A 72,089-nucleotide genomic window follows, 5' to 3' on the forward strand; every position below is an offset into this window, starting at 1 on the left:
GGAAAAGATAAAAATCCGTTATACTGGAATCGGAAAACAATTAAAATATCTTAAAATATTTCCATAGCTCATCGATTAGAATATGAAAAGGGAGATATTATGTAATATACGCACATATCTACGTATAATTAATTCAGGAATCGTAATATTGAAATAATTTTCTCATAAAAATTAATGGAATAAAATGCCTTTGAAACTTAAAAATATTATATTTTACACATAAAAGAAAATAAATATTAGACTAAACACAGTCTATGTGTGTAAATTTATAGTACGCATTTTTAATAGATATTTATGAATGATTTAATACTTTAATTGATGTTTAAGTAATTCTGACACTAAACATATAATACTGTAGAAAGGAAGAATCAATTATCAATTTATTCAGACATTTAAATGAAAATAAATAATAATTTAATTTAATTTTTATTTAAACAATTAAAATTAATTTAATGTTTTACATATTCCAAGAATAAAGTTCACAAGTATAAAAGAATATCATCGCATTGAAAAAATTATTACATTAAAAAATATTTTTATTTCTGCCCTACTATATAAATCATTTATTCGATATAAATAAATATTTATCTGTTTTAAAAAGAATTTTCTTACATCAAACAATAAATATTTTTTACATCAAATCGATATTATTAGTTTGAAATAAATAATTTTCATTATAAAGAAGTATTGAGATAAATATTTTATTTAAATTCAATAAGAATATTATTGCGCTATCAGAGAGATTGGATAAAGTAAATATTGTTAAAAATTTTTAGAGACGTTTCATGTATAACATAGTATATGTTTAGACGATAGAAATATAATAATCTATATATATAAACACCATCTGTCTGTATACCTGCCTAACCGCGAACTACTTTCACATTTATGGACCGATTTTTGTGAAACAAGTACCAAAATGTTGCAAATTTTTCGGAGATGAATAATATATGGTTTTTATAAGTTTTATATCTACACCCACGCACCCACCTACGCAATTGCATATTTATGGACCGATTTTTTCGAAATTGGTACTAAAATGTTTTCGGGGAGTGTGGCGATGTGGTTTATAAAGTTTCCACCCACCTACGCATTTACAAAATTGACCGACGTTTTTGAAATTGATAGTAAAATTTTCAAAATTTTTCAAGGATGGTCACAATATAGTTTTAAAATTTTTTTTCGGGGAGTGTGATAATGTGATTTTTTTAAGTTCCTATCCACCGACGCATTCACAAAATATCTATATTTTTATATAAAATTATTTATATAAAATATAATGATTTTAATATAAAAGAACGTGTATTTTGAAGCCCGCTCTTTTATTTTTTAATTAGTTTCAGTCATTTAAATCGATAATTAATTCTTTCTTTAGGACCAAATGTACGAATCATTATGTTAGATATGCCCAAAACTACGAGAACTTTCTAATAAAAAACAGAACTGTCGTAATACAATCAGCAGCCCAAATTTATGTTTAAAAATACGATTTTTTCACTATTTTGACACTGTACGAACTGTCATTATTATAAACGCGGTCTCGCTCGCTCGGAATCGACCACCAATTATACATACGTGGAAGAGCGGCTACAATATACACGATACATATCGACTCCAAACGCACTTCTCGGCTTTTCTCATAAAGGATTATCTCAAAAGATGCTGAACATGTTAAGAAGCACATATTAAGAAAAGGAGCAGTTGTGACTTATTATACAGGTACACTGTAATAACGTCATAGACGCGATAATATTTCTTTTAGAGAATATCTTATAAATTGAACGTATATATAAACATTCTGATTCTGAATATTATATGCTAGAAGATTGCTTTACAAGATTACTTCAGTTTCTTAATGAAAGAGACGTGTGTAGGAATCGTTAGAAAAAGAAATATCTGCAAAATATTTTGTTTATCACTTGCACAAAAATAATTTATTGTTGGCCGTTGAAAATAAAAATAGCACGTAGTCAATAGTCAGAATTGTTCTTTGGAGAATAATTACAAATAACATGCGCAGAATTACGATAGACATGTAGTCTCTCACAATCGATCAATTTTCATTATCGATATCAGTCTGTCTATATTCGCAGCCTGAGTTCGACTTTCTGCTCTCGGTATTCGCATACCAGCGCTTTCCCCCACTCGATATCCTTGTTTTCGCGTTTCTTCGTTATTTTCCTATCTTATATATATATTTTCGACTTCCAAATAACGGAATTATAACGGATTTATATTTTTAGCCTGCACGTGTGTTACATAGTTATATACATTCTCTCGTTATGGTCGTCAAAGATCTATTAACAATAGCTTTATTGCTGATTGCAGGCCAAAGTGTTCTTCTTCAAGCTAATGAAGTAGTGAATAATACAATAGTGGAAGAATACAAAGAAAATATATATCGGCTACCAAAATATGTCACGCCTATTCATTACGATATAAAATTAATACCACATATCGTGGAAGGTAACTTTACTTTCGATGGCGAAGAGAGCATCAATATTAAGGTATGCAAATCGACAAATACGATCGCATTGCACACCGTACAACTGAAAATAGATGAAGCGTTGACAACACTGACTCGCAAAGAGAACGATGTAGATGCTGTACCGAATTATGGGTTCCTAAAGAGTATGAATATAATCATAATACGCAAATTTTGACTGTACGATTCGAGGAGCGATTGGATCCTGGAATTTACCAGCTATATCTCAAATTCACGGGTGTGATTAGTACTTATACTGTTCATCGTGGATACTTTCGAAGCTTCTATACTGATGATGAAGGTTATAAAGTGTAAGTAATCAATAATAAAAGATTTACACATGTATAAATCAAATTAATAGAAGATATAACATAAATGTAATATTTTCTAAAATATAAATATATACATGTATAAAACATGTCTATATAAAATAAATGTAATATTATTATAATTATATATTATTAATATATTATAAAAAAAGTAAATACATATTACATAAAAAAAGTTAATGGAAGAGCACAATTATCGTGTTTCTAACTGTCGTAATTGCCCTTAAAAAATTAATTGAATTATGTAGCGACCTGCTCTCTCACTCTCTCCGATTATTTATACATTGAAGCAAACTACAATGAATTTACAGATGGTTTGCAGCAACGCATTTCCAACCAGTTTCCGCCCGAAAAGCGTTTCCGTGCTGGGACGAGCCTGCTATAAAAGCGACCTTCAAATTTTCCATAAAACATTATTCTAATTACACAGCGTTGTCTAACATGCCGTCCATACGGTCAGAGATCGATTCGGCCGATGGAAAATTGTGGACATTCTTGAAGATGTGTTTCGAAATGGTTTGTTAAAATATCTTCAAGCACAGTAAGTATAATTCTTTTGAAATTTATCATTATTTATCTTTAAATAAAGTATAAATTTATAATTTATGTTAATAGATGTAAGACAGTGTCCAAAATTTTATGCGGCGTATATGTTTGATCATTAAAACATTTCGCGTGTGTTTGATCAATTACATTAAACTTATTTTGTGCATTTAATCACAAACATGCCTCTGTTTAAAAAATTTACATAATCTAATTTAAAGTTTTTTAAATAAATTAATTTTGAACAATTAAAAGAATTAAATTTATATATATTAATTTTCTTAATGATATGTGTTAAGCTACAGAAAATGCAAAATCTTTTAATTATCAAAGGTCTTATCATTATCAAGTACACTTACATATCTATATCATATACATTATTGATTTTCAGTCAATACAGTAGTGCTACACCAGACGATTTATAGAAAGCATTGCAAGATGCTCTCGACGAATCAGACGTACTGCACGATGATTTTAATATAAAAGAAGTGATGGACACGTGGTTCAAACAGGCAGCGTATTCTGTCGTGACGATCAATCGAAATTATGATACAGGTAAGATTAAAGTGACGCAAAAGAGAGTTAGTTAATTATTATCTCTTAATGACACTGCTGAAACAAACGGCGCATGGTGGATTCCATTGAATTATATTAGTCAAAGTAATCCAAATTCTTCGTCAACTCTGGCTACTCATTGGTTAAAACCTCAAGACGAGAGTTTAACGATCGAAGAAGTCAACATTAATGACTGGATTATCGTGAATAAGCAGTTGACAGGTAAGTATCGTTATGATATCAGATAAGATACAAATTAAAAAATGTTTTAAATTTAATTCAGAATTTGATAATAAATTTTTTTAAAAATTATTAAATTTATTAAATTTTTTATATTTATTTCTAAAAATTTTTTTTAATTTATTCGAAATTTGATAACAAATTCTGAAATATTGATCTTTATTATATGTACATGACATATTTTTAATTGCTTTTTTATTTTAAATACAGGCTATTATCGCGTAAATTATGATGTAATCAATTGGAAACGAATCATTGCTTTCCTTAATTCCGACGATTACGACAAAATCCCAATTTTGAATCATGCGCAAATTATTGACGACGTTTTTTACATGAGAACAACCGAACAGCTTGATTATATTATTTTTCTCGAAGTTATCAATTATTTGTCGCGCGAAATCGATCCCGTGGTATCCAGCATTCCGAATCATTCACAGATTAAATCATTATTTGCGGATGCTCCGTGTAGCTACGATCTTTAAAGTAAGATATGTTTTGCATAATTTATAAATATATATTAAAACTGATTAATTATCTAAATTAATAAAAAGAGGAAGAAAAAAGAAAAATATTAATATACATAAATTATAATAATTCTGTGATTGATTTTTGCAAATTAAATATTTAATAATTAATAGAATAATTATTAGAAAGAAAGCTATTCTGAATTAAGTTATTGCATTTTTAAATTGTTTGATCATTATAAAATGTTTTTAAGCCATATTTCTTCAACTTGACGCATAAGCTATTTGAACATATCGGTTTCGACGAGCATTCTGATGATGATTCTGCGACTATAAAAATTAGGGCAAATTTCATGCATACTGCTTGTTTATACAACATATATCCAGACAAATGTCGAGCAAAAACTATCGCTAAATTACTTGCATATTTGAAAAGTCCAAGGAACATGTGAGCTCTTATTATTTTATCTAAGAAATATGAATATGACAAATAAATTCAACAAATTTGGATTTATTTCAAACGTCACTAAATTATATTTAATAATGCCGATTCTCTGTATAAAATAAAAACAATTAACAATTAGATTTATATATAAAAACATTTTTGAATTATATTTTTGCTTTATTAAAATAAGATAGCATGTATGTTCGAAATGATACAAAGCATAAATACTGTTGTCTTACATATAACACGCTGCTCATAAATAAAGTTAATGCTATATAATTATTAACATAAAAGCATGTCGCGTAATAGTTTGCCCAACAAATTGTTTGCTAAAATGATCAGTGATTAATAGTAAATAATTTTCATTTTTGGCACATCACATTTTGTTATTATATATATATATATATATAATAACAAAATGTGATGTGCCAAAAATGAAAATAATTTTCATTTTTGGCACATCACATTTTGTTATTATATATATATATATATATATAATAACAAAATGTGATGTGCCAAAAATGAAAATTATTATATATATATATATAATTTAAAAATCATATGGTATGATTTATTGTGTATTAATATTATTACAATAAGTCTTAAATATTTTAATTTCAATTTTGTATTATAGAATTTTACTATCTGACCAACAATTTATTTGCTTTGGCCTAATGCAAGCAAATGAATCTATTTGGAATCAATTTGTGCAGAAAGTAAATGAGACACTGAAACATCTCCAATTTCTTGGTTGTTCGAAGAATTTGGACATCGTCGAAAGGCTAATAACTAATAATATAAACTATTTTGAAGATTATAAAATTTATGATCATTTCTTTACAAATATGTTGCAAAATATGTCAAATATAGATGCAACAATTGAATTTTTTATTAAGAAATTCGACAAGATTGTTACAAAGTAAGTAACTCTTTTTCAAATAAAATTAATATTTTCTTAATGTACATTTTGTCTTTCTCTTTCTGAAAGATATGTACGTGTTGATGCATGATATAATTATACTTATATAAAAAGCAAAATATTTATTTGTATAAATAAGTTTTACTTATATTAATTTATGTAGATAATTATCTGCTCAGAGATTGATGTAATAAAAAACGTTTAATAATTATTTTTAAATAATATATATTTTATAACAGCCGAACTGATAAATTTGTCCTTTGTCTTATTATTATGCATAGTGGGAAGGATCAAATTAAAAAAATAAAATAACGTTATTATACTTTGATATTATTAGACTATTAGTAAAATACATTGAAAATAAAATAATACGATTTCTATATTTTTATATTACTATTATCTTATTATTTATCATATAATATTATGTTGTTTAAAATATTTACAGTCTGTTTTTCAATGTGATAGGTATACCTTGAATTTTGAAATAACTTGTGTTGTAGATGAAAGCTTTTGCCAAACAACATGGACTTGACATAAGTATGTATTTAGTTGAGAGGACGAGAATCTTATCCATATTTAATAATTACTTGGCCAAAATTCATAATGCTCTCAAAAACAACCAACTCTCTGTTGCAATGCTCATTACACTAAATAATGCTACATCATTAAAAAGGAATGAACTTTAATAAATAATAGTTGCAAATATGAAAATATTATAAACAATAATAAAATTGTTATATATTATTAATTATAAATCTGTTATATTCTGTTTTTATAAATAATAAGTATATTTTATTATTTATCTACATACATGTATGTTTTGATTTTCCGCTTTTCAGACTTTAAACATAAATCTCTATATTACTTGAAATATAAATACAATTTACATTTTATCTTGCTAATTATACATCTTAATTTTGTAGTACACTGAAGCAATATGAAGTTTACAAAAAGTTTGACATCCCTGATACAAAAAATCGATAGGAAACATTAAGAACCGATAGGATTTGTAAAAAAAGTTATTATTTCCTATCGTAACCTATTGTTTCATTTTTTATATTTTGAAAGAAATATTATTGTTTCTTAGCGTTCTCTTTCATTTTCTGTTAAAATCGGATTCAATTGTTAAAATACGATAAAATTCGTATAGTAATATATTGCTTTTGATCGTTTTGTTGGAATTTGTTTAACAATAAATTTTTTTAACAATAGTATTTGCTTCAGGTGCGAATAAAACAATTTTTACTCTTATTGTGATTTTAATGCAGTAAAGAAGATCTAATATACATCGATGTGTCAATTGTATTTTGATAAATTAATTTTCAAACACTAAAACCCTGCTTTGGCTCAAAGTTCTTGTACTTTTATGATGATTTATTCTTCGGAGCCTTATATCTCTATATTTTTATAAAATTATTTATATGAGGTAAAAATAACTTTAACATATAAGAACGTGTATTTCAAAGCCCGCTCTTTTATTTTTTAATTAGTTTCAGTCATTTAAAGCGATAATTAATTCTTTGTTTAGGACCAAATGTACGAATCATTATGTTAGATATGCCCAAAACTACGAGAACTTTCTAATAAAAAACAGAACTGTCGTAATACAATCAGCAGCCCAAATTTATGTTTAAAAATACGATTTTTTCACTATTTTGACACTGTACGAACTGTCATTATCATAAACGCGGTCTCGATCGCTCGGAATCGACCACCAATTATACATACGTGGAAGAGCGGCTACAATATACACGATACATATCGACTCCAAACGCACTTCTCGGCTTTTCTCATAAAGGATTATCTCAAAAGATGCTGAACATGTTAAGAAGCACATATTAAGAAAAGGAGCAGTTGTGACTTATTATACACTGTAATAACGTCATAGACGCGATAATATTTCTTTTAGAGAATATCTTATAAATTGAACGTATATATAAACATTCTGATTCTGAATATTATATGCTAGAAGATTGCTTTACAAGATTACTTCAGTTTCTTAATGAAAGAGACGTGTGTAGGAATCGTTAGAAAAAGAAATTTCTGTAAAATATTTTGTTTATCACTTGCACAAAAATAATTTATTGTTGGCCGTTGAAAATAAAAATAGCACGTAGTCAATAGTCAGAATTGTTCTTTGGAGAATAATTACAAATAACATGCGCAGAATTACAATAGACATGTAGTCTCTCACAATCGATCAATTTTTATTATCGATATCAGTCTGTCTATATTCGCGGCCTGAGTTCGACTTTCTGCTCTCGGTATTCGCATACCAGCGCTTTCCCCCACTCGATATCCTTGTTTTCGCGTTCCTTCGTTATTTTCCTATCTTATATATATATTTTCGACTTCCAAATAACGGAATTATAACGGACTTATATTTTTAGTAGCCTGCACGTGTGTTACATAGTTATATACATTCTCTCGTTATGATCGTCAAAGATCTATTAACAATAGCTTTATTGCTGATCGCAGGCCAAAGTGTTCTTCTTCAAGCTAATGGAGTAGTGAATAATACAGTAGTGAAAGAATACAAAGAAAATATATATCGGCTACCCAAATATGTCACGCCTATTCATTACGATATAAAATTAATACCACATATCACGTGGAAGGTAACTTTACTTTCGATGGCGAAGAAAGCATCAATATTATGCAAACCGACAAACACGATCGCATTGCACACCGTACAACTGAAAATAGATGAAGCGTTGACAGCACTGACTCGCAAAGAAAACGATGTAAATGCTGTACCGAATTATGTTCCTAAAAAGTACGAATATAATCATAATACGCAAATTTTGATTGTACGATTCGAGGAGCGATTGGATCCTGGAATTTATCAGCTATATCTCAAATTCACGGGTGTGATAAGTGTTCATCGTGGATTCTATCGAATCTTCTATACTGATAATAAAGGTCATAAAGTGTAAGTAATCAATAATAAAAGATTTACACATGTATAAATAAAATCAATAAGAGCTATAACATTAATGTAATAATTTATAAAATATAAATATATAAAACATGTCTGTATAAAATAAATGTAATATTATTATAATTATATACTATTAATATATTATAAAAGTAGCAAATATATATTATATAAAAAAGTTAATAGAAAAGCATAATTATCGTGTTTTAAACTGTCGTAATTGCTCTTAAAAAATTAATTGAATTATATAGCGATCTGCTCCCACACTCTCTCCGATTATTTATACGTTGAAGCAAGCTACAATGAATTTACAGATTGTTGGCAGCAACGCATTTCAACCCAGTCTACGCACAAAAGGCGTTTCCATACTGGGACGAGCCTGCTATAAAAGCGACCTTCAAATTTTCCACAAAACATTCTACACAGCGTTGTCTGGGGCATAATCGTCTATGTGTAAGTACATAAACATATTTTTTTCTCTCAGAGAAAATAATTATCCTATTATATAAAGGATTCTATTATAAAGGATTATAGATAATCCTTTAAAAAACCACAGATATAATTAAATGATTATATATGTATATTATCAAATCAAGGAGATATATTTTTATGTATAACTTATAAAGATTATTTAAACTGTGCTTATATTAAAACTAGAATAAAAAGAATTTTGTTATACTTTTCAAACAATTGAAGACTTATAGTTATTAAAATAAAATAAATGCCTCAATTATTTGTTTGACAGTTAGAACATTTTCTATTTGAAAAAAGGTATTTGACGCGTTAATTGTTGCCGTTTTTCCGCGATGCCAATTGGTTCCTTCAATGCGTTCAGTTCATTTCTTGAGCAGCCGTCACTTGTGTTAATTTGCGATTATTTGCAAATTGACAGTTCGCATGAAAAGAAGTCTAAAAATTATTTAAGATTTAATTTGTTTAAAATTATTTTTGTATTTGAGATTTACTAAAAATTTAATTTATTTAAGAAGATTTATCTAAAAATCAGTTGCAGGAAGTCTCGCAATATATGTGTGATAAAAAAATTAAAACAATATTAATGGCGCGCGCTTGTGTTGCTAGTTTGATAAAAAAGGAGAAAAAGCAGAGGAAAATTATTTGTTTGACAGTTAGAACATTTTTAATAAAAAAGGAGAAAAAGTAAAGGAAAATAGAGATTATTTCTTTATGTAGATCATTTCAATGTTACAAATATGAGCATTGTATAATGTCTGCTGAAAATTATACTCATGTATATCGCAATGTAATAATATATCCATAAAAGCTTTAATTATTTGTTATGTTGAGATTTATTGCAGTAAATCAATTATTTGTTACTTCAATATTACAAATAAAATACATTGTAGTAATTTTAAAATTTAGCAGCGCCAAGTTTTTTTAATTAAAATTTTTTCTCTTTTTTTTATTTTGTATTAATTTTTAATTTTTGGATGTTTTTAATTTTCAATTTTTTTACAAATTTTTATTTATTTGGCGCAACTTTTTGATATCATTTTTTTTTTTTAATTTTATATTAATTTTCTAACATAAGTTTTATGTTTGTTTTTAGAACATTTTTACACATGACACGTAAACTTGGCGCCTTTTTTTATTTTTTTTTAAATATAAGTTTTTAATGGATATCACTTCTTTTTGTAGTATAAAGAAATAACAGGATGGCAGTGTGACAAGATAGGTTATTATAAAAGAAAATCAAATATGTGTAATCTCACACACACACACACACATTGAAAGATTTAACAAAACTATAATACATCTATATATGATATGCGATATCACATATATGTGATTTTTTTAATGTAATTTACATGCACATCAACCTCTTTAATATTTCAACTTCATTCCTGATATTAGTATATTATTAAATTCATTTTGATTTATACTACTCATCTGTATAATTTTGACGGCAAATCGTTTAGAACCATCCTTTGTAAATAACAGTCTCACTTCACCACAGACACTAGTTCCTATATAATTTACGACCAAGTGCATACATCTGTTTTAGTTTCAATGTTAATTCACAGATATTGTCTGATATGATACTTATGAATACATAAACTGTAAAAATGATAAAAGTTTGTAATTTGTTATATCTGTACGTATGAATTTTTTTTAAAATAGGATCTGTTATAAAATGCAGTTATTTGTAAAGTGTTTCAGAGTTACAGCTATTTTAGAATTAATAACAAAAATAAATAATAAAAAAATTATATTAATAATTATATTAATAATATAATATATTATTAAAAATAACTGTGAGACGACCCAACTGGCTTAAATTGATTCTTATTATTATTAGTTTGATGTCATATACAAGAAAAGACAACGTTTCGACCTTAGGTTTAGGTCCTTATCAAGTCTAAAATTAAAATTAAAAAATACAATAGATGTACATACAAGAATTTCGATTTTTAAGAAAGCAAAGCGCAAACCAAGATTGTAATAACAAATTAAGACGTAACTTACAAAATCTTTAGTACAATATAAAATTAAGTTTTTTCATTTTACATATTTCAATATAAATACTGTGTCACGTAAAACGTTCAGTATGGATGGTAAAGACGAACTAAGTTAAACCGCTTTGATTATTCTATCATAGATCGGATTCAAATTCTCTGCGTCTTTCTGTAGGTTGATCGTGTTGTTAAATTTTTTTATAAAAAAACATTTCAGCAATCTCTCTTTTCCTAGTGTTTGTTTCTCGATGTAAAATATTTAAGTTTGTCCATTTAAAGTCATGCGAAAAATCATTTCTATGTTTGCTTATAACATTTTGGTTGCTGACATGCATTTTTATATTATTCATGTGTTCTTTAATCCGAGTATTAAGGTGTCTTTTAGTTTGTCCAATGTATGTGGCGTCACAGTCGTTGCAGTCAACTTTATAAACTATTTCGGTCATATCGGCTTTAGTTAATTTGTCTTTTCGGGGTTTAATAACAGTATCTAGTTTTTTTGGAATCGTATAAATAACACTTAAGCTTGTTTTCTTAATAGATCTCTCAATAGTCTCACTTAGGTTCTTAACATACGGCATTAAAATACAAGACGAAATATCAAATACATTATTTTTGTCAACTACGTTATGAGAATTTCCTAAAAAACATGTTCTTTTATACACATATCGCTCAATGACCGTCCTAGGGAAACAATTATTCAACAAGATTTTTTTAACCATCTGTAAGTTCTCATTATGAAATCGTTTATCCGATAACAAAATAGCGTGGTCAACCAAGTTATTAATGGTGTTAACTTTGTATTTAAACGGATGGTTAGAATGGTAGTTTAAATATCTACCAGAGAAGGTGGGTTTCTGGTACCAATTAGTCAATAGTTTACCATTGTTTCTAAAAACCAATGTATCCAGAAAGTTGATCTTGTTATTTATCTCTGTTTCATACGTAAATTGCAATTTATCACCTAAGCTTAAAATATTTAGAATGTTCTCTGGAATAATTTTTTTACTCAAATTTACTATCCATTTCGATCTGTCAATTTTACTAAAGGGGTTAGGTGAAACATTATTATTTCGTATTAAATTATTGAACTTTTTAATCGCGTTATCCTTTTTTGTTTTATTAAAAATAAATAATTTATGATGATTAAGTTCAAAAAATCTGTCAATTAAAGTACGTGGAAGTAAGTCAGACATCCTTTTTTCGATGTTATAAAGTTTGGAATGTAAGAACTTTACGTTATAATTTAAATCTTTAATTTCTAAGTTCAACAATCTAATTCGAGTTTGTCTAGAAAAATAATCAAATTTTTGGTTTACGCTATTACTGTAGAAAAAGATGTTCAATTTCAATTTCTTGATGTGTGGTGGAAGTAAATCCAATCTTCTGTATCGAAGCAGGAAAATTAGTTGATGTTTCGATGTAAATATCTTCTTCTTGGTATCAATCCATGATTTCAGCAATAATGTGTGATTAAAACCATACTGATCGGAGATTGTTATTGTACAAAGTTAACACCATTAATAACTTGGTTGACCACGCTATTTTGTTATCGGATAAACGATTTCATAATGAGAACTTACAGATGGTTAAAAAAATCTTGTTGAATAATTGTTTCCCTAGGACGGTCATTGAGCGATATGTGTATAAAAGAACATGTTTTTTAGGAAATTCTCATAACGTAGTTGACAAAAATAATGTATTTGATATTTCGTCTTGTATTTTAATGCCGTATGTTAAGAACCTAAGTGAGACTATTGAGAGATCTATTAAGAAAACAGGCTTAAGTGTTATTTATACGATTCCAAAAAAACTAGATACTGTTATTAAACCCCGAAAAGACAAATTAACTAAAGCCGATATGACCGAGATAGTTTATAAAGTTGACTGCAACGACTGTGACGCCACATACATTGGACAAACTAAAAGACACCTTAATACTCGGATTAAAGAACACATGAATAATATAAAAATGCATGTCAGCAACCAAAATGTTATAAGCAAACATAGAAATGATTTTTCGCATGACTTTAAATGGACAAACTTAAATATTTTACATCGAGAAACAAACACTAGGAAAAGAGAGATTGCTGAAATATTTTTTTATAAAAAAATTTAACAACACGATCAACCTACAGAAAGACGCAGAGAATTTGAATCCGATCTATGATAGAATAATCAAAGCGGTTTAACTTAGTTCGTCTTTACCATCCATACCGAACGTTTTACGTGACACAGTATTTATATTGAAATATGTAAAATGATAAAACTTAATTTTATATTGTACTAAAGATTTTGTAAGTTACGTCTTAATTTGTTATTACAATCTTGGTTTGCGCTTTGCTTTCTTAAAAATCGAAATTCTTGTATGTACATCTATTGTATTTTTTAATTTTAATTTTAGACTTGATAAGGACCTAAACCTAAGGTCGAAACGTTGTCTTTTCTTGTATATGACATCAAACTAATAATAATAAGAATCAATTTAAGCCAGTTGGGTCGTCTCATAGTTATTTTTAATTTTATTCATCACTGGCGATACAAGATACCTGCTATTAATAATATATTATATTATATTAATTATATAATATATTATATTATATTATATTAATTAAATAATATATTATATTATATTATTATTAATTATATTAATTAATTTAATTATTATTTTTTTTATTAACTTTATTTTTTCAGACAACGTTTCGATCTTACTTCAGGTCCTTATCAAGTCTGCTAAGAAATAAATGGACAAACTTCTACGTAATAAAATTCATACTAAAATTCCTCCTATGTTTGTTGGACATTAACGTCGTGATATTAGAAAACGAACTCTCTTTGTTTTCTAATATCACAACGTTAATGTTCAACAAACGTAGGACGAATTTCAGTATGAATTTTATTATGTAGAAGTTTGTCAATTTATTTCTTAGCAGACTTGATAAGGACCTGAACTAAGGTCGAAACGTTGTCTAAATTTTGAATAAAAAACTAAAGAATAACATTGCCAGTTGTGGTCGGTTTATTAACACATTTTATATTTTTATTTCACTGGCGACTCATAAATTACTCGTAATTTTAATTTTTTAGTATTGCAAAATTTAGATTTAAAAAAAAATTTTTTAATTAAAATACTATACTACATACATATAAAATGCAATACTATACATATATGTATGCGTATCTCTAAATTAATGATGAACTATTTTGTATTTTTTATACGTTAACAGGCCATTACTAAGCTAACGTTCAAATGTAATTCTATATTGATTTGCCACTAATTTCTACGTGATAAAGATTATTTTGTAAAATGGTCTTTTATTAATTTAACTAATTTTAACATTCATCTGTGTCTGTTCTGATAACAGATGAATCTTGTACAACTATTTTTATTTCTTTCTTTTTTCTACTAATATACGAGAATGAATCATAATTCTTAACTCAGAAACTAAAACATAGAATCAAAAAGATTACTTTTATATTTATATCATTTTGGCATTAATTTCCTTTTTCTCGATTACAGTTATTTAATATTATTAATTATTTTGGCATTCTAATAGTCTTCTTATTATAAAAAAATGAGAAAGGAGGTGCAAATTGCCGTTTTTAATAGTTTACCTACCAGCAAATTTTATATTTATTTCATCAACAGACCTTTTTTCCTAATAAATGAGAAATATATTTTTACAATATAGTTGCTTTTATAATAACTTATAAATTAAAAGGCCAACTTAACGCGCTAATTAATTAGATGTTAACAATTTATTCTACGTCATGAAAATAATACAAATGATAATTAGTAAACGTTTCAACTGTACGACAGTCTTTATCAATACAAATATCGTTTTGCTAACATATCCATAAATTAAATAATTTGGAAAGACAAAACTTATTATACATGTAAAATATATAGACTTATAATATGAAAAAACGCAGTATAACACATTATAATTGTTGGCTTGAATTACGGCTGATCGTTCGAATTAGTCGTTAAAGAGCCTAATCCCGAACATTAGATTTCTGTAGTTCTTTTTAAATAAACGTCTAATTTTGTAATCCATGATGTAGTAATGTTACGTAATAAGCTGTGAAATAATTAATGTGTTAGCCTGAATATTGAATATTTGATTTTTAAATAAATAGTGATCACTTACATCTATGTCGAGACGATAAAAATTCTTTAAAATATTTCTTGTTGAAAAACATTATAAACAATGTGTACTTTATAAGAAGCAAACTCAATATCTGTAAATTACAATGTCAGAAAGCTGTATATATACCGCCATGCTAAGATGACATAGACAATTTTTCTAAAACATCAAAATAAGAATCGTCAAGTCGCTCGGTGTCCTTTTTTAAGTTGATACTGTTTTTTTTCTCTTTAATGTATATCATTTCCGATGTCAACCTTTTATAATTCTATTTGTGATCCAAGATTTTTGTGTTGTTCCAATTAAAAGTATGTGTAAACTTTACAATATGATCAGAAACCACCGAGTGTTTTGAAGAATCCAATCTGATATTATTTTTATGTTCATTTACTCTTGTGCCTAATTGTCTTTTAGTTTGCCCTACATATGTAGCATCACAATTATTGCACGATATTTTATATATGACACCCGAATTATTCTGACGATTATCTCTGTCTTTTTGTGTTTTTATGACTCTATTTAATTTTTTCGAACTTCTGTATCCTACTGTTATATTAGATTTTTTTAACTCTGATGCTACTAATTCCGAGATTCTTTCAATGTATGGTATCGCTATAAATTTTTTATTGTTGTCATTATTTATGTCATTGTTATTCGTATTATGAGTCATTTCGGTGTTTAATCTATTAACTATGAGGAACTTCAGTCTTCTATTAATTTCTGAATAAATGAGATCAAGAGGATAACCATTACTTAATAAAATCTCTATAATTAATGTTAAATTTTTACTGTGAAAAATAGGATGTGATAATAGTATTGATCGGTCTACTAGATTATATATGACACTTTTTTATGACACTTAGGATGATTTGAATAATATGAAAATGTTCTACCCGAAAATGTTTTTTTCTGAAACCAATCAATGTGAATTATGTTATTTATAATTTTGAGTGAAATGTCCAAAAAACTTATGCAACGGTTGTCCTTTCGTTCTATTGTAAATTTTAGTCTATCGTGATAATCATTAAATTTTTCAACTAAATATGAGACCTGATCCTCCGGCATGCAAACTAAAATGTCATCCACATAGCGATAGTAAAATCTTACATTTGCATTAATTGTATCAAGTATCGTAGTTTCTAAATCTTGCATGACAATATTTGCTATGATTAGAGATAGAGGCGATCCCATAGAGGTTCCATGAATTTGTTTATAAATAGTATTAATAAATGTAAAGAAAGTTGAAGTTAAAATGAACTTAATAGCATTAATAAATTCATTTTTGCCAATTAATGTGTGGTTTTCAATATAATGCCACCTGTTCTTTATGCTGTTTATTGCAAGGTTTAGAGGTACATTCGTGAACAACGATATTACATCCAATGATACAATTATTTCATTGTTGTTTAATTTAAGATCAGACAGTGTGTTATATAATTCAAAACTATTATTCACTTGACTATTATTCGCTTTAGATAAACTTGTCACTAAAATGTTGTGTAAATGTGTAGCTAAATGGTGTAATGCTGTATTAACTGATGAAACTATTAATCTGAATGAAACATTTTCTTTATGAATTTTAGGCAAGCCGTATGCTTTGGGAAGCAGTGAATCACTAGAACTTAAAAAATAATATTCTTTTTTAGTGATCCAATCATTTTTTAACCATTTGTCCTTTAATAATTCCTCAACTTTACATACATAAAATTCCTTGATCATCGCTACGGTCGTGTTTCCCTTGTCTGCTCTTGTGAAAATAATATTAGGATTTTGTTGACAGAATTTTATAGTTTTTTTTTATACATAAAAGTAAGTTTGTCATGTATCAGTTTGTCTTGGTATTATTATTATAAAAAACAGAAAACTGTAAAATGGCAATATTCCTTATTTTCGTGAGATTAATTATGTTATTTGAATTACTTTCTATGTCCTTAATAAATTCATGGACAGCTATTTTTTATCCGTGTTAATTGGAAGACTAAAATCACTGCCTAATTGTAATAAATTTGTGACGTCAGTTGGAATGTCTAAATCTGTCAAGTTAATGAACCATTTATCATTAGTTTGTTCTAGTGGATTGATAGTTTTATTGGTAAATTTCGTTGCGCTAATGTGGTTATTAATATATTTATTGCTTTGCGGGTTTACCATATTATTCAGAGAGCAAGAGAAATCAATGGGTTTGATATTTTTATAATATTCGGATTCTTTTAAATGTAATAACCAGCAGAATTTTTTCTTGTGTGTGTAATGTAAGCTGTGAATTTGTTTTTTAAACAATTTGCTGTGGTAGTTATAAATTTCTTGCCATACATGGGGTGGGATATTATTATTTAGGATGTAAAAATCTCTGAAGTCACCAGATGATAATTAAAAATGGTAGTAATTTAATCAACCAACTCTGGCTATTTAATAATCTTTATTTAATATTCACGACGTTTCGGCCATGGGTTTCGGCCCTTATCAAGTGCTACAAATTAGAATAATGACAATTATTAGAAAATTAAAAAATTAATTAAAAAGTAACTGAGTAACAATAAATATTTCCACACATTAATATGTATCCTACCTAAAACACAACTTTCTATATAGAAACTTAATTTCTGATCTTAAAATGTGACATGATATAATGTGAAACAATTAACTATATTATTGTCAGTGTTGTAACAGGTACTATTTGAAAGGAACCTAGGTATAGATATAGATACTGTGTGGAAAAAACACCTAGTTACAGGTATAGATACATTTTTAAAAAATAACCTAGGTGTAGGTACAGGTACAGTATAAAAGTACCTGAAAAATTTAGGTATATTTTAGGTACTTTTTATAAAAAAACAAAACGCGAAAATTTGAAAAATTAAAACGAATTTTATTTTGTATTAAATTGATATAATATACATATATATAAGTATATATAAAAGTATATATAAAAATGCTTGAAATTATGGTTTATCACGTTTTTTTAAAATTAATAATGTTTCAAACATTATATCCGAAAGCCGATTTCTTCTGGGGGTTAAAATTTGACCACCTGTACTGAAGAGTCTTTCAACGGGTGCCGAGGACGGAAGAATAGTATTATACTGTCTAAACATTTTTTGAATTAGATTATAATTCAATAGGGATTCGACAGTTTTGCATTTATCTTCCAAATAGCGTAAGCATTCCATTTGCACAATATTTTGTCTTTGTGCATTGCTGTTGTTTTCTATCACATTATTTTGACTGGAACTCTTGAGGATACTACTGAAGAAATCTTCATCACTACTTGTTGAAGAGCTCTTATCCTCATTTGTGCCTAACTCCTGTCGGTACAACTTTTCACATTCGGAAAAAAATAAATTTTGTACCATCTTGTATTCATCATTGTTATTTTTGTTAGTTAGCCATCTTAATTTGAATTTTGGATGTGAAACCGTTGCCAAAATGTAGGGCTTGGATTTGCTGCTGCTCAGGTCCATAATGTCCTTATATCTTGTACGTATACTATCAAGAATGGCACTTTTGAGCGGAGCACAATAAATTAGATGGGTTAGCGAATTCAAAGCATATTCAATTTGAAATAATGTAGGAAGCACGTAGCCTAAATAGCAATTGTCTTCACCCTGCAAGAGATCTAGAGATTTTGCGATCGGTTTCATCACGGTAACATATTCAGATAGAAAATCCATTTCAGCGTTTTTTAATTTGGGTTTCTGGAGTTTCTCGCAAATTGCTGCTAGGTGATCCTTTAATAATAGCACTCTGTTAATACTATCATAGAGAGAATTCCACCTTGTGGGACAAGGCACTGTTAATTTCATATTGCAAATAGTTTCTATTTCATCAGAAGCTGAAGTAGAACGATGAGTAAGATTCCACAAAGCAGTAAGTTTGCCAAATGTTGTACGATACATTTTTTTTATAAGAAATATCTTGCAATGCTTTTTCCGAGTCTTTAGTTGCGATTAGACTCAAAGTGTGTGATGCACATCGATAATGATATGGAAGTGTTATATCATCATCTTCAGATTGAATATGGAAATCTTCCATAATTTCTGAAAAGTTGGGAATATCATGTACGTCGAGCAAAATATTTTCATCAGATAAAAAATCTAATTCGTCAGGATCATTGATTTCAGGTACAGAATATACTCGGAAAGATTTTCCAAAATTTGCAGCATTGTCGGTTACGGTTCCTACAATTTGTTCTTTTTTAATGTTGTAATCAGCATGAACATTTGACAGAGTTTTAGCAATTTGCAAATGTGTGTGAGAATATTTCATTCGTTTACATGCTAGGACTATTGAATGTCTTTTCAATTGTTCATCCAAATAATGGCAAGTTACTCCCATGTAACTTTTATTATTAGTGCTCCAAATGTCAGCCGTAGTGCACACATAACGAGTTGTTAGAAGTTTATTTTTCAAAAATTCTACATACTCCTCTTTTTGCTTGTAAATTAAATCTTTAAGTGTTTTACGACACGGTGGATTTGCACCTCTAGACAAACCAGAAATAAGATTTTTGAATGATTGCTTTTCCACCGTAAAAACTGGAAGCATTTCTTCGATTATGTAGTTGCAGATTAGTCCGTTGATCTACAATAAATAATACTTTATATAGATAATTGTCTATTTTATTTTTCTGTATTAATAATAAAATTAATATTATTTATTAGGATTGTCAATGGCAGGTTTTGCACCATAGTCTCAGAAAAAATGAATAAAAAATAACTCTTCATTCAGACATGACATGTTAATATTCTATATTTCAATATGATGATTTATTAGTACGATAAAGTATTTAAGTACAAATAAAAATCACATACCACACTAGCACTAACTGAAGGTTTGTCATAATTTCTACATCTTTGAAACGGCGTCACAAATACTTTGCTAGGATCAGTACATTCATCAACTGAGTTGCGTTTCAAAGGTATTTTTTGGGATTTTAAGTTTTCATACTGCTTAGCTGCCTCAGGATGTTTCCTCTAAATAAAAAATCGTATTAATCGTATTATTAAGGATCTATTTTGAACTTTTGACAGATACAAGAAAAACTCGACTTTTGTCTATTTAACACAAATGAACAAAATACTCTAGTCTTTATACAATACTTTATATCGCTATTTTTAAATACAATTAATATCAGGTATTTCTGGTTATCCCTGTAGTTTATTATTAGTACATTAGGCAAGTAACAAATTAAGGTTAAGTTACCTATTTTTTAGTTATATAGTTATATAATTAAATACTTCACTACTTACCTGCAAATGCTTATGAAAATTGCCAGTTGATGTTTTAGAGCTACTTATGAGGGATTGTTTGGGACATAACATGCATTTTGCAACGGTCGTTTTCATATGAGTACCTTCCGGATCTCCCTCGTTCTGTACAATTTTAAAAAACTGTCCACTTAAAATTAATGGGAGATCGCTACAATTTAAGGACATTTTGAGTATATATCTATGTAATAACTAATTAGATTGGAATTAAAAATGTAACGCAAAGAAAACTGAACTGCCTCAATCACACCACAGAGTATAAGTAGAAGTGAGTAGTGTCCCAGCTTGGCCAACTTGTAGACCTCTTTTTATTGGATCAGAATCAGACCCCTCAAAATGGCGGGACCAATCACTACACAAAACGGGAACGGATACGGACTTATTCTCTCTCTCTCTCTCTCCCTCTCTCTCTCTCTCTCTCTCTCTCTAACAGATCAGTGTCCGCCAATCATATTAAAGAACGAATCATATTAAAGAATCACTAAGCGCTCACTAAGCTGCTTTATCTGCTGAATGCGTCTAATGACAATCTATAGATAAATACCTTGTACCTACGTATCTAAATTTAAAAGGTACCTTACAAAAAAGTACCCAGATACAAATAAAGGTATCTTCTCCTGTAAGAACCTAGTACTTAGGTACTGTTAGAGTACCTAGATACTGTACCTAGGTACTTATACCTAGGTATGTTACAACACTGATTATTGTGTTGGTTTCAAGCTCTTTATATACGCATTACTTCGATCAAACTAAACGACCTTTATTAGTTTATCGTAAACAATATTTAGATTATCCGTGTCTTTTTGTAAATTGATTGTGTTGTCAAATTTTTTGATAAAAAACATCTCCGCGATTTCTCTTTTTCGTACATATTTCTCATGATGTAAAATTTCAGGAGCGGACCAATCAAAATCATGACCATTATCGAATTTATGATTACTAATGACTGAATAATTACTATTGTGTACCTTAATGTTATTAAAATGTTCTTTTACGCGTGTGCCTAATTGTCGTTTAGTCTGACCGACGTATGATGAGGAACAATTTGCGCAGTTAATTTTGTATACAACTCCTGTTTTTTCTTTTAAAGGCAAAGGATCTTTGACACGTTTGATTAGTGTATTCAATTTTTTCGGTATACAATAAACGCATTGCATGCCCGTAGATTGCAATAATCTCGAAACGTCTTCACTTAGTTCTTTGACGTACGGTAATTTTATGATGCGGTCAAATTTTTCACTGACTAAATTATCATTGTCAACATTGCGATCGTCGTTTTTTTCGTGTCTCAAGTAGTTTTAGCCTATTTTTTACAAACTTATTAACCACATTCGACGGAAAACCATTGTTTATCAGTATCGATTTAACCTTAGCAATGTTTGCTGGATGAAAACTGTCGTCCGATAGTAAAATCGCATGATCGACCAGACTAAAAATGGTATTCTTTTTGTATTTAAAGGGATGGTTTGAATAATAATTGATATATCTACCCGAACAAGTGGGTTTCATAAACCAATTAGTTAATAGAATACCATTCTTTCTCATCACAGTAGTGTTCAAAAAATTAATCGAGTCGTTATTCAATTTCATGAGTAAATTTTAATCTAGGATGATAATCATTAAAAACCGACAAAATTTCATCAACACCCTCGCATGGGATAATTGCGAAAATATCATCCACATATCTGCAGAACCACGAAGTTTTGAAACTCAATCTTTCTAGGCAGTTAGTCTCTAAATCATCCATTACGATATCCGCTAATATGGGTGAGAGCGGAGACCCCATAGGACTGCCAAAAATCTGTTCATAATACTGTCCATTAAAAACAAAACTAGTAGAGTCTAATATGAACTCAATCACATATAAAAATTGGGAAAGATTGAATTTCGTGTTGGTTGAAATGTCCATCCAACGCTTTTTTACGCCGCTGATTACTAACTCTTTCGGAATATTCGTAAACAGGGAGGTAACGTCTAATGACACTAGTAAATCGTCATCAGTAATCACCTTATTCCTAATACTGTCGACGAAGGACCAACCATCCTTAACAAAAGATCCCAGTTTCTTAATCGAATTAACAAGTATATTATGGATGTAGTTAGAAAGATTATACAACGGACTACATAATGAAGACACTATAATTCGCAATGGACAATCGATTTTGTGGATTTTCGGTAACCCGTAACATCGTGGTAAGTTCCCGTTGGTTACGTTTAAATAATTATAAGTGGTCATGTCTATCAATTCATTATCGAGCCAAGACTTGATGAGAGAATGCATTTTATTAGTTAATTTTTTAACAGGATTTTTCTGTAAGTCGATTTGTCATTTAATAAAACTTCCATTTTTTCCATATAGTCAATTTTATTAAGGATCACCGTCGTTTGTCCCTTGTCAGCCTTAGTAACAATAATATCATCGTTATCCTTTAGAAACTTTTTTGACTCAAAAAAACATCTGAGAATATACTTGTCTATAAAATTAGTATGCCTTTGTGTGGTTAAAAAATTCCTGATAGAATTAGCTACCGAAATCCTAGTTGTTTCACGTAAGTTAGAAGGAATCCTGTCAATACTCACCTCTAGCCTTTTAACTATCTCAAGTACGGTACTAACACGATCCCACCTAACACCTTGTTGTATTGGTAAACCGAAATTATCACCAAGGCTTAACAAATCAAGTACTTTATCCGGTATCACTTTATTACTGAGATTACTAATCCATTTGGATTTGTCCATATTAATAAAAGGATTCACGACTACATTATTCTTACGTAGCAATGCATTGAATTTATTAATTAATTTGTTTTTTGTCATATTTTTAAAAACCAAAATTCTCTCCCTATTAAGTTCAGTAAAATTTGTGAGTAACTGTCGAGATAAAGAGTCAAAAAGTCTACGCTCGATATATGCTATTCTTTTATGTAAATATTTCAAGTGAACATCATAAAATTACCGTACGTCAAAGAACTAAGTGAAGACGTTTCGAGATTATTGCAATCTACGGGCATGCAATGCGTTTATTGTATACCGAAAAAATTGAATACACTAATCAAACGTGTCAAAGATCCTTTGCCTTTAAAAGAAAAAACAGGAGTTGTATACAAAATTAACTGCGCAATTGTTCCTCATCATACGTCGGTCAGACTAAACGACAATTAGGCACACGCATAAAAGAACATTTTAATAACATTAAGGTACACAATAGTAATTATTCAGTCATTAGTAATCATAAATTCGATAATGGTCATGATTTTGATTGGTCCGCTCCTGAAATTTTACATCATGAGAAATATGTACGAAAAAGAGAAATCGCGGAGATGTTTTTTATCAAAAAATTTGACAACACAATCAATTTACAAAAAGACACGGATAATCTAAATATTGTTTACGATAAACTAATAAAGGTCGTTTAGTTTGATCGAAGTAATGCGTATATAAAGAGCTTGAAACCAACACAATAATATAGTTAATTGTTTCACATTATATCATGTCACATTTTAAGATCAAAAATTAAGTTTCTATATAGAAAGTTGTGTTTTAGGTAGGATACATATTAATGTGTGGAAATATTTATTGTTACTCAGTTACTTTTTAATTAATTTTTTAATTTTCTAATAATTGTCATTATTATAATTTGTAGCACTTGATAAGGACCGAAACCCATGGCCGAAACGTCGTGAATATTAAATAAAGATTATTAAATAGCCAGAGTTGGTTGATTAAATTACAGCAGTCGGGCGACTGCTCTTTTAACTGAGCTATTCAAATTCTTCGACTCTATACCTTTCTCTGCTTGTATATAATCTAAGTGACGCCTATTCGCCGGCGTGTGTATAAACAACTAAGAATAAATTTTAACTTTTCTGTTCTTCTTGGGAAGTTTTATAATACAAAAGAATTACACACAAATAAAAGTAAAAAGAAACTTAGCGTTAATATAAAAGAATGAATACATATTTTTAGTATTACCTAAAATGTCAATTTTCTACCATGCTAGTACACGTCTAGCGGTTTCATGTTTTATAATAAAATCATGTTCTCTTCCTATAATCCCTGCGCTGTTCAGTTATTTAAAGAATTGTCGTTGTAATTAAATCTTCCGTCATTTGCATATTATTAAAACAAGAATATATAATAATGTAGAGCCTTTTTATCGCCTCTACTTATTTTATTTTAATATGTGTTTTTGCTACGCGGAAGACTAATTATTTCCGCGGGATCAGAAAGACCGGATTGTGAAGCAACGCTCGGAGTAAAAGCCAAGATACTTTATTTAGGAAATGGTTAACAGTATATAACATATTCGTATTATGACCGGTGTGAACGACATCTCGAAAACGACTGCTCTGTAACGCTTGCTCCGATTTTTTGCGACACTCGCTCCTAAATCCGAAACCATCGCGGGTCGTCCACGTGTTCGTCTATCCGATAATATTTATGTCGCTCCGAAATCTGAAACCATCATGGGTCGTCCACGTGTTCGCCTATCCGACAATATTTATGTTATTATATAGGCCGCTTCTCGTTAAACTCCTACATTTGGCCATTCTACATTGACATTCGCCCTTGAATGTCTTCGTCATCTTCACTTCCCAGCACGTCATCCTGTTTTTCGGTTTCGAAATCGCTTTCCTTGGTTATCCACGGTTTCATGAAGTCTGCCGTCGTAGACGTCTGTCGAGGTCCTTTCTGTTCTCCAACTCTACGCACAAGATAGCGATTGTTACGTAAGACTCTCGTTATCTCGTAAGGTTCAAAGTACTTGAGGCAAATTTAGATCCAGGAGCCTGTTGTGTGCGCCTTACGGCTACCAAATCACCCTCGCGATAAAAGTGGGCCTCCTTTCGTTTTTTATCAAATCCTCGTTTATTCTCTTCTTGGACTTTTGCGATATTCTGTGCTGCCTGCACGCGTAGTTCATCGCGACTTTCCTGAAATGAGGCTGTCCACTCTTTTTCGAGCAATTCTCGTACGTTATCGTCCTCGCGCAATCGTGCGTGTGTTCCAAACAACAGATGGAACGGTGTCGTGGCTATCCTTTGATGTACTATAGCATTCAAATACTGTTGTGCACTTCTCAAATACTTATGCCATTCTTCTGGCCTCGGTGCCGCTAGTTTTGTCAGCAGCGGTATAAGCGTTCGATTTATACGCTCCATTTGTCCGTTTGCTCTCGGGACTCCCGTTGTCGTTAAAACGTGCTGAATGCCCTCGCTCTTACAGTACTCCTCAAACGCTCCCGACGTAAAGACCGTGCCTCGATCCGAAATGACCCGCCTTGGATTTCCGAATATCGTCGCTTGTTTTTTAAAGAAGTTAAGTACCTCTGCTGTGGCTGTGGACTTCGTCGCGTAAAGCCACGTAAATTTACAAAAACTGTCCGTCACCACGAATATGTATTTGTAACTCTTCCTCGTCGTCGCTAGCGGTCCTAAATAATCGACATGAAAAGTGTCGAGCGGGATCTCACCTTTGTTAATCGGAAAAAGAAAACTCTCTTGTTTTCCTTGTTTCTTCTCGGCTAATATACAGTTGATGCAATTGTGTACGATCTTCTCGACCTTCGGCCTTAGATTCTGAATATAGTAATCCCTCTTGACAATTGCTTCCGTTTTTGCGATAGAAAAATGCCCTTTTTCGTGAGCTCTTCTGATTATCTGCGAGCACTTTATCTTTGGAACAACAAGCAGAATATCATTGTTTACCTCTTTAAACAATAATCCTCCGCGAATAACGTATCCGTGTGTTTGTCCCTCGTTCGTTAGCTGTATGATCTTCTTTGTATCGACGCCGTCGTGCTGCGCCTTTTTTAATCTCGCCGTAAGTCCACCATCACTTTTTTCTAGAAGTAGACAAACAGGCAGCGGGTTCCTACTTAACGCATCTACGTGAAACATATTCCTGCCTGGACAATATTCAATTTCATAATGAAATTCTAACAAAAGTGCCCATCTGGCAACGCGTATACATAAATCTTTTTTCGACATTGTCTGAGTGAACGCGCGGCAATCGGTGACGATCTTAAAATTTATGCCGAGTAGATACACTCTAAATTTTTTCAGCGCCTTAATTATCGCAAGAACCTCCAGCTCATAACTCGGATACTTCTCTTCTGCCGGGGTAGTTTTCCCGCTTGCGTAGTATATCGGATGCATCGCATGATCTTCACTATCGCGCTGCAACAAAATCGCACCGTACCCGTGCATCGAAGCATCGGTATGCAGCTCGGTTTCCGCATCTACTTTATATAAACTTAATACAGGCTTATTTATTAATATTAGTTTCAACTGTTCTGTGCGCGACGGAAAGCAGGATAGGAAGGTCGGAAGCGAGAAAAACAGAGAACTGCACTCGACACACGCGTAACGTTAACAAAAAATATATTGGCAATACTCAGACAAAAATTACAATTATTTAGACCGCACAGAATTTACCAATAGATCGCCGAGTCGAGATTATCCGCAAGTACATTAACCGATAGAAAAGCCGTGTCGAAAATAAAGTAAAGATATGTCCGCAAGCAACGGTAGTGAAAGAGCAAGAAAGACAAGCGATCTTTTTTGCAAAGTAGAAACGCACTCTGTTCGCGACGACAAGCTATCGGAAAGAGTCCCGAGGGCACGAGAGAGGAGGTTTATATAGGCCCGTATTTCTAGAATATTCGAGAACAATTTTCTTATTCTATCGTTCGGTTGAGGGCGAAAGAACGTTTTCTGTAATTATTTACTTTCCAGCAAATCGTAGTTTGGTTATTATTGGGAACTAAATTGTATCTCCTCTCGCGCGACCGCGGTGTTTACACTTAAATGTGTTTTAATGTAAGCGCTTATTTTTTCGCAGGCGCGGGGTATACTTATACCTTTGCGGCCGAGCGCTATTTATAATATGAAAACGTCTGCATGTTACAATATAAGTTGTCAATTATATTATGATATAATTATGCGCATGCTGCATGTTGAATGAGAAAACTGCATGAATTTGCATGCAATGTTTTAATATTTTTCTTTTCAGTTTTCTTTAGACGTTCGATTTTCGAACATTTCGAACATTAGCGGTTCGAACGCGTCTTTTTCTTTTTTCTCGAATCTAAATGTCGTCGCGGCTCTCAGTAAATTTGTCAACGGTCGCGCAATTATAGAATAACCCGGTACAAATTTCCGGAAATATCTTGTCAGACCCAGAAATGATGGAACCTGCCGTACGCTCGTAGGCATCGGGAACTTCTTTACAGCTTCGGTTTTATGCTCTGACGGACGAATCCTACCGCCCTCAACAATGTGCCCCAAATATTCGACACTCGTACGCAAGAAATTGCACTTTTTCCAGTTGATTGTCAAACCGTGCTGACCGGCCACATCTAACACGCGCTTTAATTTCCTTAACGCTGACTCGGAGTCGATCGAAGGTATTATCAAGTCGTCCATGTAAGCTCATACGTCCTTGTCGCGAATAAGATCCCTGAACACGGCATTTACAAATTTCTGAAAAACAGCGGGAGAATTACAGAGCCCGAATGGTACTCTGAGGAATTCATAATGCCCGTCTGGAACTATAAACGCGGTGTACTTCATGCTGGATTTATCTATTTTTACGTGAAAGAAACCGTTTTTTAAGTCAAGCGTACTAAATATCCTTGCACCTTGCAATGCATCAAGTTGATCCTCGATCAACGGCAAGGGATACCGGTCTTTAATGATCTTTTTATTAAGTAATCGATAATTAACGCAAAGTCTATTTGTGCCATCTCTCTTCTTCGCCAATACTACCGGACTTGCATAATCGGATACGGACGGCCGTACAATACCGTTTTTTAACCATTCGTCTAGATTAGATTAGATTAGATACGTTTATTGTTGCCCCAATTGGAGATTACAAGGCGCTTTTTTTCTTGTTTAAAGGAGCGATCCCAAACCTTTATGCTTCCATTTACATTCAATCCTTAACCTATAACTTAAACCTAATTAATACAATTATATACATGAAACGCCACGCCGCTCCGCTTCGCTACCTACTACGCCTTCTCTCGCATTTCTACTCTACCTATTTCCTACCAATTCTTCCACACACACGACCTCTTTACCCTAACCTTTCTTATCTAACGCTTTCTTACGCATTCTTACGTACTACTTAACCTATGTGGGACCTCCGCTTTCGGTTACTGCTACCCTTTCTCACTTCTTTCACTCATTCCCTCTCTCTCTCTCTCTCTCTCTCTCTCTCCCCTCTCTCCCCCTCTCTCTCTTCCCTCAACTCTCGCCCTCCCTCTTCCCCCTGTCATCTTTTTCTATCCTTCCCATCCTCCCCTTCCCCTTCCTCTCTTGCTTCCTCTAACCTTTTTAGCCACATTTCCCCTTCTCTCTCCTCTTCTAACACCTCCTTCACCATTTCCTGCCAGCTCTCTTCCCTTCCCCATTCCATGCATTCCTCCCACACATGCTCCCACGTCTCCATCCCTTCCCCACACATCCTGCACTTCCTATCCTCCTCCTTTTCCCAATATCTATTTCCCTTCATCCCACTCCCCAATCTATATCTTGCTATCCTCCTCCATCTATCTTCCGTCCACCCTTTCTTCAGATAGCCCGGTATCCCCTCCCCTTTAACCTGCTTGTACCATCTGTTGTATTCTGACTAACCACTCGTCTATCTGAGTGCTTACCTCAGCCCGCTCGGCCATTCCTAATCTTCTTGGCCTAAGATAGACCGGTTCGTCATCTTTCAACACGAGTTTCATTTTGATAGCTATCTCGCGAGTCTGATTCGGCTTATAATCGCTTATTAGTGACTATACAATTCGTCTGTGTTCGGCGCTACGTACATGTGACACGTCCGCAACATGTGACTCTCGGTCAGAAATTAGGTTTATTTGACAAATTTCTGCGAACTCACGCTCGTCGTTAGCATAGTCTGCCGGTTTCACAATAGTAGGGTTTCCGCGCTCTAAATTTACATTAACGGTGTCGAGAAAATCGTTACCGATCAATAATTTATACCTCGTCAAATTATCAGCAACAACATAGATCGGAATTTCGTAGCAATTCCCGTCGACCGTTAGTTTCGCGTAAAATCCCCGTTCGCAACATTTTCTTCCGTGCCTATTCCCCGGAATGGCATCGCCTCTAGCTCAAATTGCGGAGATCCTAATTTGACATATTCATCTTCGCGCATTATGGTGATATAGTGATCGCGCAGCTATTTTTCGTCTCGTTTCTATTCGGACATTTCGACGCTATATGCTCGTACCCGTTGCACCCGAAACACTTGACACCTTTTTCTTTCGTTGGACAAATCGAGCTTACATGATCTTTTGATCCGCAACTAAAGCAACGTCTCGTTATACCGCGGTCTCTCCCGTCGCTCGATACACCTTTTCCACACACAGCACTCTTACTGCCCTTGTCGTTTTTACGCTTTCCACCGTCGCCGTCCTTCGCGCTCGCCGCCGACGCCGGATACACTCTGTCTTTTAACAATATTTCTTCGAAGGCTTGCAAAATTCTGTCCATCGTCGTAAATCCCTGCACCCGCGCCAAGTCGCGTAAATTTGAATCTAGGATACCGTCAACGATGTATCTCAATATCTCGTCATCTGGAATGGCAATGCGGTTGGCCATTATCGTCTTCTCGTGCACATAATCGTAGAACGTTTCACCTTTCTTCCAATTCCGCTCCTCGAAGCGTCGCCTCATTAGTATTTTGTTTGGTCGGTGGTAAAACATACCCCGCAATCCGTCGAGTATCGCATCGGGTGTCATCTCGATATATTCTGGCTTTGAATGGAACCAGTTCCGACGCGCGTCCCTTTAATCTCATACCAATTAAAATTTTCGTTAGTTCATCATTCAGTCTGTACGCGGCTCTCAAAAACTTCACCTGTTTCTCCCACGTCTCGAAGGTTTCAGTATCACCATTGAAGCAACTCAGTAGATCTGCCACGGCATTAACATTCACTTTCGTTGGCCTTATGAGAAAGTCGTCTTCTTCGTTGGCTAATCGTTGATTCGTGTTCGACGCTCCTCTAAGCGTTTGATTATTACCGGACGTATTTCCACTCGACGCTACTGTAAGCACGTTTGTTGCGCCGCCACTCTGCATCAGGCGCAGCAACTCGATCTCGCGTCGCGCTAATGCAAGTTCTCGTTCAGCCAGCTCCTTTTCTCTTCAATATATTTCTATTTCTCGTCGATTAATCTGCGGTTCCCGTTGATCGTCTAACTCTTCCCGTGATTGTTGCATTTCTTCATTTTCGTAAGACGATCTCCCTTGGACACCGTCGTCGTTCCTGCTCGTAAAGTTCACCGTCTCCTCGGCCCTCGCACTCATCGTCTGCATCCATCCGCCACTCGGATCGTCATTCGTTAGCCGGTTTATAAGTTTGGCCTTTGTTCCCGCGGTGCTTAGTCCTTTTCGTTTTAGAGCTTCCTTGAGCATAACTGCACTGAACGTCTTCAGGTCGGCTCTGTCCATTGCTCGTCACTTCCTGCACCGCTCGTCGTATTATACGTCTTATTACACTCGATGGCGATCGCGTCGTCCTCGCGTCGCACCAATGTACTTAAAATCGTCTTTCGTTCTCGTCGTATTACATTCGATGGCGATCGCGTTGTCTTCGCGTCGCACCAATGTATTCGTAATCGCCGTAATTCAAATCTTTCACCGTTCTCGTCTTATCATCTCAACATGCCGTCGAGTCATCCTTTGTGTTGCTCTGTCCTTCGTAACAGCATACTTATTTTACTTTAATATGTGTTTTTGCTACGCGAAGACTTTAATTATTTCCGCGGGATCAGGAAGACAGGATTGTGAAGCAACGCTCGGAGTAAAAGCCAAGATACTTTATTTAGAAAACGGTTAACAGTATATAACATATTCGTATTATGACCGGTGTGAACGACATCTCAAGAACGACTGCCCTGTAACGCTTGCTCCGACCTTTTGCGACGCTCGCTCCTAAATCCGAAACCATCGCGGGTCGTCCACGCGACAATATTTATGTTATTATATAGGCCGCTTCTCGTTAAACTCCTACAATAATGTATATTACAAAAACCATTCATTTTAGGCAATTTTACACAGAAAATTTAAGTTTAAAATATAAATTGAAATATAAATTAGAAATTTCTTCTATATGCGAGTATTATTCTCGTAAAATTTAATTTTTGAATTCATAATATTAATAATTAAATTGTTTAATTATTGGTTGTCACAAAATAATAATTATAATTCAAGATAAGCAGTTTGATCATCAGTAAATTTTGAAATCAAGGTTGATAAGAATTAAATCGACCAACTGGTTAAGGTGTTGCATTTAATGTATTAGCAACGTTTCGACCGCTATATCGGGTCCTCTTCAGGCTACAATAAACAAAAAATTTTTTTACAAATAAATTGAAATTTAAGACACATCAAATCTATGTAGGATAAATTAACAATAATAAATGTATAACAACGCACTAATAAATTATAAATATGAAATAAAAATGAAATAAAATGTACAAATAATTACACCTAGTCATTAAAATAATAAAAATATATCCAGTGCAAATAAAATGAGTATTAATCTAACAATTAAATAATCTCGAAATAACTTTAGTGTAGAAATTAAAAGTAGATGATCATAAGTGATTGTAAGTTGCAATTTTATCGCCGAATTAGTGCATGTCGTGTTGAGTTAAATTACTTTTAATTCCTACACTGAAGAAGACCGCGTGCGGTCGAAACGTTCGTACTGTATTATCTTATATAGAATAAATACTTAGTTTATATCATCTAATAATGCTCGATTATTTGGCCTTTTTATATAATAATAATTATAGTTATTAAATATATGTATCAAAAACAAATATACAAAAAACAATCCAATGTTTAAATAACATTTTTGGAAATGTTTATACATATTTATTACATGGTTAGAGCTAATTTTCTAAACCAAATTGACTTTATCATTTTATTAATTTGTACCGTGTTATCTTCTCTCCGAATGCGTTTCTCAGTTGTGCATCGTAATCAATTCAGCTTTCAGCAGTAAAAAAATCGTATATAGTTTAATTTTATTGAAAATATATGAATTTTGATTAATTAATTAATATAATAAACTTTCGAAATAAATCTAGGAAAATTGAAATAGACAAAAACTCCCATGTATGTACGTGTACAGTCTAAGTAAGAATCATTTATGTGCGTATATGTAATAAATAAAAATTATTTATGTTCAAAATATCGCTGCATGATCTGCGCACATGATTTAGATAAGAGCAGTTATTGGAATAATCATTTTGATGCTCTACATGTTAGGACGAGCATCTTTTCTACCAATCAGTATGGTACTATTTGAAGAAACAACAACGCGAAATTTTTTATCAACGCCGGGAAAGGTAATTAGAATGTCTAAATACGAATGCAGATTTTAATGTTTGTCCTTTAAAGTATTTAAGCAGCGTATATACAGTGTGTTAGTCTATCGCTAAGAGTTAAACTATTCCATTGAGTCCGATGAGTATAATCAATACTCATTGGACTCATCGGATGTGAATATTATATGTACTGCAATGTTGTTTTATTTCTTTTATTTGGTGCGCTGTTTTAATTAACGATAAAATTTTCTACAATTTATTTTTTAAAGCTGTTTATAATTATTTATAGTTGTCGTGTTATTTATAGTAGTCAAAGAATTTAAGAAACACATGTGCAATGCACAAGTGCTTTGAAAAAGTTTTTTAAAAATTAAATTATTGAACATTTAAAATGTATACAAATCATGCAAAAAATTACGTCGGAACGAAAATCAGATTCCAAATATTAGGAAAAACCTTAAATCATCAGAAATATGTGATTAAGTATCTAATTTACAAGAAAACTGTGTTCCTATAACGTGCCGCTGTCACTTTCGCATCAAGTATAAAGTGAAATAATACTGTCTACTCCATTCTGCCAGAATCCTTGAAGTTGTACTGATTGCAATCTACTATTAACGGAAATCGTATTTAATTAATTAATTATGAGAGGCTCAATTATGAATTGTCATGTACGTAGTTCGACCCCCACGAAATAACATACTGACTTTTTTTCAGATAAACAAATGGAGTATCGAATGTGAAGACAAAACATATTGGATACAATTCGTAGAGGAACTACAAATCATCTCGATTAATGCCGAGAATGTTTATCTAACGATATCTTGCAAGACATATCTATCATTAACTCATCCTGATGATCTGAACGAAGAATTGCAATCGCTAAAGGGTTATTCAACAGAATACCCAACCGAAAAGTTCTGAAAGGAATAAAAGTTTTGAAAGTATGATGTATTTTCGAAATATAGGTCAAAAAGTAGATAAATTTTTAAAAAAGGTAAAAAAAGGTGCTAAGTCCGCGTAACGTCTCTGTAAAAACCTGTTCTACAAAAATTAATCATGGACACGAGCAATTTTGCGGTACAGAAAAATATATAAATATACATTTAAAACTTCTGACATTAGAAAAATGTATATTTTAATTCTACTGAAGGAGTATCCTTCCAGAATACTCTTTCAATTATCTTTGATGTAGAACCTTCGATAGCTTTTTTTAGACGGACATCCTCGTTTACAGGAATTGGTGCGTAACGCGTCTGTATCCAGCAACCTGGACGCACCGGAAGGAGGCTTCGACGCGATCATGCAAGCAATAGTTTGCCGGAATCAGATAGGCTGGCGCGAGAAGGCTCGCCGGTTACTGGTGTTCTCGACTGATGCTGGTTTCCATTACGCGGGTGACGGCAAGCTGGGTGGTATCATCAAGCCAAACGACGGCCTGTGCCACCTGGACACCAGGGGCACATACACTCACTCGTCTTTGCAGGATTACCAGAGCATCTCGCAGATCAATCTGAAGGTGAAGTAGAACGTCATAAACATCATATGGGCATATGCATATAATTTACATGCACAAGTATTATATAAAATGATTACATTAGAACAATTAAGGATTAATCAACATGTACACGGAGAAAATTTTCTTTTAGAATATACTCTGAAAATCATGGTTATCGTTAAACAATATGATATTGGAAAAGAATTTTATATAAGAATTTCTCTGATTATAAATATTTATTATAATAAAAAATATTAATATGCGTACATAATAAAATTAATCGAACATATTTTATATCTTATTGCGAATATTAATATTTTTTATTGTGATAAATATTAATCAAAGAAACTCTTATAAAATCTTTCCAATATATTATATTGTCCCATGATTATTATGATTTTCATGGTAAATACTAAGAGAAAAATCTTTCTGTGTGTATGTGCTATTTAGAGTTTATTTGTTATCACAGTCAAACTCACGCGCAGCATATCAGCAATAATATCTATACCAAACAAATCGTTGCTTTGTGTTTTCGATTATAATTTTTTATTGCACAATGTACCTACTCGAAATATGTGTGCAATTTGCAATTTATATATCTATAAATATTGAGATGAGATTCCAGTTGATTTTCAAGAATTATACTTATTCTAAAGCTACATCTTTTCTAATGAATCTTCTTCGAATTTTAATCAGTTATTAATATAATCATAGTACGCGCGCGCTATTAGAATGAAGTTGCCGATATTTGCGGAATAGCGAATAACTTAAGTCATTAACCGAAACACCGCGAGTACCAAGCAGTTTGAGCTGCGTCCCGTTGTGATTCATTAGTAAGCATAATTGTTTTTAACCTAACCTTTGTATTGTAATATTTATCAATCGCATATCATCATTCAAACGTTCATATGTCGTAATAATTGTTCGAAACGCATATTTCTCGAAAAATTCGATGCAAAAAATCTGTGCCAATATATGATTAACATAACTTAACCTAACATTGATCTGTTTTCGCGTGCTGTTCGAAAGAGAATCGGATTCCGTGAGCGCATCCCTGTGCTTGACAGCTATGAGAGTGAAATGCCGGAAGGAAGCAACAGAAATAAAAAAAGAAATAGTGCGACCAAGTTAAATCACAGTGGACTGTATTTGATGAAAGAATGTTCGGTACAATTACAGTGAATCGCGCCCGAAGTCTGACTAACGCGAGAGAATAGCGATCTGCGTGTGCCTTCTCGAGAGATCGACAGTGAAGTGACGCTGGATTTTGCGACTCGATTCTCACGACCTTCGAGAAGGTTCGGGGAGGCGATTTGGAATTTTCTATTTGAATCTCCTTGCCTTGTGATAACAGCGGGCCTCTCGAAAGTTGGAAAATAAAGCCGTCTGTTTTGACAATTATTGTTTGCACACGGGCTCGTTGCCTGTGTGTGTTTTGAGCGGCCGCGGCGCGCCGCCGAAAAAACGCGCGAAAACGAGTGCAGGGCCGTGTTTGAGGTGCGGGCCGACCCGCGCACAGAGCAGTAGCAATTAAAGGGCGAATCGATGATTGATGCGCAGGGCCCAATTGCATTGCTGACCAGCAACCACACACACACTCACACACACACTTCAGTCATTGAATTCGCAACACGTGCACAAATGTGTTGCGACTCGTGAATATTTCCGTTTTTTATTTTAGCTTGCATATTTATATCATGTATGTTTTGATATAAAAAATAATAAGATTGCTCTAATATATATGTATTTTTTTTTGTTACAGATAGCTTTGTTGATGCGCACGAGTTTGCGAGATTCTTGAGTGTCGAACGGACGTTACTGCGCGCGATTATAGTTTTCGTATTTTTTTTCAGTAGCAATGTACGCGAAATACGCGTGAATCACGCGTCGTGTCGGGAGTGCCCTGTAAAGTATCGCGCGTCGGGAGTGCCGTGTAAAGTGCCGGGCGATCGTAATTATTCGTGTTTTCGCGAGTGTTGAGAGTGCTACGAAGGATCAAAAGAGGAGGAGGAGGCCCGGAGAGGCATCGGGCGACAGTGGAGCAACCGTGAGGTATGCAAAATAAAAATGTTTTCTAAACTGCATTATTTAACACACACACACGCACGTGTATAATACATAATTTGAATATTTTGTTTTCAGATCAATGAGCTGTAGACTACAACTTCGCTACTGCACGTGTCGGTGAGTGAGAAATTGTTTATTTTATATCATTTTTATTAGCGATAATGAGAGTGTATCAAACTGGTGTCTTACTTCATGGATATTTATAACTAATTAAGAGTTTGACTTTAGCTTCAATAATTTTTGGGAGTTCTTGATAATTTAAACAATTATTTCTAGCCATTAAAGTAACTTTACGCAGCATCTTACTGTCTTACGACATTTTCCTTATTAAAAAGTAATTATCAGAATTTAAAAAATTTATAGGTACAGTTCTACATGAAGTTCTAAAAAGAGTTCTATCTTCTAAAAGCAAAATAATATTAAATAAACTAAAATAAAACTAACCGAATCCTATCTCTATAGATATTGAGATGGATTTTTCAAGTAAAATTCTTATTTAAAAATTTTTTAATTGTTTTAATCAGATCTCTCTGATAAAACAATGTAGGTATATGCCCAGAACTGTACGCGTAGACTCCAGAATAAGTAAAACTTTTTTGGAACTTATATAGAACTATTTCGAGTTTCACGAAATGAAATTCCAGCTTTACACACATATTCATAAAAATAAATAATCCCTCTGAAAGAACTTGACAAATTTACACTATTACTTAAAATCATCTTATTTGATAAATATTTTTAATTTGTACATCTACAATTTTTAAATCGTGATAAATATAATTTTTCTCGACTTGCGCCATTTTCAGTTTATATTTTCTTGGCGCGTATTATCCGTCAGAATCAATTAAACATATTCGCGCAATTATTTTGGAACGGTAAATGTTTCTCCGGGAGATGCACAAGCCTCTTTGTTTCCTTTCCCTTCGCGAATTGCATCTCACGTCCTACGTCCGAATCCGAGTTCGCGGCTGATTACAGGGGAAAAGGCACCGAAAAGAGATCAACGCACCGATTCCCGCTGTTTCTCTCTTGCCGTGCCGCTTGCCGTGCGGCTCGTTCTTTTTATATCCCTCGTAATAATAATTACCAAGGCGCGCGTGCACGCGACGAGGAGAGTCGTGCGGTTGTGTGCGAAAGGCGCCTAAACTCGGCGGCGGAGACGCATGTGGAGTTCACGCGTGCGGAGTGATGTATGCTCCCGTGTGTGCGGCGAGATGCATAAGATGAGTAGCCTATATACGTCTTACATGCTCGGAGGCATCCTAAAGTCGAGTCTCTCGGCTTATGCCGTCGTCGCATGTGCACGCGAGCGTGTGAGTGCGTGTATATGTACGATGACACAAATGTATTACGCGGTTGTGTCCAAAGTCGGACACGCTCTCTATGTTCCTTTGACTTTGTATTACATGCCTCCCCGCTATGAATCGAATCTCTCGCTCTCTTGGAGGACGCGCGTTAATTCCGCTGCGGGACGCGCGATCGTGTAAAGTCACGAAGGACGTTAACGAGTCCGCCACACGTAGTTAAATCGGACCGCTTGTAAAATAAAGATAAAATGACGTCAAAATTTGATCTAGATCATCTATATAATTTTATTTAGATAACAGCAAACACTGGCTATGACTCTCATTCAAATTATCTAAACATTATTCTAGATAATTTAGAAATAATAACACTTAATTTTTAACCAAAGTAAGAAAGTTGAATGCCAGTAAGAGGAACTAAACCAATAAAATATTTAAACAAAAAATATTTAAACGACCAACTGGCTATTATTAATGGTGTTAATTTATTTGTGCAGCAACGTTTTGACCCTGAATTAGGTCCTCTTCAGGCTAATCAATACAAAGAAAATTACAAATTAGGTAATACAATCACATAAAGAACTCTAATAAATGATGTACAGAGAGCAAAGTCAAAAAATATAAAAAATTATCAAAGTTAATAAATAAAAAGTAACCTGATGTTAAACATCAATGTTGATTAATACATCTTAAATAATGAGATAGTAGGATAGGATAGGATAGTAACGAGTCGTTACTTTTCAGTTACTTTTTAAAAATAATTATACATTATTTTAAATATAAGGAGCTTTATGCACAATTACAGTCAAGTATTTAAAAAAATTCTTTAATGTAATAATTGATCGATTTGCTTGCGACTTTACGATTACCATCAATGTATGAACCCAAGAAGAACAGAAAAGTCAAAATGATGTCAATTTGATGTCATATTGACTAAATTTATGTCATTTTTTGGTCAATATTTAGTCAATATAATGTTAAATTGACATAATTTTGACCTTCTGTTCTCCTTGGGAAATGACCTTTATATTGCAAAAATATAATAGCCTTTCACGACATTTTTGCTGAGGAAAAATCATCTCTAAATAGACCAAAGAATCTGCCCTTAAAAGGACATCAGGTTATTTTGAATCACCCTGTATGTATATGTATATGTATATTTATATGTATATGTATATGTGTATATATATATGTGTATATGTGTGCATGTATGTACGTTATATGTATGTATGTATGTACTTTATTTTTACAGTTACACTGTTTGTTATCACGTTATCAAAAAATTTTCGTTCCATCTTCAGTTTTTCTTCAACTGCAGTAAAAGTTTTCTTTTTATTATCGATAGGGAAATATTTTGACATTGTTTCTATCACAGTAATATCAATGACGTTACGTTCATCATGCTTAATGCCTTTCTTTTCTGAACAATTTTTGATATTATGATATCTTGCTTCTTTGACATAGTATTCATTGCAGTCAACATTTTCTTTTGCATATCTATAATAATAAATTGACGCTAACAAAAAGTGCAGCTAAATTTTAATAATAAAAAAATTAAATTAAAAAATAGAATAAAAAAAATAAAATTATTAAAAAAGTAAAAAATTAAATTAAAAAAATTAAAAATAAAATTTGTGAAATATTATTTTCATATCTCGACATTTTTTTGCTGAGAATCCACTTACGAATATTGACTTGTTATGAGACACTATATATATAATGTAATAGCAATTTTTATTTTTATCTTAGATTTTAATCAGAACATATATCAGAACATAAAATGTATAGACTTACTAAAAATACTAAAAATACTAAATAAAAATTCTTGAGAGGTTATTGGATTCCAATTTTGAATATCCTCCTTAATTATTGGTTTTGTACGTTTTTCAGCATTATTGTTACTTTGTTTAACAATTCGATCTATAAAAAATAGATTATATTTTTTAAGTTAAAAGCGTTTTTATAACAGATATTTATTATAATATTATTATATTACTTAAAACAAATTGTAAATAAATAAATACATAAATTAATACCTAAGTAAATTCATTCATTTCTTTATTTGCCTCCTTAGGGATTAAAGGCGTTTTTAAGGAGCGTACTCAAACCTTTACATTCCTCCTCTACTACCTTACAATTTCAAATCCATTTCCCCTGGCGCTTTTTTCTGTTAGGAGCGTTCCCGAACCTCTACGCTCCCTTTTTGGTCCCCTCACCTTTCCCCTCTTCCTCCTTTTTCCGTCTTCTTCCTCCTTGTTTCCAGTTCCTCTCCTTCCTCTTCTTCCATTTTCCTCTTTCTCCTTTTTGCCGAAACTTGCCTCCCTTCTTTTCCCTCACTTCTCCTTCTCCTCCTTTGTCCTGGCGCTTTTTTCTGATAGGAGCGTTCCCAAACCTCTACGCTCCTTATTAATCCACTTCTCCCCCTCTTCCTTCCTCCTTCTTCATCCCTGTCTCCCATTCCTCCTTTTTCCTGGCAGGCACCGCCTACTCCTCCAACCTTATCCTTTCCTCCTGTTCCTCCTCCTCCTCCAACCTTGGACCCCCTGTTTAACGTCGCTTCCGAAAAACGTGAGCCCAGTTTCAACTTAATTGACATTTATACAGCTCTTGCAAGCCTTTTTATACACTTTAATTTTAAAAACAAGAAAGATAAGCATTGTATAGAATAAATGCAAAGTGTATGATTTTGTAAGTGTAGTGAGATACCACAGCGATTAGTCTGTGATGCCCCTGAGGGATGTGTCTGTCTGTTTCTGTCATTTTGTCTCTGTCTGTGTCTTTTCGTCTGTGTCTCCGTCTTTGTGTCTCTGTCTAAGACTCTGTGTCTCTTGGAACCCCTGTTCAACGTCGCTTCCGAAAGACGTGAGCCCAGTTTCAACTTAATTGACATTTATACAGCTCTTGCAAGCCTTTTTATACACTTTAATTTTAAAAACAAGAAAGATAAGCATTGTATAGAATAAATGCAAAGTGTATGATTTTGTAAGTGTAATGAGATACAACAGCGATTAGTCTGTGATGCCCCTGAGGGATGTGTCTGTCTGTTTCTGTCATTTTGTCTCTGTCTGTGTCTTTTCGTCTGTGTCTCCGTCTCTGTGTCTCTGTCTAAGACTCTGTGTCTCTTGGACCCCTTGTTCAACGTCGCTTCCGAAAGACGTGAGCCCAGTTTCAACTTAATTGACATTTATACAGCTCTTGCAAGCCTTTTTATACACTTTAATTTTAAAAACAAGAAAGATAAGCATTGTATAGAATAAATGCAAAGTGTATGATTTTGTAAGTGTTATGAGATACCACAGCGATTAGTCTGTGATGCCCCTGAGGGATGTGTCTGTCTGTTTCTGTCATTTTGTCTCTGTCTGTGTCTTTTCGTCTGTGTCTTCGTCTCTGTGTCTCTGTCTAAGACTCTGTGTCTCTTGGACCCCTTGTTCAACGTCGCTTCCGAAAGACGTGAGCACAGTTTCAACTTAATTGACATATATACAGCTTTTGCAAGCTTTTTTATACAGTTTAATTTTAAAAGCAAGAAAGATAGGCATTGTATAGAATAAATGCAAAGTGTATGATTTTGTAAGTGTAATGAGACACCACAGCGATTAGTCTGTGATGCTCCTGAGGGATGTATCTGTCTGTTTCTGTCATTTTGTCTCTGTCTGTGTCTTTTCGTCTGTGTCTCTGTTTCTGTGTCTCTATCTAAGATTCTGTGTCTCTTGGACCCCCTGTTCAACGTCGCTTCCGAAAGACGTGAGCCCAGTTTCAACTTAATTGACATTTATACAGCTCTTGCAAGCCTTTTTATACACTTTAATTTTAAAAACAAGAAAAATAAGCATTGTATAGAATAAATGCAAAGTGTATGATTTTGTAAGTGTTATGAGATACCACAGCGATTAGTCTGTGATGCCCCTGAGGGATGTCTGTCTGTCTGTTTCTGTCATTTTGTCTCTGTCTGTGTCTTTTCGTCTGTGTCTCCATCTCTGTGTCTCTGTCTAAGACTCATGTGTCTCTTGGACCCTCTGTTCAACGTCGCTTCCGAAAGACGTGAGCCCAGTTTCAACTTAATTGACATTTATACAGCTCTTGCAAGCCTTTTTATACACTTTAATTTTAAAAACAAGAAAGATAAGCATTGTATAGAATAAATGCAAAGTGTATGATTTTGTAAGTGTAATGAGATACCACAGCGATTAGTTTGTGATGCACCCGAAGGATGTGTCTGTCTGTTACTGTCATTTTGTCTCTGTCTGTGTCTTTTCGTCTGTGTCTCCGTCTCTGTGTCTCTGTCTAAGACTCTGTGTCTCTGTACATATATATATTAGTCTGTGATGTTCATATATATATATATATATATATTGTATATATATTATATATACTGGGTGTCCGGTAACTCGTAAAAAATCTCTCGTGAGCGTATTCTCTGGCTAATTTGGAGACGATTTTTCCTTAGTAAAAATATTGAGAAATCAATAATCAACATTAGTAATTTTACTGCTGTCGAATCAAAATCTTGAAAGTTACACTTGAAAAGGACCCATACCTAAGGATCAAAACGTAGTGTTTCTAATAAATTGTACTGGCCAGTTAGGTCGAAATTTCAATAAATTTATATGGGTTTACTCATCATTGGCGACTTCATTAATTTTATCGTTATATATACCTATATACAGGGTGTTCGGCAACAGGTAGGCCAAAATGTAAGGAGTGATTCTACATGATAAAATAAGACGAAAATCAAGAATGACAAAATTGCGTTCGAGACTTCGTTTATTAATTATAAATATTTTACACTTCGCATTAAGGACGCCTGACGCACGGCAATCTGCCGATATCTGGCGTGCGAAAGGTACATCGATGGAGTCGCCGTCAAAATACACTGTGACGCATAAGTACACAGATACTTACATCGTAACAGTTGATGTACATTGTATAATATTTAGCGCGGAACAACAGTCTTTTTACAACATACAAAATTTTACACGAAACATAATAACATGTTATATTAACATTATAACAAATGTTCAAAGTATCCTCCATTCTATTGTAGACAGAGCTCAATTCTTCTTTGGAAATTTTGTCTTACGCTTTGAAAGTCAGCCATCACGTTCTGTATTACATTTGATGTAAATTGAATTCTATGTTCTAATTCTTCCAGTGTTAACACAGGCGTGGAATATACTAAAGTTTTTAAATGTCCCCAAAAAAAATCGAGGGGATTCAAATCTGGAGAACGAGCCGGCCAAGGGACAGGTCCTCCTCGACCAATCCATTTATTTCTAAAATTATTGTTTAAATATTCTCGCACATTTGCAGAATAATGTGGTGGTGCACCGTCATGCATAAACCACATGTCTCTGCGCACTTGTAGTGATACATTTTCTAAAATTTCATGCAACCGAAATTGTAAAAAGTCCATGTATGCTTGTCCTGTCAACCGATGAGGCAAAATAACAGTACCGATAATTTTGTCGCCAAGAATTTCTCCCCAAATATTTGTAGAAAATTGTCGCTGCGTATTTATTACTTTCAGCGCTCGTGGATTTTCATCAGCCCAAACGTGATCATTATGAAAATTAATTATGCCGCATCTATTGAAACTTGCCTCATCGGTGAATAATATTTTCGACGTAAAATCTGGATCTTCTGTAATTTTAGACGAGATTCACGTACAAAAATTAATTCTTCTTTCAAAATCTCCTGCTTCCAATTCTTGTACCCGTTGATAGTGATATGGATGTAGTTGTTGCTCTTTTAAAATTTGCCATACAGTAGCGTTACTTATTCCTTCTATTGCTGCAATTTTCCTCGTACTTGAGCAAGGATTTTCTTCAATGTGCTGTAACACTCTTTCTTCTAAGTCCACATCACGATGATGATGTCCACCGGATCATTTAGCTTTTAACATTCGGTATCTCGCAATCTTTGATGAAGCCTTGTGAATGTTTTCCTATTTGGTATATTTCTATCTGGATATTTTTCTTCATAAATACGTTTGGCTTCGGTGGCATTACCATTTGCTTGATCATAACAAAAATGCATATCTGTAAGTTCAAGTAAAGTATAATCCATTTTCTAAAATATTGAAAAAACACAAGTCAGTATAAAAATTACTATAGCACACTTTTACAGACTACAAACTAAAAAAAGGCTACCGCCGCCGTCGTCAACTGCCGTATTTCTCGTTTGTTTTAATAACAATTCTTTTGTCGTTGCGAACAATGCGTACAGCAAGTATTTTAGTTTATGAAAGTGTGCTGTAATAATTTTCATACTGACTTGTGCATTGTTCGTACATTCTTCGTTATCTTGAAAAGTTATATTTTTCATGAACTTAAAGATATGCATTTTTTATACGTTCAAATAAATAATACTACCGAAAATAGACGTATTTATGAAAAAAAAAACATATCCTGATAAAAATAAATATTCTCAAAGCGTCATTAAAGATTGCAGGATACCAAAATGATAAAAGCAGATCCGGTGGACATAATCAATGTGACTCGGACATAAAAGATAGAATTGCAGCAATAGAATGAATCAGGAATAATACTGTGTAGCATATTTTAAAAGAGCACTGATAGAAATAAATTCATTGCGACATTTTTTTATAAATTTTTGGCCAGAAACTCGTGGCGATAAAATTATCTTCGCGGCGGGTCAGATTTAAGTTCTCTTGATTTTTTCTTTTAGAAACATTTAAAAACTATGTCTCATGCAGTTAACTGGATAAATACTGGAAAAATAACAAAAAATTTAATTTGCATCAAATGTATTACAGAACATGATGATTGACTTTCAAAACGAAAGATAGCACTTTCACAGAAGAATTGTGGTCTGTCTACGACAGAATAAAAGAAGTTATACTGTTAATGTTATTATGATTCGTGTAAAATTTTTTGTGGATAAATCTTGTGGACGGGATAATCGCGATGTATGTTGTGAAAGGAATGTTGTTCCAAGCTAAATATTGCAAAATATACATCAACTGTTACGATGTAAGTTTTTGTATATTTATGCGTCACAGTGTATTTTGACGGCAACTCTACCGATGTACCTTACGCACGCCAGATATCGGCAGATTGCCGTGAGTCAGGCGCTCTTAATGCGAAGTTTAAAATATTTATAATTAATGAACGAAGTCTCGGACGCAATTTTGTCATTCTTGATTTTCGTCTTATTTTATCATGTAGAATCACTCCTTACATTTTGGCCCACCTGTTGCCGAACACCCTGTATATATATATATATATATATATATATATATATTGCAACGTTTTTTCCTGCTCTGAAACGCCAAGTTCGGACAGGGGAGCGTTCAATTTAAATATTTTAATAGTTAACGTCAAAAATCGGTAATATACGAGTTTAACTACTCGTATTTAAGTACTTTCGGTAACTCACGATAAAGTTGGGCGCCAAGCGCAATTACATGCGCCGCGGTATCAATAAAAACGGTACTTAAGGTATTTCTTCAAAATTCGGCAGTGAGTCGCGGATCTATATTATTCTTATTCTATGGTTGAGAGAGAGGTATACAGAGAGACTTACTCAGGTTGACATGAGTAGACATATATATATTTCAGACACTTAGGACTAACAATTGTACATGTAATAAATATAAATTGACAATATAATTATATGACGGACATTAACATTTAGGCTAGAGATACGGATAAATATAATATATAAATAGGCGAAGGTTTCGGTATAACAAGATCGATCTATCAAATATTCATCAATTATAACAATATTTAATAACTTCTACAATTTCGCGACAACATTATAATAACAGAATATACAAAAAAACTCAGTAAACGGTTCGGCTGTTTAAACTTATTATCGCGGGTACGCGGTATATACAGAAGTCACATAAACATGATTCGAGACATGGTGCGATATAAAAAAAAAACGGTTAACAATCAGACAACGGTAATTTCGTGACTCTCTCGCACGACTCTCTCGCCGAGTCAAAAATTAAAATAATTAACACACTCGCGGAGAACGGCTGCACGCAAATTCCGCAAATCTAATGCCCGAATCTGTAACAAATATCTCATGCACGGCGACCGTGACATAGAACGGTATTCTGAATATATCGGCGAATAAGAATTGAAGATTCTCGCTCTCGGAACGATTGACTGTCGGCGGCACTTTTTGGAGAGGGCTCGGCTCGCAAAACTCGAAATCGGCTGGCCCCGCGGTAACAATACTTAGAGAAAGAGACCGCTCTCTCTAGTACTAAATGACACGATAACGAGATGATACGGTACTCACGGTAATTACTCTACTTTCTCGCCACTCACGGCACCAACCAACACTCACGTACGGCTACCCGAGAGGCGGCTTACAATATTCGGCGGTGAAGTCCGACGTTCTTTGGTCGTACAGGTCGAGATCTGGAGGCACCCTCACTATATTATGGCTCACCAAACAGTGAAAAGCCGAGCCTCGCGCGCTTTGGTACCTCGAGCGCCGCGCCGATCTCTCGCGCATTCCTTCGATGATATGGTCGATGGCGGGGGTTCTAGGGTCTCTCTGACTCTCCCCCTAACCACAGTATAACCATACCCAGAAGCGACAGTGAGCGTCGGCACCTTTGATGTAGTATGTCTCAACTCGGCAACGTCACGTGGTATGCCGCCATATTGCTAAGGGTAACGAACGCTACGATTCAAATGTATGTACACACGGGGATAGGAATGCTTTTTTGAAGTTACACGCATATTGGGCATAATCCGACATGCTTCGATATTTCGATATTCGTGTTATGACTATAGATATTCGATAACGCTCTCTCAGTAAAATATTAAAATAATATATAAAGATATAATATATAAATAAAATATTATAAACAAATATAAATATATTAAACTGTGAAGCACGTAATCAAGTTATGTCCGATATATGTGTGACACGTTAATTTCACGGTCACATTTTTCCAACCACAATTTTACTCTGAAAAACGTTTTATACACAAAATATTAGAAAGAAAATATTTGATACATAACTAACATTTATATATATTTATATTTGTAAATTACAAATTTATTAATAACAATTAGTTTTATATACCTATCTGGATCTTTTGGGAAAAAGAAAAAACTGAGACCAGGTTTACGCTTAGAAATATTTTTACAATTTTTCATAGCGCAACTGTATCCACCTTTCTTCACAGATGACATCACGAATAAGTAAAGAGGAAACAATTAAATTTCAAGCGAGATTTATCGAGCTAATTATCTTATTACGCGATTTCTAGCACTACACAACATATAATAACCCGCTTACAGCAGCTGACGGCAGCCATGTTGCTAAGGATATATGTTAAGTTCGCACATGCGCACTCAGATTTGAGACACGTTTAAATGGCCCACTGTCGCTACTGGATATGGTTATACTGTGCCCTAGCCGGGGTAACTGTCCGCCGGAAGTTTCAAATGCTGAACGAGAGGATTTTTCTCCGATTTTGTCCAGCTGGCATTCCTCCTGGGGAATAGGCGGTAGGCTGGGCCCTCCGTCGTCTCTCTCCAGGATCTGCCCCGTGGTTGATACTGCTCAGAGTCCTCTCGTTATTCTAGAAGAAATCAATCGGATTAATTTTGCACGAGAGATATTCAAGTAAATTTCGGCCACTCGATACTTAGCTGCGCGAGGTCCCGTGCTTTCTCTCACTCTCGCTCTATCTCTTTCTCTCCCTGTTGTGACATTCCGGCACATCCTGCCTCGCTTCCTCTTGCCGCACAAAATGGTTCCGGCTGCTCTCTCGGACCGTCATCGTCGCTCTCCCTACGAATCGCACCGCACGCGCATCGACAGGCCGATGCTGCGCGCAATTCCTATTTTCGCAAAATAAAAATAAAATACAGATCGCACCCTCCCCGATATGAGAGGCGCTCCAGATCGTCGCGTCCTACCCGATCGGGCTTTTCGCCCTTGTGCCGGCGCTCCAAAGGCGTCACGTCACAACTCCCCCCTCCTAGGGGAGGACCGAGGAGGTCTTGCTTCGGATCCTTCACCTGCCGTCTCTCCGGCAGACTCCCTTTCAAATTCTCAATCAACGGAAAACGGTACTCTACCCATTCTTCTCCACATTGCTTTTTTTAGCAATGAGGTGTCCTATCCGATGATTGATTTTGTTAAATATAAGATCCAGGGGGTAACCGTTGCTTATAAGTAAATTAATAATTATCTCTATGTTTTTATTAAAAAATTGTGGGTGTGATAATAGCAAACATCTATCTAATAAGTTATAAATTATTCCATTTTTGTGACATTGTGGATGATCAGAAAAAAATGATAGAGTTCTTCCTGAGAAGGTTTCTTTTTGGTACCAGTCTATACAGGGTGGGCCATTTTAAAAAATACGATCAATTTTCTCGTAAACTAAGTGAAATATCGAAAAATGGTTCAGACACATGTGTTGTATGGTTTCGAAGGGGCTATAAGATGATGCCATTGGTTTGACCTTGGATATTTATTTGAAGATCACGCGAAGGTCACCTCAATTTTTTTAAATGGCACTCTCTATTTTTTATTACATATTCTTGTAGCTGACCTCGAGAGCTTTCCAAAACACTATAGTCAAATGTTTTCCCATTGCGTACTTTTCGAATTATAAAGCTCGAAAGTTACTACATTTTGATAAAAATACAAGATATATATATATATATTTTTTTTTATTTCTTAAAATATTCATTTGCCGATAGTCTTATTTTACATGCTCCGACCAATCAGGGCAAAGTCCAAGCATGATCCAGCTAGTTGTGACGTCCCGCCATTGGTCGAAACCCAAAATTTTTCGCTTTTACATCATTTCTTGCGAGAACCTATATAATTAACTATTTTGAGAACGATTTAACTTAGAATTAGACGTCTTCACCATTTATCGTTAGTAATACCGGCATAGGGAATCTTCTAGTTGTAACTAGTCTAGGGACTAGCAACGCGACCAATCATATGATTAATCATAATAACCTATTTTAGAATATAAGTATAAGCCCAACACTTCTTATCGGAAGACAAAAAAGAAATCACTTACTCTCAGGCTCCTTAAAAATTTCATCCAGCCCGAGGTCGCCCTCCCATACACGGCCCGCGTCGTCTCTCCTATTTCTTCGCTCCTTACGCTTGCAGCTGTTCAGAACTTCCAACATTTTACGGAAAATTCCCAACTTGATCACCTTCCGCCCTGAAACACGAATACGTCAATGTTGATAAATAAAGAAGTCTAACGCTTCTTACCGAAAAATAAAAAGAAATTACTCCTAAATTACCTTTAGATTCCTTGAAAAATCTATCCAAGTTAAGGTCACCTTCCCATATACACTCTGCGTCGGCTCTCCTCTCCCTTCGCGCCATCTGTATGCCTTCGGCATACTGGAAATATCTCTCCATAACGGGCAGGAACCTCATCAAGCCTCCCCGAAAAGCAAGCTGGAAATTGCACAAATCTCTTAGTATCACAAAATATGATCTATGCATGCACTACAACTAATATAAATAAACTCTTAAAATACTCACATTCACGTCTTCATAGACGATCGCCATCATCAAACCCCTTTCGCCTTCCTTAATGAATACCTTCATGATTAACTTCACTTTACTGCACTCTCACTACAACTGTACGTCCGCACTAGGCACTGACAGAATTGTAAATGCAAAATTTCTCTAACCCCTATAACCTGTCGAATTTCACTCCCCCTACTCTTGCTATACTTTCTTCCTTGCTTACGATCGTTTCTCGATTCCTATTTGAGAATCTCAAAGAATAAATGTTACGCGTTTTCCCTCGACCTTTTTTTATAGACGATTTTTTGTAGCACTAACCGCATATATTTCATACTCTTAAGAAAAACTTGAAAAAGAAAAAAACCATCTTTGGAATGCTTAAAGTTAACTGTAGAACTACATAAGTCTATGCATGCGCAGTTATCGCATAACGCTTTTATAATTTAATCAAATACATAATAATTTGATAACACCATATGTTAATTATATTTTTAGAAACTTAAATCTTAAGATAGTTAAAAACATTAAATAATTTTTTTTTTGCAAACAGATAATTTTAAGTATGCATGCCCGCACTCTTGCCGTTAGAAGCTTACCAGAAGTGTAAGTTGAAATTTGCCGGTTTTTTCGTTAAAAAAAAACACATAATTTTCAGGAGAATCTCAAAATATTTGTATTCAAAGTATTGACCATTTGATTCTACACATTTCGTCCATCTTTCAGGCAAATTATGGATACCATTCCAAAAAAACTTTTTTTTCTTTCGAGGAAAACCATTCGACGAGCCATTTTTCAACTTCTTCAAAATTGACGAAGTGCTGCTCTGCAAGTGAGTGCCCCATCGATGCGAAAAGGTGGAAGTCGGACGGGACGAGGTCTGGAGAGTACGGCGGGTGCGATAATATTTCCCAATTAAGTGTTTTTAATGTGTCCTTCACGGATCTAGCGGTATGAGACGGCGCGTTGTCATATTGCAAAATAACTTTGCCATGTCTTCGGGCCCATTCCGGTCGTTTTTGAATCAACGCATGATTCAAATTGATCATTTGTTGTCGGTAGCGATCCGTATTTACCGTTTCACCAGGTTTTAATAGTTCGTGGTACACCACACCATCCTGGTCCCACCAAACACAGAGCATTGTCTTACGGCCAAAGCGATTGGGCTTTGCAGTGGATGGGGCGGCTTCACTCCAGGTGAAAGCCATGATCTTTTTCGCTTCGGGTTCTCAAAAAAAATCCATTTCTCGTCACCCGTGACAATCCGATGCAAAAAAGACTTCCTTTCGAACCGTTGAAGCAGCATTTCAAAAATGGTTTTTCGATGTTCCATTTGCCTGTCGTTCAATGCGTGTTGCACCCATTTTCCATACTTCTGGATTTTTCCCAAGGCTTTTAAACGTTGGCAAATTGCTACTCGGGACACATTAAGTTTTTCTGCCAATATTTGTTGTGATTGAGTTGGGTCTTCATCCAACAACACCTGCAAATCCTCGTCTTCAAACCTTTTCGCTGCGCCAGGATGTTCATTGTCTTTCAAATCGAAATCTTTACTTTTAAATTGACGAAACCATGTCTCACATGTTCTAATCACTGGAGCATGTTCACCATAAGTTTCTACTAGCAAACGATGTGCTTCAGCTGCTTTTTTCTTTTGATGAAATAAGAAAAACAACGAATGCCGCAAATGCTCTTTATTTGGAACGAAACTCGACATATTTATTGATATAAACGACTATGACGCTATTATTTTGACAGAATGAGACTTGGGTGTTTTTGGAGGTTAATGTCAATAGAAAACAATCGTGTATATAACAAATCATAGAAATGCCTACATCCTGCTAGGGACACCTAATGTAAAAACCGGCAAACTTCAACTTACACTCCTGGTAATGTTCTAAAGTCAAAATCTGCATTCTTACAGATCTTGACATAAGCATATCCTTTTATGTAAAAAGAGTAAAAGGATATGATGAAAAAATAAAAAAAGGGGAAAAGAAAAAAAAACAAAAATACGCAAAGCGACAATATATATGTGTGAAACTAATACTTGTATAAAATTATTATATACGTGTGTGAAACTTATATGTAATTTGTGTGTTATTATTACAGAAATGTTATTATACTTCGTGGTTCTCGCTTTTATAAATTCAACTCGCGCTTTAATCGGATTCGATTGTGGCGGACAACACCTGAATTTTACCTCTGTATCGCTGCTCGATGTTGGAGAATGCAATCTCAATATACGGAAACCAAACTCTATAGATGTTTATGTACAACTTTTACAACTCTCGGATTACGATCATGCTGAGGTCATTCAATGCAAGGTGGATATCTCAAGGACAATTTATTACTACGGAATGCATTCGCACGTTTCCATAGTTAATAATGGAAGAGCAGAATACATTCACGAAACTGGATATACTGTATGTCGAAAAATGTTCTACGAAGGAACTTTCTCCTTGGGAGCAGGCAACGTTATTCAAGGATTAAGAGCTAATCAGACTACCTATCACAGCCTCACATTAGCTGGCCGTACCAGTAATGACGGGACTTGCAAAGGAACTCAGTACTCCGATCCTTACGGAACGTGGGACAACATTATCGTTCAAGCTGCTGTTAAAATTTCCCTGAGAAGCACGCATGTTCCTGTGCAATTAAATTCAGGAAAAATAATACTAAAATCCGGAACCATTTGCCGATTAAGCGAAGGATTTTGCATTGATTTAAAAAATGGATACACTTACTGGAAACCTGTACCCGTATCTACCTGCAATTTTCACCAATACGACGTTCTTTACGAGGGACCTGCGACCAGAATCACCGACGATTCAAGCAACCCCCCTGTTGTGATTTTTTACAGCCTGACGACACAGGACATCACCTTTGCTCTCACGAAGAGAAAAGAACAGCCTCTGTGTGGATACACCCTATTTTGCACGGAACACCCTAAATTGTTTATTTTAGAAACAAGAAAAGGAGATACTTTCGCTAGTCGCGGTATTATCCCCGTGGATAATTTAGACATTTTCGCATATATGAATTCTAAATTTGTATACGTGGAAAAACATATTCGACAACAGATGACTTTATTATATTATAACATCATGCAACAAAAATGTAAATTAGAACGACAGATAATTACTAATGCTCTGTCGTTCGCCACTCTTCAACCGGATGAATTTGCATATCGATTAATGAAAGGACCAGGGTATATGGCCGTTACTACGGGAGAAACGACTCACATCATCAAGTATATTCCTGTGGACGTCGTAGTGAGAAAAACAAAAAAATGTTATACAGAACTGCCTATAATAGTTCATAACTCTTTTTTGTTCCTTACTCCTAAATCTCGAATAATTACCAAATTCGGGATACAAAGAGAATGCAGTTCAGAATTGCCTACGATGTATCGCATCGAGGAAACTTGGATTCAATTCACACCGGAACCTCAAATTAGACAACAACCCCCGCAACAATTAAAACCAATGACAGCTTTAAGTTGGGATTACTTAACGCCGGGACCCCTGGCTATCAGTGGAATATATTCTGAAAACAATATAAAGAAATTAAGGGATCACATCATGTTTCCTGCCGAGAAACCCGCTCTTCTCAATATAGTCGCGAGAGGAATTACTGGTTACTCCATCAATCCTGATGCCGTCTCCATGTATAACCTGTTGGACGAAGCATCGCTTAATAAAATAGCTGAAAATGCCGCTTCACGAGTTTGGAATGGATTTATTTCCTTCGGATCTGCAACCGCTGGAATACTTGGCATTCTGATAATCGTCCGTTTAATAAAAATCGTTATCGACACAGCAATCCACGGTTATGCTCTACATTCAGCTTACGGATGAAGCATGCATTTATTAGGAGCAATCTGAAGCTCTCTCACCAACCTACTACTTCATCTCGCCCGAGGACCCGCCGATAAGACTGAGAATAATAAAAAGGAAATCGACAAATCACCACCACCGTCTGCACCCGAGGGAACCACCAGAGAATTAACAACAACAATCGACGGATTTTCAAGATTAATTGATAATGCTTCATCCAATATCGAACCAGCAGCAAGTACAAATACTCTCGACTCTAATTACCGCTATCAGGATCTATGGGATCGTTTAAAGGACATAGAACAAATTCCTTCGAAATCATCGAAATTTGTTCTTAAATAAGAGGGGAGGTGTGACGTCCCGCCATTGGTCGAAACCCAAAATTTTTCGCTTTTACATCATTTCTTGCGAGAACCTATATAATTAACTATTTTGAGAACGATTTAACTTAGAATTAGACGTCTTTACCATTTATCGTTAGTAATACCGAATAGGGAATCTTCTAGTTGTAACTAGTCTAGGGACTAGCAACGCGACTAATCCAACACAACAAGCGTATACCTATAAATTACTAGTCGTCGCCATCTCTTACAACCCTAACGGTATGAACGATAAATGCGAAATATAATCAATGTGTGCAAATCTATTAATCAATGTGTGAATCCTATAATCAACATGTTTGAAATTGTATAATCTTATTTATGGAATAATTAGAATGATGAATCGTCTGAATAAATATTTTAATCACACAATGGTGAATGAATTATAAAAATTGATAAATTCTAATGACCGACTATTTGTCATAAAGTATTCCATAAAATCTTTTCTTTAATTTATAAGATAACGATGCGCCTCAATTGTAATTATATTTATGGAACCTTACTATCTTTATCACTATTACTGAAACTACTCGGATTCTTGCAACTTAGTATCAGAGATGTTATTCTCCTTTTTTTCAATATATTTACATAAATAAGGATTCCATGAATATAACAACATTTCACCATAACTATATAAGAATATACCACGTTATGAAATCCTAACTATATAATTTAGCGATCATAACTTTATTTCATTATATTAAAATTGCAATAACTAGAATATAGCAGAGAATTATATAGAGAACGATTTCAGAAACGTATAGAAGCTAGCAAGCGAACAATAGAACCCCAACGTGCGGCTACCGCTTGAACTTTCTTTGTCGCCCGGACCGCCCCCGATCTTGATACGATAAGCAACCCCGCGTCTTTCGGGATGCTAACACCTGCACGTCACGAACCTCGAGAATCAACAAATCATAGACTTTTACGACTTATTCTCTCTTAGATTTTCTCGTCGTCTATCACCTTATATGGTCATGATAGACTCTCTTGACCATATTTGGTCATAAGAAGAGCTCACTCGTTGCCTTCTCAGGATCCCCAAACCACCCCTTCTTTTATAAGAAAATTTATTATGATATCTTCCTGGAAAAGCGTTTTTGTGGGAATCCTCCCACCCAAAAATTCGCACTCGACACCAAGATTTTTCGGTTTCGAGGGGTATATAAACCCTAGAAAATCTGGCCGGACGACGGCATTTCATCATAATCACGGGACGGCATTTCATCATAGAAAGTTACAGTGTACATTTTAAATTGTCGCTAGCGGAAGAGTGCAGCAACAATTTCGTACCATCCTAAAATCATCATAACGATTTATAACGCGAATCTCGAAATATATAACTTTGTCAACGACACTTAACCGCTGTAACCCAGCGTAAATTTGTAACTTGGTATATTGTTTAAGTCACGGGTTAGCCGTCGAACTCGCTGACTTCTTAATCTTTAATCACGCACAATTTGTAACCGGATTAAAAGACGAATAAAGAACTTTAGAGCATTGTACGACCGAGCGTTTGATTTCGTCATAAGCACCCCACGACCGAGGTCCTTGCGAGGGAGCGAAGCTGGCCAGACACATCACGGGTCTACGAAGAGTTTGTCGTCTTAGGTAGGAGTCTGTTAATCACACAGATCATCCAACACTCCGACATTACATAAAAATTCGAACGAGTTTCGAAGGTCGCACAGATTTCCTTCAAGCATTATCCAATCACCTTCCTCCGAGCGCTGAATAAGCGCACTGGAAATAACTCTCTTATCAACCCCTTGATTATTTCCTTCCCCCGAGCGCTGAATAAGCGCACCGGAAACAACTCTCTGGTTATTTCCTTCCCCCGAGCGCTGAATAAGCGCACCGGAAACAACTCTCTGATTATTTCCTTTACTCGAGCGCTGAATAAGCGCACCGGAAACAACTCTCTGATTATTTCCTTCTCTCGAGCGCTGAATAGGCGCACCGGAAACAACTCTCCGATTATTTCCTTCCCCCGAGCGCTGAATAAGCGCACCGGAAACAATAACTCTCTTATCAACCCCCTGATTATTTCCTTCCCCCGAGCGCTGAATAGGCGCACCGGAAACAACTCTCCGATTATTTTTTCCCCCCGAGCGCTGAATAAGCGCACCGGAAACAACTCTCTTATCAACGCCTCGAGGTAGATCTTTTTCCTAAATCTTCTCCTTTCTAATAAACAATACAAAGAGACCAATAATTTAGCGAATGTTATTTTGACAAATTCTTTAGTTAATTAGATTTGATTCAATTAACGTAATCTCTTTCAGTATACCACCCCCTAGTAGTATCCTCCTAGTAACATCTAATTTGAATAGATATTTCATTATTATTTAATGACAATTTTATAAATGAATAAACGAGAACAGAAGATCGATTATCGAAAAAAACGTAATCGTAGGGCAAGTAAGAAAAAGGCTCGCGCTAACCGCGCTGCATCTACTCTACTTTAGCTCAGGCAACGGTCACCGGATAATAAACCTCGTGTCAAATCGTGTGAAAAAGTTACCTTTTCTCCGGAGACCATAAAAAGATTGAAGACTTCATCTATTCAGCTAAATCTTGACAATAAGCTCGTAGCGAACAAAGGAACTCCCCCTCATATTCAGACCGAAACCTCGATCAACCAACCTCTTAATTCCCTTGAATTCACGACTCCTGAACTACCGAGTTTGATTGATTCTTTAATAGAAGAAGCACTTAATTATTTCGATCTTAGAACTAGCTTCCCAGAGTTATCACCAATCTCAGACAAAGGAATTTCTCCTGATTCCAGAATAGAATCCTTGCCAGACGAACCATCTAATAAATCTAGTTCGGAAACCGATTCTTCAGAGCAGTTATTAATCACAGAATTACACGAATTAGTATCGCAAGTAGAAAAAAACAACTTACCGGAACAATTTTATCCTACTGACGAAGTACAAACAATAAAAGACTAATTCTCAGAACAATTACTAATTGCAGAACTTTGTGATTTAGTATCACAAATAGAAGAAGATACTTCTCAGAAACAAATTCATCGTAAGGATTTGATACAATCATTAAAAGATCAGTGTCCAGACAAATTATTTAAAATCGATCAATATGCTAATTATTTAGATATTTAACTATTCTATTGTCTACCTAAATATAATAGACGGAATCCGGCGGTAAATTAACAAAGATATTAATACGACATTGATGCAATCTCTATCAGTACATTTTTCTTATTAATATCTTTCTGACAATATCCCCTTATTAAATTAGATACTTCACTACTATCCTATCTCCCATGAAGACATTAAAACAGAAGATCGCACGTCGGAATAAAAGAAATCATAGAGCAGGTAAAAAGACTTGTGCTAACCGCGCCCCGTCTACTTTACGTTGGCTCCAGCGACAAGCCCTTGACAAATCCTTCTTTACGGACGAAAGAACCGTCCCCGATACAAAGATCGAACCCTCAATTGATTTTAACAACGATATTTTCGAATCATCATTATTCACAGAACTGTGCGATTTAGTATCGGAAATAGAGAAGGAAATCTCTCAGGATCTAATAAAATTCCTAGAAGAACAGTGTCCAGATATCTCATTTAAAATCAATTAATATGCTAGTTATTTAAATTTTTGAATCGTTCTCAAATGTCATCAGAATTTACTATTGAAGAAAATCGGAAATTAATTAACAAAGAAATTCATACAATAATAAGTATAATTATCGCCCTACTAACAGACGTTTTAGAGGGAAACATCGATTAAGATCAATTTCTTGTCTATTTAGATAACCTTCCAGATCCATTGCACACGATAAACACGAGACTTCGCGAAAACCGATAGCTCACGTAATTCAAATAATTGTCTAATAATAGGACCCCATGAGGGATTCTCAAGACCTTAGATTTGAGAGTTATATTATATTTTTGCTATTGAATTTATTAATTAACAATTATTTAAACGGGGAAATTATAATCGATCAATTGATAAATTCATTAGATAGTTTAGAAAGAATTGCTAGTAGAAATCCTTTTTTCACTAGTAACTAGAATTCCCCATCCCCAACGTCTCAACACTCGGTCCCTAGTTCCACAGTATAGTCCGTGCTCTCGGCATCCCTGAGGTATAGCCGGTGTAAGCAGATTGCCTCATAAAAAATAGAGAGCGCCCCATTCTTTCTAGTCTAGGAATAGAGAGAATAGAAAGGTCACTAGGACGTGACATAGTCAAGACAAGATCCGGACACGATCCAGTCAGTCAAGGCAAGATACGAACACGATCCATCCAGTAAAGGTAAGATACGAACACGGATCCAGCCAATCAAGGCAAGATACGATTACGGATCTAGCTAGTCAAGGCAAGATCTGGACACGATCCAGCCAGTCAAGGCAAGATACGAACACTGATCTAGCTAGTCAAGATGTGACGTCCCGTCTATTTTAAATTTTTTATTTTCACTATAACTATTGCGCGCTACTTATATTCTCGTAGAAATAAGACTATTAATAATCATTATATTTTATTAATTGCTCTAATCTGACTATTTTAGTATTAATAGCTAAAATCGCCAGATCTGGGGTCCTCTACCTAGGAACCAAACATCTCTATCTAGTCCAAACTACGCGACCAATCAGGCATCATCTAGGGACCCCAGAGACAGCATGTAACTAGCGGAACTAACCAAATATCAAGAGACACGGTAGTGTCTCGCGACCAGTTAAGGGCGTAGCGGAGACACCGTGTATCTTAACGCGAGTCGGACATTTGAGTCTTTATAATATTTCGAATCCTCAATAATGGCTGAAGCAATCGAGTTTATACTAGACTTAATCGATAGATTGAGTTCGAATTATATAATAAAAGTGTCTTTATTTCTGCTCTACGTGATTTGTAAGCAGAGATATATAAATGCAAAGTCGAAATATGAAAAATTTCTATTAAGAAACGTCCCCGTCATCATTATCATCATTATCATCATCATTATCATCATCATTATCATCATCGACCACGCATACATAGTAGTATTGTGCTACACGTATTCACACGTATACAACACATGCGCACACATATATCACACGTACACAACACATGCAAGATGCATGTAGTGGTAATTTTGTCCATCTCGCACGTTTTACAACAGATGGCGATAGTGGCGCTTCGCCATATCGGCAGCGTGCGGGGTTATGTTGGCTAACTCTCTCTCTCTCTCTCTCTCTCTCACACACACACACACACGCACACACACACACACTCTCTCATTCTCACTCACTCACTCACTGTTCGTCTTGTGTACTTATTTAGTACATTCATGATCGGCAGCGTGCGGGGTTATGTTGGCTAACTCTCTCTCTCTCTCTCTCTCTCTCTCTCTCTCTCTCTCTCTCTCTCTTTCTCACACACACACGCACACACACACACTCTCTCATTCTCACTCACTCACTCACTGTTCGTCTTGTGTACTTATTTAGTACATTCATGATTAAACATCTATATGCATTAATGTGAAATTTACTTACAATTAGTTTACTTGAAATATTCAATCTCTAAAGTGTTTATCTTATAAGATAGACAAAAAAATCTGAGTAAATAATAAGAAAAAAAAACAAGGATTATTATTGTCATAATTTTTTATCAATTAAGTACTCTCCACTATCCAATAATTAAATAAATACGTACAAAAGTGCGCGCGTGTACACACATACACATATTGATATTAAAGAGATTGAAGGAGAGGAAGGAGAAGATAAAAATTTAAATATTCACATATATTTTCAAATATTATATATGAATTTATAGTTTACATATCTAATTAATAATGAATTTCTAATTATATTAAACATATCAAAATAAAGACATACATGTATTTATCAAATGAATAAAATTATTGAATACAGACTTAAAAAATTTATTAAACATAGACTTAAAAAATTAATTAATTAAACATATTCCAAATTTAGAAAAAATAAACTTTATTTATATATGCAACAGCTTTTTAAACTAAATTTTTAAATTCTATTTTATATTAGACAATTATCTCAATCAACATCTACGTCCACATTAGCTGCACTGCAGACTACCTCTACAGCCACATTATCTGCTCCGCGGATATAGCGTTATGCCAATACGATACATTACATGTACTTACTTACTTGCCTTTACTGTACCAACTCTTGTTCTTTCCACGTAATCATGTTTTTACAGTTATCGTTTGCTGTATATCTTCTAGCAAACATTATTTCGTGTGAAGTGTATTTAATTAATTAAATCTCTGCGAAAGATTGAGAAGATGAAGGGATAATTCAAACTATGAAGACATGGTTACATGGAAAAGACAAGAGTTGATACAATAATAAAGACATACATGTATTTGTATCCTGCTGGCATAAGGTTATAGAAGTTGATTGAGATTGAAAAATAATAATGAAAATAATAAAAAAAATAAAGACACATGTATTTGTATCGTGCTGGCATAAAGTTATAAAAGTTGATTGAGATTGAAAAATAATAATAAAAATAATTAAAAAAAGGAAATATTCAATCATCATTTAAAAGCATATTTGAAATCTGTAGAATAAACAGTTTTTGCAAAAAATGTGGAGCATTTGAGCTCTAGTAAGTCTAAAAATAAATGTAAACATCAATTAATAATAACTGATGTTATATATATATTATATATATAAACCAATTTGTTGCAATATTCACTATAAAAGGTTGTAAGGGTAAGATGGCTAAAAGTGAATAATTTAAAAGATAGTTAACATAATTTTACATAAACTGAAATATTTCATAAAATAAAATATTTGTAATATTTCGAAGTTTATGTAAGATTATGTAGATACATAAAAATTATACCTTTACAACTTTTTATAGTAAATATTGCGAGGAATCTATTTATATGAGAAAAATTAAGGTAATTCTATTTTGAAAATATAAGTGACCTTTAAATAACCTTGAAAATCGCCGTTTAGGAAAAAGTCTATGTCAACTTTTTCTTTTTCGAAATCCTGCAACTTTTATCTAAATTTAATAGAAAATGTATAAAAAATGCTCGACATTAGTACACACACACACACACACACACACACACACACACACACATATGGGTAAATTTATATAAATAGGGTGCTTTAGGAGGAATGATCAGGATTCTAGGATATGATTGTACACATCATTTTAAGCAAAGAAGTTTAGATAAACATGTTTAATAATTGTTCTATTCCGGTCATAAAAATATACAAAAATGAATGATATAATCTCTAAAAACTCACCTTTAAAAAAAGGTAAAAAAAGGCGACCAGTTAAGGGCACGCCATTAACAAAAATTATCCATTGCAAACCCATGTAGAATCCTATCCTATTGCAAACCCATGTAGAATCCTATGAAAAATTAATCATTGCAAACCCATGTAGAATCCTAGGCAAAATTAACCATTGCAAACCCATGTAGAATCGTACCCATTGCAAACCTATGTAGAATCCTATGAAAAATTAACCATTGCAAACTCATGTAGAATCCTATGAAAAATTAACCATTGCAAACCCATGTAGAATTGTATTAAAAATTATCCATTGCAAACTTATGTAGAATCCTACATTGCAAACCCATGTACAATAGAATTGTATGAAAAATTATCGATTATAAACCCATGTACAATCGTAACAAAAGTAATGAAATAAAAAAAAAATTGCGCCAAGTGAAAGTAGAAACTTGTACCAGTGGAAAATTAAAGTTGCAGACATATATAGAGTCGTATAATGAATCAGTAAAAATTTAAATTTGCAAATGTAGAATCGTACCATAAAAAAACTTATCTTTTAAAAAAAAAGATAAACAAGATGCCAAGTCCATGCGCCATGTGAAAAAGAAATAAAAAAATTTTAGTTAAAAAAACTGGGAGCGCTGCTAAATAATATTCTAACAATATTAAAATTAAATTGTTACTTTTAAACTCATTACAGTTAAAATATGTTTTGTGTTTAAATTAATTAATGTTACTTTAAGGTGCATTGTAATTTTGAAACTTAGCAGCGCGCCCAGTTTTTTTAACTAAAATTTTTTTATTTCTTTTTCACATGGCGCATGGACTTGGCATCTTGTTTATCTTTTTTTTTAAAAGATAAGTTTTTTTATGGTACGATTCTACATTTGCAAATTTAAATTTTTACTGATTCATTATACGACTCTATATATGTCTGCAACTTTAATTTTCCACTGGTACAAGTTTCTACTTTCACTTGGCGCAATTTTTTTTTATTTCATTACTTTTGTTACGATTGTACATGGGTTTATAATCGATAATTTTTCATACAATTCTATTGTACATGGGTTTGCAATGTAGGATTCTACATAAGTTTGCAATGGATAATTTTTAATACAATTCTACATGGGTTTGCAATGGTTAATTTTTCATAGGATTCTACATGAGTTTGCAATGGTTAATTTTTCATAGGATTCTACATAGGTTTGAAATGGGTACGATTCTACATGGGTTTGCAATGGTTAATTTTGCCTAGGATTCTACATGGGTTTGCAATGATTAATTTTTCATAGGATTCTACATGGGTTTGCAATAGGATAGGATTCTACATGGGTTTGCAATGGATAATTTTTGTTAATGGCGTGCCCTTAACTGGTCGCCTTTTTTTACCTTTTTTTAAAGGTGATTTTTTAGAGATTATTCCTTTACAGGAGCACTTATCGATACACTTATTACAATAACGCCAAACTATAAATAAGTATGATAAATATTAATATAATCAAGCACAAGATATAAGGACTAAAAATGTTAACCCACTCCTTCCTAAAGTAAATTACAATACAACGCGATGTATTATTAACTCCAAAACAACCTTCTTTAGTCAGATTTACAGAATTCTAATCACATCAAATTTATATGACAATTAAAAGAGCAACACAAATTTCTTCAGAATTCATACCTGAAACGAAACACGATTCTGTAAGTGCGACTAAGAATTACCCGAGTACACGTTTGAATATGTAAACCTTTCAATATTGCATTAATGAATTATGGATCCATAAATGATTATAGATCTTTTTATTAACTATAAATACCAAATATTATTAATGAAGTATGCCATAATTAACTATAAATATCATATATTATATGCCATAATTAACTATAAATATCATATATTATAATTGAAGTATGCCCTAATTGATTGATCAATATACGTAAAAGGACCGAACAAGGAGTAATAAATGTACTGCTAGACATAAGTATTCGTAGAGATCGACTTGGCGACACGATGGCTTGTAACTTGACCCCGTATGACCCCCTGCCGCATTCCTGAGCTTTAGGAAAGAAACCAATGCCCTACGCCGAACCAAAGATTTAGGAAGCAAAATATTATCTTTATCATTATAAGCTACAACTCAAACTATCAAAAGCTAGCCCTTAAATCCTTTACAGAATAACGTTGCACGTTCTTTTATTTTAACAACAAAAATCTCTCAATTATTATTATAATGAATATTCAAGGAATTACAATCTCCACATTTTTGTAATGGCTCCTAGGGCACGCAATTTAACCATTTAGTATAAATTATTAATGATAAATATTAACGATTTATAAATAAGCAATTCGGAAACTATTGTAAAAATTCCCATTCGTTTATTAAGAATCGTAATTATACTGCGCCAACGAACCATCTTAGCTGATGGACCACTCTTCGCCCCCTTTTCGATGACACAAACCAAATTCCTACGGAACCATAAACATGTCAAAATCTAAGCACGCCTGGTCCTCCTAAGGGTATATAAACCGCGGATTTGGCGTCCTGCACTCACTTCATTTCTTGTCAATTTCTAGAATAGATCATTTCGTATTACTATTTTCTAAATTCTAAATTCTACATTTAGCCGATTACGGTTAATCTAGTTTTTGTGTCAATTAATACTTAGATTTTTCTGCGAATTCTTATGTTAGTTATTATTCTAGTTAACTCATCTGATAGTTTAAATTCGTAAACTCCAAATTGTACGATTATAAGTCACAGACTTAGAAATTGTTCATAAATAAAGAAATAAAAGATTAAAATTAATATAAAATCAGTGCACGTCTGTTCTTCCAACTCCTTTCTGAGACCGAGGTCCCCAGGAGAACTACAGCCCAGGCATAGTCACCAGGAACAACAGAACAGATCTTCATCTTCGTGCGAAATCAAGTAGGAACTAATCCTTTTTAATCCTCAATCTAATTTTATAATCTTCTAATAACTAATTAATTAATATTATAAGGATGAACATATCCTTGTAAATGGACAGCCGGAAACGCAATCTTGTAAGAAGAAGCGTACACGCCCTTCAATAATTAGGAAATATAGACCAATCGCGACTACTTTCTCAAATTCTCAAGAGAAATTATCCGAAGATAAACAATTATCTGAGTCTCAAGAGGTGATCTCTTTTGACTTACCTCAAGGTTCCGGATCAATTGACAATTTTCAACATAAAATAGAACCTTTATCACCGATCCCCCTTGAGGAGATTGATAATATAATCAACGAATTAATAGAATTGTCTAAGAATTCCAATCAAGATTTTCTACCTTTTGAGGAATATAATTTTCCTGCAGTCTCTTTACCAGAGTTAATAAGCTCAGGACCGCTAGAACCTCCCTTTGAAATCGACGACTATTTGAAGTATCTAGATCTTTAAATAATTTCAATTCGCGATTATTTACCGATTATTCTAAATGTTCAAATTCTTGATAATAGACTATTACTTTATTTTATTAATAACATACTTTAATTTTTTATATCTTATATCCTAAATAGGAAATACGATTTCGAACTAATATTAATTTTCCTAGACGATATGATATATTCCTACGAAACATTCTCTATTCCTAAAATTCCCCAGATCCGAAAAGTCAGCTCCAGCTCTCGACGCACCCAGGGTATAGTCGGTGCATGCAGATTGCCCTAAATAAATAGAGAGCTAACCCTTTCTTCCTAGACCTAGAGTAATAGAGGAGGAAAGAAGGACACTCGGACGTGACACAAGACAAGATCTGAACACGATCCAGCCAGTCAAGGCAAAATACGAACACGGATCCAGCCAGTCAAGGCAAGATACGAACACGGATCTAGCTAGTCAAGGTAAGATCTGGATCCGTGTTCGTATCTTGCCTTGACTGGCTGGATCCGTGTTCGTATCTTGCCATTACTGGATGGATCGTGTTCGTATCTTGCCTTGACTGACTGGATCGTGTCCGGATCTTGTCTTGACTTGCTGGATAATGCTTGGACTTTGCCCTGATTGGTCGGAGCATGTAAAATAAGACTATCGGAAAATGAATATTTTAAGAAATAAAAAAATATATATATATATATATATCTTGTATTTTTATCAAAATGTAGTAACTTTCGAGCTTTATAATTCGAAAAGTACGCAATGGGAAAACATTTGACTATAGTGTTTTGGAAAGCTCTCGAGGTCAGCTACAAGAATATGTAATAAAAAATAGAGAGTGCCATTTAAAAAAATTGAGGTGACCTTCGCGTGATCTTCAAATAAATATCCAAGGTCAAACCAATGGCACCATCTAATAGCCCCTTCGAAACCATACAACACATGTCTGAACCATTTTTCGATATTTCGCTTAGTTTACGAGAAAATTGATCGTATTTTTTAAAATGGCCCACCCTGTATATATTGTATTGTACATAATTTTTATTGATAGATCTAAGAAATTCAAGCTGCGATTAACCTCCTGTTCTATTGTAAATTTTAGTCTGTCATGATAATTGTTAAAGCTACTAACTATCTGACTCATATTGGTCGTAGAAGTGGTCAGTATTATATCGTCTACGTAACGGAAATAAAACGTGCATTTTAAATTTAACGACTTAAAAACCGTGTCCTCCAGATCCTGCATGACCAAATCAGCTATGATTGGTGATAATGGAGACCCCATCGGGGTCCCAAAAATCTGTTTATAAATTATGTCATTAAAAGTAAAATAAGTGTATGTCAAAATAAATTTTATACCTAGTATAAACTCACTTTTTGGTATTCTAGTACTTTTTTCAATGTGTTCCTATTTATTATTAATACTGTTGACCGCAAGATCTAGAGGTACGTTCGTGAATAAAGAGACAACATTTAAAGAAAACATCGTATCGTTATCATCAATCTTTTTTCCAAATAGCATGCTGTACAAATCAAAACTATTATTGATATAACTTTAAGCTTTAGGGAGGCTAGTTCGTAGAATATTTTGCAAAAAAGAAGCTAACGAGTATAAAGCCGTGTCTACCGAAGAAACTATGATTCTGAATGGATAGTTTACTTTATGGATTTTAGGTAATCTGTATGTTTGTGGTAGGAGAGAATCGCTAGAACGTAATTTATAAAATTCATTGTTAAAGATATACTCTTTTTTCCGCCTTTTCTTCAGTAAGTTGTTCAATTCATTTTCTATTTTTTTACACGGATTTTCGAAAGAAGAAAGAAAAAGAACAAACACAAAATGATAAAAAAGGAAAGAAAGAGAAAAGAAAGAAAGAAAAGAAAAGAAAAAGAACGGGAACAAAAATAAAAAATATATGTCTTTTGCCCATGGCTTCCGCTCCGATTCGCGGCCCCCGCGATGTCCCTATAGGGAGTGTCCGTCAGTTTCGCGGGCCCATGGCCACCCGTCCCGCGTCGGGGAGTTCTCTCGCGCCGGCGATGGCAGTCGGGGTGCTCGCGGGCCGTACACGGCTCCGCCTTTCTGTAGTTGGGTCCGCATCTGGGGCATTGGCGCAACGTTACGCCCCTCCATCCGCACCCATAACAGAAGTCATGTACGCGCCCCATCGGACAGGCCGTCTATGCGTGGGCTGGGTTCCCGCAGTTCCAGCAACCCCGCTGCAACTTTCGGATCGGTACACCCCGGGGGGACCAATTGCGCTAAACCCTGCCGGAGCGCACCCACGGGGTCCTCCCCGGCGATGTCGCTCGTTCCGTCGTCCGCGGTAGCGGCGGCGCTCGCATCTCGATTTCCGCGCGAGGCTCGCTGCGCGTCTGTACCGGAGCATCCCGCGTCTGCGGGAACTCTCTCATCACCGCCCCCTCGGTGGTGTAGACGGCCATATACCTTGCGCGGCATCTACGGATCGGTAATCGGAGTGTGATAATCTTTTAGATCCTGTATGTGTAATTTTCCTGCAAGTGTCCCATCCAGTTGTGCTAATTCATACACAACTGGAGAGATCACCCGCGCTATACAGACTAATATATATGAACATCACAGACTAATATGTACATATATATATATATATATATATATATGAACATTGTTAGTTACAGACTAATGTATCACAGACTAATATATATATATACATATATATATATATATATATATATATATATATGTACAGAGACACAGAGTCTTAGACAGAGACACAGAGACGGAGACACAGACGAAAAGACACAGACAGAGACAAAATGACAGAAACAAACAGACACATCCTTCAGGGGCATCACAGACTAATCGCTGTGGTATTTCATTATACTTACAAAATAATACACTTTGCATTTATTCTATACAATGCTTATCTTTCTTGTTTTTAAAAGTAAGTGTATAAAAAGGCTTGCAAGAGCTGTATAAATGTCAATTAAGTTGAAACTGGGCTCACGTCTTTCGGAAGCGACGTTGAACAGGGGTTCAAGTTTTGTTTATTTTGTGTTGACAGTTACTGAAGATGATCCCAAGGAAGGATCAAAACGTATAATTAAAATAATTTTTTTGTCTTAGTTTTTTATATCTTTTTTTTGTTTTTTACTTACGCCTTTACCACTCGCGTTACGGCTCTTACTGGTCTATTATTGGATTTTTATTGGATAAATCTAATATTCATTCTAATATTTTCTTTAATACTTTTCAAAATCAGATCATTCTTTTTAAAACAATTATTTTTATCTATGATTTCCTTCCAAAAGTTTATTTTTTTAAATCTTTAAGTAAAATTTTGTTCATATTACTTGTTAAAAGTACAAAATAATATTCTTTCTAATGGTATAAATTAAATTGATTAAATTAAAAATTTATAAAAAATTAAAATTTTTTATTAAAAATAAGAGAAAAATAAAGTTCATAAATACACCTTATTAAATCCTATAACCTTTGTCTCAATTTTTGTACAAATGCTTTATTTTCGAGATGATTGACTGTAGCAAGATTATTGGAATACGCTGCATATAATATAAAATCTTAGCTTTAAACATGAATTAAGATATTTAATTACTGATGCAGTTTTGTAAAAGAAGAAATTGTTCTAAAATTTTATAAATGAGATTATAAAATTATCTTGTTGACTTTTCAATTTTAAATCATTTTGCACATAAAGGTATGTATTGAAATAAAAATTCAATTTAATAATCTACGAAATATAAGCTCACATATATAATATAAAATTGTTGTTTTAGAGAAACAAGCTATATAACATGATTCAATATTGTAATAATATTATTTTATCATCAATTTTTTGGAATAGTTTAATTGTATAATTTAAGATATATAACAAAAATAATTATAACTTTTAGAGAAATTTATAAGTTTTAAGTTTATGCAAAAACAAACAATTTTTTTATAATAATATTTTTGAAACATCGATTTATATTTAAATGCAATAAATGAAATATTTTAGAGGATCCATGGACAAGCATATCTTTAATTGTGTCACAATCATAACCACAATATAATATTTTTAAAAAATTACGTGTATTGATTGAAATGACTCACTCTGTATTTTTGTCTATGGTTTCTCTCAACTGTTTAATTTGTCGCCATATAACACAAATCGGCATCAATGAATTTTTTCTTAAACTAGACAACACAAGCGCGCGCTATGAGCGCGACAATGTCTAATTTGGATTCGTGGTTTATTTTATTTTATTTTATTTTTAACATTCTTTTATTGTCAAACAATACCCCTCGTGATAATAGTCATTCAATGCTATAAATATCACCCATATCGAGAACCATTCAGTATTGCGAAAAAAAACAACAACAATAAACTTCGAGATATGCGAGTACTTTACATGCTTTTTTTAGAAACGGACTGTATAATATATAATAACTAATTAATATATATAATAATAAATATATATTGCAACGTTTTTTTCTGCTCCGAAACGCCAAGTTCGGACAGGGGAACGTTCAATTTAAATATTTTAATAGTTAACGTCAAAAATCGGGGAATAACGATTTTCTACTCTTTTTTAAGGACTTTTTTTTAACTTTTCTTTAAATTGGGCGCCAGGGGCCCCTTACAATTGGCCGCGGGATCAAAAAAAAACGGTCTTAAGGTTTTTTCCCAAAATTTGGCTGAGGCACTTATTATTCTTATTCATGGTTGGGGAGAGATACAGAAGATTAAATAGTTGACAGATAATAAAATTTATTTCAAGAACTTAGGGAACCATTGGGGGCCCGGGAAAAAATATAAATTTCAAATATAAAATTTGACGGGGCTTAATTTTAAGATAACGGGAAAAAATAAAATTTTAAAAAGGGGAAGGTTTGGTAAAAAATTCTAAATATTCTCAATTTAAAAACATTTTTAAAAACTTTACAATTTCCACAACATTATAAAACAAATTAAAAAAAACTCTAAAAATTCGGGTTTCATTTCCTAGGGGATATAAAATTCCCTAAAATGTTTTTGAGACATGGTGTCGATATAAAAAAAAAACGGGTTCAATGCAGACAAAGGGAATTTTTTGTTCCCCGCCTTTCCCCCCTTCCCCTTTTGAAAAAATTAAACCCCATTCCCGGGCAAACCCCCAAAATTTCCCCAAAATTTAAGCCCAAAACTTAAAAAATTTAAGACGGGGACCCTAAAAAGAACGTATTTTAATTTTATTTGGCAAAAAGTTAAAAATTCTCCTTGAAATTTTGATTCCCACTTTTAAGGGTCCCCCCAAACTGAAATCGGTGGCCCCCCGGTAAATATTAATAAAAAATCTCTTACCAAATGACACGATAAAAAAATACAACGGTACCACGGTAATTACTCTACTTGCCGGGCCCCCCACGGCACAAAAAAAACCACTACGGTAGAAGGGACTTTTAAAAAATTTGGCTTTAGTCCACGTCCTTTTTCGTAAAGGTTTTGAAACCGGGGGCACCTAAATTTTATGAATTACCAAAAGTTAAAGCTGGGCCCTCCCCGCCCTTTAACCCCCGAACCCCCGGCCCATCCTTCGCCATTTCCCTCGATGTAGTTTAAAGGCTCCAAAATCCCCCCTGACCCGCCCCCACCTTAAATTTTTTGGAAATTTCAAATGCTGAAAGAAAAATTTTTTCCCAAAATTTTTTTTCACTAGCATTTCCCCGGGGTAGGGTTAACTGGGTTCCTCGTCCTCCTCCAGGGCTTCCCCCTTTATACTCTCAAGAGGCCCTCTTAATTAAAAACATCATTATTTTGCACGAGGGATAAAAGTTTTGGCCCCTCGTACTTAGGCGCGAGGTCCCCTTCTCTTTCGCCTAAAATTTCCTTCTCTTCCCCTCTTCTTGGATCCCGGGACATCCCTTTTCCTTCCCCTTCTTTCCCCAACAAAAAGGGTTTCCCGGCCCCTCTCTACCCGTCGTCGCTTTCCCCAAATCGCACCAACGCGCCTCGCGGCCGTTCTGCGCGCAAATTTTTTTCCCAAAAAAAATAAAATCAGTTTTGATTTTTCCATATAATGGGTTTTTAATCGTGCGCCACCCGATTTTTTTTGTCCCCCCAAAGGGGCCAAATCTCCCTTCCCGGGGGGCCCGGGGGGTTGCTTCGGTCCTTCACCTGCCGCCCTTTCCCGGATATCCTTTTTAATTCTTGGGGTACTCTCCCTTTCTTCTCCCAATCCCCCCCAAAAAATCAATAAAATTTTCCCTTTTCCCTTTCCCCCCCTTAAAAATTCGCATAAACCCGATTTGGTAAAAAAAGGAAAACAAAAAAAATTTTTCGTAATCGGGACACGGGGTTTTTATACCCTCAATTTCCCTTGGGTCACTTCAAAAAAAAAAAACCAAAAAAAAATAACCCCGAAAGAAGAAAAACTTAAAATTTTCTTTGGCCTCATTTTATTAACAAAAATTATCAAAAAAGGGGCCCAAATTTACGACAATTTTTTAAATGTTCAATTCAAATTTAATTTTTATCTAAAAATTTTCCAAAAAACCTTTTCCCTATGTTTCAACCCAGGGTCTTCTTTAGAATCTTTACGTAAATTTTTATCTTAAAAAAAAATCATATTTAAAATTTCTAATATTTCCAATTCGAGTCGGAATTTTTTAGAAAATGCTGTTCATTGGATTTTATAAATTTCGCTATGTGATCTTCATTTGGATCCCTAATTTTTCTTCGTTATTTTAGCAGAAATTCTAATACTAGGGGGTTTTTAAAAAATTTAATAAATTACCCATTTACTATTTTTATAAAGGGGTTAAAAAAAATTTTTTTATGCTTTCTTTTTTCCCCCTTCTAAGTTTAACAAATTTTTAAAAAAATTAAATTACTATAAAAATTCAACCGTTTTAAATAAACCCAAATTTTTGAATAATTTTATCGAAAAACGGGGGTTTTATAAATCGGTAGATTTCCAAAATTTATGTCCCTTTTTTATTTTTATTTTTTCTAAATTTTTCTAAAAAATTCAAAACATAGAACTCGTGAAACTTAGGTCTTTATTTTTAAATTTTTTCCAAATTTTTTTTTTTTCTTTTAAGGAACTCTGAATAGTTTTTTTATTTATTTCTTTTTCCCTAAAACAATACATTATATTAAGATGGGGTTTTGTCTTTAAATGTTCCCGAAATTTAAAAGTATTTTCTAATAATCCCAAATTAATTTATTTTTGTGTTCTTTCAACTCGTCTGTAAGTTCTCTTCGTTTGGGGCCCCCTTAAAATGATACAAATTTTTGCAATTAATCTTTTTAAACTACCTGTAAATTTCGGATGTTTTTAAATTTTTCTTTTGTGTTTTAATAATTTTTTCAAGTTTTAAACTCTATTCAAAAATTCCCGTAAATTTTTTTTCAAGAAAATCATTTCAGAGATCCCATTTTCATTGGGGGTGACAAAAATTTTTTTTGTTTCCCCACTTTTTTATTGTATTTTTTTTTCTTTCTATTGTTTTTCTTTTTCCCTAATGCCTTTTTTTTGCAATTTTCCCCATCCATATTGATTTTTTAAATATAAAACCAGGGGAACCGTTTTCTTTTAACTTAAAAATTTTTCTCTTTTCTATGTTATTTATTAAAAAATTTTTGGGGGTGATAATAGCAAAACTATTTAAAAAAGTTTTAAAAATTTTTCCCAATTTTGTACTTGTGGGTGATCAGAAAAA

At 33.7% G+C, this 72,089-nt stretch overlaps 3 protein-coding genes, 1 long non-coding RNA gene and 2 pseudogenes across 6 annotated transcripts; 3 read left to right on the forward strand and 3 right to left on the reverse strand.

Moving 5' to 3' along the window:
• Positions 1–2,169: 2,169 nt before the first annotated feature.
• On the forward strand, positions 2,170–6,790 carry LOC114935086 (aminopeptidase N-like; annotated as a pseudogene). The gene is made up of 8 exons (XR_014925808.1): positions 2,170–2,796; positions 3,126–3,330; positions 3,657–3,706; positions 3,749–4,134; positions 4,363–4,635; positions 4,871–5,064; positions 5,696–5,980; positions 6,481–6,790. The product of XR_014925808.1 is annotated as an aminopeptidase N-like (transcript).
• Positions 6,791–8,274: 1,484 nt separating this feature from the next.
• Positions 8,275–36,910, forward strand: LOC114934043 (endoplasmic reticulum aminopeptidase 1-like). Of its 2 annotated transcripts, XM_085487493.1 has the most exons (5): positions 8,275–8,912; positions 9,233–9,371; positions 34,401–34,682; positions 36,424–36,713; positions 36,804–36,910. In XM_085487493.1, the coding sequence occupies exons 1-4, from the start codon at positions 8,413–8,415 to the stop codon at positions 36,460–36,462; spliced, it is 960 nt and encodes a 319-aa protein (XP_085343619.1). In that variant the 5' UTR covers positions 8,275–8,412; the 3' UTR covers positions 36,463–36,713; positions 36,804–36,910. The 2 variants fall into 2 exon arrangements, with proteins under 2 accessions (XP_085343619.1, XP_085343620.1); XM_085487494.1 differs by lacking the exons at positions 36,424–36,713; positions 36,804–36,910 and adding an exon at positions 33,881–34,107 and having other exon boundaries at positions 34,401–34,465.
• Positions 17,941–18,318, reverse strand: LOC146721036 (uncharacterized). Its single transcript, XR_014925812.1, has 2 exons — positions 18,110–18,318; positions 17,941–18,010 (listed from the first exon to the last, which is right to left on the reverse strand). It is a non-coding gene; the product is annotated as an uncharacterized LOC146721036 (long non-coding RNA).
• On the reverse strand, positions 18,389–21,082 carry LOC146721037 (uncharacterized). Its single transcript, XM_085487474.1, has 3 exons — positions 20,790–21,082; positions 20,352–20,513; positions 18,389–20,121 (listed from the first exon to the last, which is right to left on the reverse strand). The coding sequence occupies exons 1-3, from the start codon at positions 20,973–20,975 to the stop codon at positions 19,366–19,368; spliced, it is 1,104 nt and encodes a 367-aa protein (XP_085343600.1). The 5' UTR covers positions 20,976–21,082; the 3' UTR covers positions 18,389–19,365.
• On the reverse strand, positions 29,978–31,277 carry LOC146721038 (uncharacterized; annotated as a pseudogene).
• A 14,751-nt stretch (positions 36,911–51,661) lies between the features above and the next one.
• LOC146721039 (uncharacterized) lies at positions 51,662–54,230 on the forward strand. Its single transcript, XM_085487473.1, has one exon. The coding sequence runs from the start codon at positions 51,895–51,897 to the stop codon at positions 53,392–53,394; it is 1,500 nt and encodes a 499-aa protein (XP_085343599.1). The 5' UTR covers positions 51,662–51,894; the 3' UTR covers positions 53,395–54,230.
• Positions 54,231–72,089: the final 17,859 nt, after the last annotated feature.

This window comes from Nylanderia fulva, unplaced genomic scaffold (assembly GCF_048542155.1).
Source record: "Nylanderia fulva isolate GAGA-0341 unplaced genomic scaffold, ASM4854215v1 Scaffold56, whole genome shotgun sequence".
In the NCBI taxonomy this organism is placed as follows: Eukaryota; Metazoa; Arthropoda; class Insecta; order Hymenoptera; family Formicidae; genus Nylanderia; species Nylanderia fulva.

What these genes read in the sequence shown, in the direction of transcription:
- LOC114934043 (XM_085487493.1), top strand. Translation starts at nt 8,413, where the DNA reads ATGATCGTCAAAGATCTATTAACAATAGCTTTATTGCTGATCGCAGGC. An exon ending in GATAATAAAGGTCATAAAGT is followed by an intron (nt 8,913 to 9,232) that starts GTAAGTAATCAA and finishes ATGAATTTACAG; the next exon opens with ATTGTTGGCAGCAACGCATT. An exon ending in TGGGGCATAATCGTCTATGT is followed by an intron (nt 9,372 to 34,400) that starts GTAAGTACATAA and finishes CCTCGTTTACAG; the next exon opens with GAATTGGTGCGTAACGCGTC.
- LOC146721037 (XM_085487474.1), bottom strand. Translation starts at nt 20,975, where the DNA reads ATGTCCTTAAATTGTAGCGATCTCCCATTAATTTTAAGTGGACAGTTT. An exon ending in ATTTTCATAAGCATTTGCAG is followed by an intron (nt 20,514 to 20,789) that starts GTAAGTAGTGAA and finishes TTTTTTATTTAG; the next exon opens with AGGAAACATCCTGAGGCAGC. An exon ending in CTTCAGTTAGTGCTAGTGTG is followed by an intron (nt 20,122 to 20,351) that starts GTATGTGATTTT and finishes TATTTATTGTAG; the next exon opens with ATCAACGGACTAATCTGCAA.
- LOC146721039 (XM_085487473.1), top strand. Translation starts at nt 51,895, where the DNA reads ATGCATTCGCACGTTTCCATAGTTAATAATGGAAGAGCAGAATACATT.